This window comes from Amphiura filiformis, chromosome 18 (genome assembly GCF_039555335.1).
Source record: "Amphiura filiformis chromosome 18, Afil_fr2py, whole genome shotgun sequence".
In the NCBI taxonomy this organism is placed as follows: Eukaryota; Metazoa; Echinodermata; class Ophiuroidea; order Amphilepidida; family Amphiuridae; genus Amphiura; species Amphiura filiformis.
Window position 1 is genome coordinate 28,597,544 of NC_092645.1, and position 56,245 is coordinate 28,653,788.

Genomic DNA, 56,245 nt, shown 5'->3' on the forward strand with positions numbered 1-56,245 from the left:
AATTTATACATCATCATCATCATTGCGATAGATGTTTTTCCCATGACCAAACACAGATTTGTGCACCATTGGCTTTGTTCCAAAAATGCCGGGCAAAAATGCGCCACTTGTTGTTCAGGTCAGACCATGGAAGGTTAGGCAGGGTCACTTCAAGTTAACAATATATTATTAGCAGCATTATGTGCGCCGCGATCGCCACTACATCTACGAGCAGCCTCCAACAGTAAACAACCCTATATGTCAAGTGAGATATGACCTTCATCCGTACATGCACACACGCATAAATTACCGTACTGTGTTACGCATACAATAGGACACAACCAATGAACGAAGGAGCAGCTGCCATACTCTCATTGGTTGAAGCGAACTACTTAATATTTATAATGACATCATTCCTGTGATGGTATTTCATTATTGGTCTCGGTACAAGGGCGCGAGTGTTATTCAGTTTTGCAACGTCTTATTGTGTTTTGAAATAGGCCTGTCTGCTGTAAACTTTTGGAGTCGATGTGGGATAATAATACAGTATTGATTTGGAACCTACTGTAAAAGTGGAAATTTTCGCGAGGTTTTTATTTTCACGAATTTCGCGAGTGGACATAAAATCGCGAAAATAAAAACTCGCGAAAATAACCTTTTGCATTAGGTTTCTATTGTATCAATATCAAAACCGCGAAATTTAATTCTCGCGCAATTGATAAAATCTTCAAAATCGCGAAAATATCTTCTCGCCAAAATATTGACTTTTACAGTATTTTAGAATTTACCTACATACGGAATTCAAGACTGCATGCGTTGACTCGGGTAGGTACAGTCAATTCCTGACACTTCTTTAAAATATAATCCATGAATCGCTAGATTGCTTTCGGGGATTGTTTTGGTGGTATACGGTGCAGTGGGGTGTACGTGTGTAGAGTGTATAACAATGTTGGAGTTCATGATTCTTGTATTGTGAAAGAAGATGACTGAGGTACGTAGTTGTCACGCATTATACGGTGGTTGGACTCATAATTATTACACGGTGTGTTGACATGTTGACGCGCTTTACGTTTTATATTCCACAGAAGACATCTGAGTGAAGAGAACTTTCAGGAGAACTTCTCTGTCAATCAATGTATGTCGGTCTATAGTTGAACTTGATATGACGATCGCATGAACGAATAGTATAATTATTTAGTTATCGCAACGTATCATCAATTTTAATTTGAAAAATAGATTGGGAAATTCTAATGGGTACAAATTTAAGAAGTTTGTTTTTTTTTTTTTTTTAAGTGATATATTAAAGTACATGTAGGTCGGTTTTTCATAACCATTATGACTCTCCGCATGTTTTTAAAATATAACATAATTATGTAGACTACTTTTTATTTTATTTTATTTTTTTATCTTTCTTTATTCTGGATAGCTCTTTCAATACATGTACTGGTCTCCCAAGAGGTCCAGATAACTGTTACATACAAAATGTTAACAAAATTACAAATAATAGGCTACATATAACATATTGAAAAACAATCATGCGATTATTATGAATCTTACTGAAACAATATCACTTTTAAACATGTTCAGACTCAAAGAGTCATATTAATCTAAACGCACACCAACTGGATTCCACAACTTAGTTCCTCTATAGTGAAAGGAACTACAGATTTGTGATTTTTTTTTAAAGATTTTAAATAGGGACTATCATTTTCTTCGGAAGAGGGGTGTTCCAAATTTACAAAAAGCCGGCGTCAATAAAATTGCAACCCCTCCCCCTCCTATTTCGGCAACAAAAATTTTATGACAAAATACAATTAGTATACTAGTAGCCAGCTATGTTCCGGATCTAGGTCCCACCTCAGATTTTTAACTCGAAAACAATTTGCTTGAAGAAAGAGATTAGCATAGATTTGGGCCTTCATAATACATGATTAAAGCAAATCAAATCCTTTCATATCCCAGAGACTGGCATACTCATTAACAAACATTATTTTCCTAATCCTTTTGCCCCGTCCGCCCCTTTGCCTCGCCTACCCCTCTGGCTGTTGATCTCTGAAACAGCTGAAACTTTAATTTAGGTCAGTTGGGTGACAGGTGCAAGGCCACTTTCATTCCCTACTGATCTAATAATTAAGGCAAGAACAGCAGAATAAGTGTATTCGTCTTAAGGGACGCACCATTAGATATTATCGGGGGGGGCTAGGGAGTTTTTTGAAAAAAAAAGCCTCCTGATGAGTAAAAAAAATTTTTATTTGCCTCACTGATGAGTAAACCCAGCTCTGTATAAAGGTATACATTAAAATTGAAAAAAGACAACTGGGTCAAAAAAAAAATTGCTTCCCAAGTCTGCGAAAAAAAAAAAGAAGAATTTTTTTTCTGCCTGACCCAAACTCCCTAGACCCCGATAATATCTTGGATTTTTTTAACACATTTAAAACTCAATACATGTACTATGAATACGTTATGCAGTTGCAAAAGATAGAGTGACCAGTTCTTGCCCCCCCCCATATCCCTTGTTTTGTTATTACCCAATTTTGAACAGTTTTTACTGAACATACTGAAAGGCGGCGTTTATCAAAATTGTTTACTGTTAATATAAGATTATACCTCGGTTTCACCCATAAATTCTTGTTGGAATAAAGACCCGCACACAAAAGGGTTTTATGGATTCAACTTTTTTGTGCAGTGTGACATTTCTAGCATCGACTGCATGCTCCAGAAATAGGATCCTCCCAAAAGACCCCTATTTTTGGCATCTGCCCTGGAAAGACTCCTTTTCTTCCCCCCATAGATGTGATTTCGTGTTCTTTATTTGACCCCCAAAGACACCTATGAAGGTTGCGCATTGGAATGTCCCTAGACTTGCCATAAAAATGCCTAGCCACTGATTGGCAAGGTTGGAGTCTAATCTACATGTAGTATTAACTTATTAAGGTTGCATACTGTTGCAGTTATGTAAGCTTGGAGAAAAAAGTACTGTTTTATTTTACTATAGACCTACTTTTTACGGTCTGTAGTAAAATAAAACAGTACGGTCTGTGCGTTTACACAACACAAGGTGCTAAAAAAACTCTGAAATAAAGTATAGCTGTTTAAAGCGCACAGGGTATTTTTAAGCCATTATTTTCCACTCAACTCGTGTACCAATATCGATCTCTTCAAATAGCACCTCTTTGTATTGTAACAAAGCAGCTCAAAGAGCATTGTATAAACAAACAATACAAATAGCACGACGGTTTCGTAAAGTCAATACCTGCTTTGTTTGATAACGTTTGCTTATCCTTTCTTCATGGAACTATTGCGTAACCCATGTCCTTGAGGGGCGTTAATGTTTATTCATTCTAGTTTCCTGGGATTTGTCGCCCTCTCTCGTAGAAACAGGAACAATATCAAAGTACAATTTATCGGTTTTTTATATTAGTTTGCCGCGTATTTTATTTTATTATTTAGGTCACACACACATACAATGGCCTTCACTTGTGTGTTTTTTTTAAATTATTAGATTATATTTCACTATTACAACTATTGCTGGGACTGCTACTTCTGCACACACACACAAAAGATTTCTTTGAGACATATCAATAATAGGTATAATTGTAGTAACTATAATAATAATATAAAAATATGACAGACTTTCGTTATTTTGATACAAATGTTCAACTTGAGGAACAAGGCGTAAGCAATTTTTTTTTCTCCTCTATCACTTCTGGGATTAGTGAGATTTTTTTCCAAACATTTAAAACCTTTAGGAAAAATTGTATACAGATAAAGAAGTTTACTAGGCCAAATGAAAAAAAAAAATCATTAAAAAATAAACATGTTTCACGTCCCCTCACGCTTCTTTTTTTTTTTTTTTTTTTTTTTTTGAGGTTTCTTCAATTTTATTTTTATTTTTTGAAATTCAGTTATAGCGAAGAAATTATTATGCTTTTTTATTATACAATGTAGTCTTGCTAATATGCAAGATACCATTTTTGAATTTTTTGTGATCATTAGAGAGGGCCCGTCTCTCAGAACAACAAAATAAAAAAGGCCTCCTTTTTTCCAAGAATAATTGTATATTATGCGAAAACAGTCCTAATATGGGTATTATTAACACCAATTTTACAATAAAAATTTAAAGCCCCACTTCCTCCTTTTTTCAAAAACTCCGACGTGAAACATGTTTTTTTTTATTATTATTATAATTTTACTTGGCCTTAAGGCCGTGTAAAATTAATATTTTAGTTCTCGTCCCTCCCTCCTCAATTTCTGGGATTTGTCAGATTTTTTTTTTTTTAGATTTTTCAATTTTTTAGACTTTGGAATGATTTATGAAATCTTCATACATATGAATAAGTTTATTAGAAAACAAGTACCACATTCCAAGTCTTTTATAAGCAATATAGAGGGATTATCCCTAAAAATCTAAAAAAAAAAAAAAAAAAAAAAGGGCCTCATCGTTTCCTCGAGCACTGTTGGAGAAGACCGAAAACTACTGACAATGCTAATTTTACATTGAAAAAAAAAAAAAAAAAAAAAACAACACCTCCCTCCCTCATCAATTCATGAAAATCCTCTGGACGAGAACCAAAACATTAATTTTATACGGCCTAAGAGAGGAAGGATCCCTTTTCTCACATTTGACTTGAGCACTGTCAGAAAATAGCAAACACTACCGGTACTAATAATGCTAGTTTTACATTGAAGAAAAGAAAGAAAGAAAAAAAAAAAAGGGGGGGGGGGAGGTACGCATTTTTTATTCATTTTGGCCTATAAGGAGGTGGGGGTTGGAGGTGTCAAAACAGTGTAGGCCTAGGCCCGGGCCTTAGGCAGAATTTGAAGGTTTGGGTGTGTAAATTAAAATAAGTGGGTACGTGTGTAAATTTAAGATTCAATTTGTGTACAAAGTAAGCCTACAATGTATAAGGCCTAGGCCATGCATGTGGGCAAAAACTGGGAAACTGTGTGTTATTTACAAATAGGCTGCTGTCTGTAGGCCTACCCACCTGTGAAAAGCCCCCCACCCTCTCGCTTGGGATAGGCTAGGCCTACTGGTCATCCTGATATTTAAGTTGTTATACCTTTATTAATATTCATATTAATTGTAGGCCTACTGTTTAGCAAATTTTTACCATCATCATCATCATCATCATCATCATCATCATCAGTCGGCTGCGGAGCAGGCGACTACAAGCTTTCTCCAACTAATGCGATCTTGGGCAAGCGAAACAATTTTGTTTGGCTGCAGCATCCCTTCAGTATCTCCCAGGAGGTGCTGGACATACTGTAAGTACAGTGTGCGCGGTCGTCCCGGTTTCCTCTTCCCATGTGGTGGATAAAGCGCATATTCTTTCACAGGCTCGCCATCTTCAAGACGCAGTATATGGCCGAGAAATTTGAGTTGATGAATCTTGACTCTGGCAACCAGTGGAGTGGTGTTGGTCAGGTTGTAGATGGTTTCGTTTGGAATCCGATCCACACGCTTGATGTTTAACATGACTCTGTAGCATTAATTTTTACCATTAATCGTCAAATGTTGACACCCCTCTAGTGACCCAAATATTAATTTTATACAGTAAATAAAATTAATGTTTGAGTCACTCCCCTCCTTCCTCAATTTCTCGGATTTGGCAGATTTTTTTTTTTTTCGATTTTTCCAAAACATTTTAGACTTTGAAAAAGGCCTACTTTAGGAAAACTTATATAAGCCTAAGTTTATTGTTCCCTCAGAATCTCACATTAAATAAAGAGGGGGGCTCCTCCTTTCCTGTAGGACTTTTGGAAAATACCGTAAAACTACAAATAGGCCTAATGCTAATTTTACATTGAAAAAACCTCTCTCCCTCATCAATTCATGAAAATCCCCGGGGAAAATCCTCTGGACAAAACTAAAACATTTTATACGGCCTATTCCTCCCCGGCCCCCGCCTCTGAAAACATTCTGGTGGCGCTGTTGAAGACAATCTTCAAGCGATCGAATGTGAATCCAACGGCTATTTTATTGAAGGCGATGATGTTGTTTACAGTTCAAAGAACATAAATCTAATTAATATTCAAATTAACCATTATGACGTAATGAATTGAATTACAATGCAACGCACGATTTGGTTGCTGACTTCACACGCTATCGAGAAACACAACGTTTGTACAGTGCATTTCATTGCACAACTTTGACTTCGATGTATAACAGGTACGTAACGTGATACATTGTACATGAACTGTATTTACTTTTCGTGCAGTAGTGAGTGCAATGATCTAAAACGCTGACAGATGTCAATCTCTCTGTGTCGATGATTTAATATTGTGCACGTAAGTGACGTTTTATACTACATGTAGGCTAGACATTCATCATGACCATGCGATATTCATATACCTGAATTTAAAATTCTAAGCCTAAGCTTTTTGGCTAGAACTGTGAACTGCACACATAATTTTTGAAGAGCTTCAAAATGCTTGGCCCATGTTATGATGTTCTTCAAACACATTGAATACTTCACATTCAATGAAAGCTTTGTTCGGCCTAGTTCATGCATGCTCTTCTTTTTTGCCCTTTAAAGTAAGCTTACAAGGAGGCATGAATTGTAAATATACTGGTAAACGACAATACGACATTGTCTGGATCACAAATGTCTTTGAGAATTTGACGGACTGTCTGCAATCAAGATCTGATGCCTGGCCTACTTGAACTTAAGATTAAAGTTTTCAAAACTGTACACATGGGATAGGCCTACTTGAGGCCTCTGGCTTTACAGTCTTTATATGTAGGCCTAGGTTCCCTTTTATGTACATGTTGCAATCAAAGGCGTAATGAATGGTGGGATGAGACTCCTTTGTATTTACTGTGGTGACTTGCCACTGTTTAGTAATATAAGCTGGGAGACCTCCCCATTTACCATTATACCTGTGCAAAGAAAGGATTTAGATTTAAGCGAATTGTAAGACGATGGCACCATCAGTGCTTGATCTTACAACCTCATTCACTCATTCTTTTTGGCATAGTAATAGCGTCTAAAAATTAACTATGTAACATGCATGTAGGGCCTATGATGAAAGTCTAGGCATATGCTAGGCATTATTTCAAAATACATTTTTGAGTACCGTACCGAAGTCATGTTAATTGTCCCTCGGCGGGGCAGCTACTACATGTAGGTGGAACGTGACAACATTTTAGCACAAATGTTTTTCGACATAGTCATAGTGGCCAAAAATAGTTCAAACTATACAGGTGAGGTGTAGGCCTAGGCCAAGTATAATATTGTTGCGAGAAAATTTTGAGAACGGTAGGTCTAAGCCTTGTAAATTGACGCTGGTGCTCAGTTACTGGACACAACAAGTTATCTTCGGTGTTGTAATTGTGGCCCAAAACGGTTAGTGGATGAGCCCGTAGTTTTTGTGGTACCACTTGGGAGGGGGCAAAACTACACTGCTAAAGTTTGTTCGGCTTATTGGCAACAGTTACTCGGTTTTCGTCACTGCGAGCATCAAGTCCGAACTCTCACGCGTAAATTCACACACACTTTTGCGCCAGGCACACATGACATGATGCAGCTAGTATTAAGTGCTGCGCCCAACTGTCTAAGGGGCAGCCATTTTCCGAAGAAAATGATTGCCCCTTAGCTTGGGTGCAAAGTGTCCATGAGGGTCAGTATGGGTCATTTATGATGTATGAAACTGCATACAGAAAATGTGTAGGCCTAGTCTACATACATTTGTGTGCACATATTTTATATATGGCCACGCGTTTTGAACTCGCCACCCAAAAATGGTGGTGTTGTTACGCTTTTCCAAATCGAGACTCGTTCAAATTGTTATATCTCTGCTTAAACAAAAGGTATTGAAATGTGTTTGGTGTCATTTTGTAGCTATATAAGTGCCCTAACAGACCTCCAAAGGAGAATTGTTTATCAGCTAAGATAGTGGAGTTAGAGTTGTTTGAGTTCAGAATGACTGAGGTGGTGGATGAGGCGGTGGCGGATGAGGCGGTGGCGGTATGTGCAAAGTCTATGGGAAATAAAGATTTTGTGTGTGTGCGTTGAATCAACTGATCATATCTTTGCATCCATATGGGCTACAGACATGGTTAAGAGCTCTTTTGAAAGATTATTAATTCTGCTAATTGTTTTTAATCATTTTTAACTCTTTATGATTGGTTTAGTCTATAAAATGCAAACTTTTATGTACAAAACTACCCGTTTTCATATTAAACACTGTAGTAAGCAATGCGGATGTCTTCAAAATCTAAAAGTTGCTGTAAATTTTTAATTACTTATCCTATCATATTCAAAGTTTACATTTTCTGAGAGGAAATTTGATGAGGAATCTAAATATGGACTTACTTTATTTGTATTGGTTAGGGGTAAATTGTTTCAGTTCAAAATATGTTGAATTGTAAAAAAATTTGAACATATTTTGGGACACCCTGTATTCCGAGATTACCAAACAGCTGTGATTTTTTTTCTTAGAGTCAGTCTCCCCCTAACCTCTAACCAAATCAATGTTGTTTACTTTCAGTTTATAACTGCAAGTTAGTAATAAGCAATGCATTAAATGACCCATTTTTTATTTGGATTTTTTTATTCCACCCTGTATAACTTCAAGGTCACCCTGTACAGTGGAGTTGAAATGTGTATATTTAAATTGCTTTTGCCTTCAGCTTTCCAAAAATGTATACTTTTGCTAGTTTAGGGTTGATAGTTGTGGAGATATTCTAATTTGAAACTTGATTGGTGTAAAAATTCATAATATTTGTGATGTAACGCTAAGGGTGGCGAGTTCAAAACACGTGGCCATATAGCACGACCCAAGTTGGTGCCCAGTAGCAGCCATTGTATATAACCAAAATGCCTTGGGAATTAACAGTGACCGTAGCTAGATTATAACTGAATGATGTACATTTAGAAGTAAATAGTGCACTCTGTCAACGCCTTCAATTAGCAAGGATGAAGTGGATATGTTATTGTACTGTGGTCAGTAGTCATGGTAGTTGCTTACAATATTATTTGTGATGGTGCACAGATATGCGACAATGTGTAAATAGAATTAAATGAACTATAGCTTAGTTACCATGACAACATTTACTTTCAACTCAGATATTGATCATGCCTGGCCATGATACTTTGGTAAAGTTGTTCCGCTTTAACACAGGTCATATGTCTTTCCATGATGCATTGTTGAAATTGTGCCGCTTTTAAAATTTTAAAAATGCCACTTCTACTCAGAAGATCCACTGACCCAAACTTAATATAGCTGTTACTCACCGTGGGGTCAAAGGTCACACAAAGATAAATAGGGGTCATTTAGTCAAAGACACTATATCCAAATTGGTCTGAAGTGTTACTATCGTATGGGCATGAAACTTATTGGGTATAGTCAACATTAAGGCCAAATTTTTGGAAGGTCATTTTACGGTCACCCAGGGTCAAATTAGTAAAAATCGTATGGGCATTAAACTAGTGGGTATAGTCAACATTAAGAGTCAAACTTTTTGGAAGGTAATTTTTGAGTCATCCGAGGTCACCCAGGGGCATCTGAGGTCAAATTACTATAAAAAAAAAGTCGTATGGACATGAAACTTGGAGGGTACATGTACAGTCAACATTTAGAGCCAAGTTATTGGAAGGTCATTTTGGGGTCACCTAGAAGTCATCTAAGATCAATTAAAAACTATGGGCATGAAACTTGATCGGTAGGCCTACTGTCAACATTTAGACCAAAATTTTGGAAGGTCATAATTTCGAGGTCACAAGCGGTCACCCATCGGTCATCTGCGTTCAAATTACTAAAAACTGTCGTATGGGCATGAAACCTGGTGGGTACAGTCAACATTTAGAGCCAAATTTTTGGAATGTCATTTTGGGGTCGTCCGGGATCACCCAGGGGTCATCTGATGATCTGAGGTCAAATTACTAATAGCTGTATAGTGAATGGGCATGAAACTTGGCGGGTACAGTCAACATTTACATGTAGAGCCCGAAATAGTTCGCGTTGTAATAAATTTGAAACTCAATTTTCTCAAAATTGGTATTTTGTAATTATTTTGAGTCTTCCATTACAGTCGTAATTTAGCCATTGCCTTACAGTGCAGGTAAACCTTTTTTTTTTCCAAGAAGTTGGTTCCCATGAGAAACAATTTGGAATCCATTAAAATATAACAAATATCGTCGCCACAATACGTACATGTATACGCAACAACGGTTAAAAAACGTTTGGCAGCCGAACTACTCTTGAATATTTGTTAATGAACAATAGCTAAACAAAGAGTCGTACTTGAAAAGACCCTATATGTGTGTTTGTGCAGTCATGCATCCCACTGAATGCACAAATTAAATAGACTTTCGTATTATTAATCAAATGAATAAACCTTGTTGAAAGCAATGGAAGCAATGGCTAATGGCGGTGCGCGGTGGTGCTACAGTTATATCTCAGTGTCTGACTGAGATGGCACCTGCCGAAGTTCATTGAGGGCACTTGATTTAACCCCGCGACCATATTAAATTACCGATCTCGGCAGACGCAGGTTGAAAACATCTTATCAACGGCTTGGGGTACATGTACACTAATTTTAGTGTTATTTCAATTTGGTCACTTACAATCAGCGTTTTTCTATTGAACGTACGGTATAATAAAGAATCATTCCGGTTAGAGATTAAACCGGACATTCCTGCTCACCGTGATTTTCTACTGTGCTAAGTATCGGGTAATTACCACATGGTCCAAGTACATTCAGAAGAATAGGTAATCTAAACATGCTAAAAGTGAAGTAAATCTCGTACCCTCAGGCAGGTCGGCTAGCCATATCTTTCTTGTTCTCATTCTTTCAAATCAACTCCATTTAGCTAGGGTTAATAAGTGATTGTACCTGCAAGGTAGGGTTAGTGGCGCCGGATCCCATCTGCTTACTACAAATTAGTGTGGTCATCTTTGGTGTACATAAACAGATCCCTCATTTGACGACGATGGCGTATCCCCATATGGGTAAAGCCAAAGCGCCTTCCTTTGTCAAGTTGGCTGGCATGTGCCCGATACATTTCCTGAAAACTTGAGCAGATTGTTTAAATAGCAGCAGATGCTAGAACATAATTGAATACCTGAGTGGAAGAAGGGCCCAACTCCATCAAAACTGTTTTTGAGATATTAAGAAAAAACTTTTAAGTTTTTTGAAAAAACTCAAATATTAAAATATTTGGAAAAGTTTTCAGGGGACCTTTAATACATGAACATACAATAGTACATACATTCGAAATTATATTTGATGTTTCCATGTCAGCGGTACAGGTCTTAATACGAGTTGGAGTTGGGCCTTTCTTCCACTAATATACTGCAAGTGCCAGTTCTGTGTTATAAATAGCTACAGAAACTACGTAATCACCATTAATTGCACAAGTACAACTCATGTAATATGTTAGCAAGAAAATTTATTGTAGTGAAAAGCAGATTTCATGGATGAACACAATTCCTCTTTAACCCTATATTTGTGGAAGAAGGGCCCAACTCCATTGAGTTGGGCCTTTCTTCCATGAAAACCATGATTAAGTGTACGTGAAAGACTATTTAGAGAGTGGATTTTGGCTCATCTTTCACACACAAGGAAGATCAGTCTGCTGGCAATAAAATAATGGGTCTAACTCATTTTTGTACAAAATTGGAGTTGGGCCCTTCTTTCACTCAGGTATTCAATTATAGAAGCAGGGTTTTTAGTTTCATTTGCAGGTGTTGTTGTTTTTCACTACCGGCTCCCACCTCGAAGGAATCGTAATTTATAAGATGTTCGAAACTCCCCAAGACAGATGGCAATCACTGATGATCTTGCTGGTGAAAGCACAAGGTGGTCGTCATCTCTAGTCTTTGTGTAAATTTAACTTGTTACAAATCAGTTCACGCGTATGTTCTATATATCGTTGTTGTGCGGTACAAGTAGAAAGCATTGTAATCGTGTTCATGTTCTACAGTAACTTGCTCTGTATTTGGATTGAACAGTAAAATAAGTCTAAATCGAAATGTACTAGAAACGTTAGAATCAACCGTGGTCACGGTGGTCGTGTATCATCTCTTCCCACTTCCTGTGACCCAAGGTCCAGACATTCCCTCATTTCAAATATTGAGTTTTGGTCACGTGGTTTTCTATTATCCTGCCTAAACTCTTGACTGGCATGATTATCGATATCTTTGTTTTTACCCTTTGTTACCAACTTAAAATTGTAGCAAGGTTTTCATTTCAGTTTGTTATATAATCGTGTGAAGAAGATAATCACTTGATTTGAAGTTACCTGATCTAAGTATACTAAAGAAATGTTTTAAAATTTCACCGAGCAATATTCACGAGCAGAGAAATCGAGCGTGTCAATCTACATTTAGCATGTTTAGAAACGTGGTTTAGAAAATCCAATCAGCCTTGGCTATTTCCGATGTGAACAAAATAATTTATAGATCATCGAAATATTGTCATTCAACACTACAAAAGGGGCGACTCAAGTGATATAAACAACATCGATTCATGTCGTTATCGCATGATGGAGGATCAAAAGAAGGCTATATATGACTTCCAAAATAAGCTAGTGACCTTTATTTAAGTATTTTTTACTCGAAACAAAAATGAGAACTGCGGGGGTTGTAGGCCTAAGTGTGTGTGTGTGGGGGGGGGGGATAATGGGGAGAGCATTGGAGGTGGAAAGAGAGAGGAGAGTTCGAGAGTGGAGTAGAATATTAAATAGTGTGTAGGAGGAAGGAGATATCGGATGTAGCATGTGTAGGATGGACTTCACTGGGGAGAGGCCTAGGTAAGAGGTATGGGTTGTGCTTACCAGAGACAATAAACTAATTCATAATCAAATCATCTCCATCATCATGCATCATTTTATGTTTCATACAAACAAACAAATAAAAGTTTTTATGACGCTTATATTTCCAGCACCCCTGCTACGCCAGTCCTGTCAATACCGTCCTCGGATCGTGTGATTGATATCCAATTCATATTTTCATTCAATATAAACACAACCTGATATATATCCGATATTTGCTTAGCACAATCAATAACATGAATAAGGTATTATTCTCTAGACACTAAAGTTTAATTTATTACTCTATCACTGAGCGAAAAGCGGTTGGTGTTTGACAAATAAGGTAGTAGCGCTTTTTCCAACGCAACAAAAAGCGCTCTACCTCTTTGGGTAAAAGCCAATCGCTATCGCTCAGCTATGTAGTATAAATTTAGCTTTAGATGTTATGAGTACAGACAAGTTATGCCCTCTTTTTAATCAGCTTTTTGGTTTTTGAACAAAAGAAAACCAGAACTTATAACTTGAAACGAGGGATTGCTCTTAAGAACTCTCACCGTCCTGCTAAAGGGAGCATTACACCAAATCACTGCGAGAAAGGTACAATGGTGATGAGTTCCGGTTAAAAGTATATGGCTACTGGAGGCAATGTGGTGTCCTTAGGAACCATGTTCTAAGTGAGGTTGGCATGTTCTGATTTTAATGAAAGATGCTAACCTATTAATGACTAAAATAGATATGAAATTATACAAATCGATTTCACAAGAAAAGTAGGTCCTGTCCGAATTACTGCTAACGGAACAAGTTTTAATGCTAGTTTTGGCGTTGAAATAGCGGCGTCGCTTTTCAACATTTTTTAATAAAACGCCTGGTAGAAAAAGCCGCTTAAAAAGTTGATTTTTACGTGCTTTTCAATGGAGAAGTTATTTGGTGGTTTACGCCCCTAAACCTGATAAATGGCGTGTTTGTTTCTGACCTTGAAATGGGCCTGTAACGTCTGGTTCTTTGATATGTAAATAAAGATAAGGTGATGGAATGGCGCCAACATAATAGCACAAGAAATGTGGTGACCTCCAGAATGTCAGTCCCTTTCATATGTAAATAAGGTGACGTGAAGGACAACAAAATAATCTCGACTCCTAACAATAAATGTTGCATTTAAAGAGGTAGAGACTATTATCTTCGGCTTTCATTATCTGAATTAATATATTATTGTAAAATAACTCTTTGGTGTTTTGCAAAAGTTCATTCTACAAATCATATACTTTGAAAATTTGTTTAATTTATTGTTGTTAAGGGCTGGGGTATGAACGTTTGGACAATATTTATTTTGGGACATTAGAGCACATCAGACATATCGAATTGCATTCTGAATATGAAGAAAGTCATTCTGATATCAAATAATTTTGATTTTTTGAAATTCGCAAATTAATACACATTTTATGGCAAATCATTAAAATTGATATTTTTGATATTTAACAGTACTTGAAGTAAACTTTATAAATCTGATGATTTATACTTAAAGTGTATGTAGGTGGGATGAAAAGCCGACGATCAATTGAAAATTTTGACCTTTCGTATTGAAGATATGGATTTTTTTCCCAAAACACCAAAAAAAATTAGGTCTTTTTGGGAAAAAAATCCATATCTTCAATATGAAAGGTCAAAATTTTCAATTGACCGTCGGCTTTTCCTCCTGCTACATACACGTTAAGAATATATCATTAGATTTATATAATTTACTTCGAGGACTGTTATATATCAAAAATTTGACAAATATCAAATTTTTATAATTTGTCATAAAATTTGTATTATATTGTGATTTTTTTAAAATGAAAATTATTTGATATCAGAAAGACATGCTTCGTATTCAGAATGCAATTCGATAGGTCTGAGGTGCTCTCATGTCCCACAAAAAATACTGTCGAAACGCAATAAACGCTCATTTTGGATCCCTTAATGAGTTATGCACGTTTTACAAAGTGTTGTTGTTTCGGTCCTCTTTACAACATAACTCAAGAACCACAGGACCTACAAAAGTATATCTGTGATATTTTAATTCTTCTACACGCTCGCTATGAATTGAGCAATGCAATTTTTGCTAAAGCTCACTACCATTCGCAAGATGCCGTGTACTACTACTTTCTGCTGCTTCGACCAGCAATACATCGTATACCCTTAAACCGAAGCATCATTTGCACCTGTTACACTGTAGACTATAATTCTATTGATTATAATCTCGATTTGATATCATTGCAGACACGTTGATTGTTCACAATGTATGCGACTACGACTACAGCCGCGGCAACGGCTGCACTACAAATGCAACATGTCACGTCTGCGGGATTAGCTTCACCGAGTTCGCAGATGCCAGTGCTTTTCGCCGTTCCAGCACCAAGGTATGTTGAACAGAATTGATATGAACTGCATGAGTATGTCCAGTTTTTGACATTTTTTATATTTTAATATATAACAAAATGTCAAAAACATACTCATGCTTAAAAGCATGTAAAGATTTCAGTCATTTCAGTATATTGTAGCAAAAATGGAGCAAGGTATGAAAATAAAATTTGGTATGCACATTGGGAATGTCCTAACCCTAACACTGACCCATGCTTTTTGGTATCGGAAGTCAGAGAAGATCCGAATTTTTCAAGAAGAAGAAGAAATTTTGACTTGGCACCCCCGGATTCGAACCTTTGACCCCTCGCATGCCAAGCGAACGATCGCGGACCGGTAGCTGCTCGGGTTATTGCTGCCCGGCCAGCAATTCCGTGAGCATATCACACTTCGGGTGATTGCGTCATCGCAGACCCTGGGATGCATGCATGTTATGAATTTTTCATCGTGGTATTTTGTGGTTTTTACTGGTGTTAGGGTTAATTAAGCATAGGAATTCGTCACTCTGCTACGAGATTTTGAGAATATGCACAATTGGAATTCCAATTTTCTTTTCTCTCGAAGTAAGGGCTAAGAGTAAAATTGTACAATTGTGTTTGGGAGTGGCCTTTCCCCTTTCCCTGGCTATATCTGGACCAGCATGCATCTTATTAGCCTACATTGGCTATCCAGTCTTGTGGATTTTTATTATATGAGTTTGGAACGGTCCATGGATTTCCCACGGATTAGCATGTGTCCCTCACCTGCTCATGGACCAACCTGGGTAAACAAACAAACAAAATATGGTTCAAGCGTGCATAAGTTCCGTCATCCTAGTCATTTCTGATTATTCCTAGATTTGTCTCATCGTCAGTTGTTCTTGAATCCCTCATTTCAAATCTTTAGTTGTTGGTTTCTCTTTTGTTCAGAAACCAAAAATCAAGGGTCCGGATTAAAAAGTAAAGCAGATCTGGTCTGCAATCAAAACACTATTATGCTGGGAGGACACAGTATATGGTATATAACCAGAAGTATACAATAGCCTATTGTGCTAACATAATTATTATCATGATTGATATCGGAAATCTATCCCGCGGACGACAGTTGATGCTCTCTGTCGAAGGTGGCATAATTACACTCACGAGTTCTAGGCCTAGAAATCATATACATGCGCGTATATTGAAGGGTGAGGTGGGGTGGGGACTTTGTTTGTTTGTATGAAACATAAACGATGCATGGAGATGATTTGATTATGAATTAGTTTATTATCCCCAGGAAGCACAACCCTTACCTCTTTAAGAGGGGGGCTCCCCTCCCTATATAACCACCTCTTCCCTAAGTGACTCCTTCGCCCGCCCCCCTCCTCCCCTGCATTCGATATCTTCATCTCGAGCTCTCATCCCCCTTCTCGTTCACTGCCAATACTCTCTCCCATTTGTTTCTCTTTCTCCCGGCCCATACCCCCCTTGCCCACCACCACCCCCCTCCCCACACACACCCCCACACACCCACCCCACACACACAATCTCTTCTCCTCTCCCCTCCATCTTCTACTTTTTGCAGTAAAATTTGCTTCAGTAAAAGTCATTAGGTTATTAGAGGTTATATAATGGCCTTCCATCGATTCTGTTACATGGGATTAAGGACATGAATCGATTTTGTTTATAGCACCTATACAATTACAATAGTGGCCCCTTTTGTAATGTCGACTGCAAATATTTCGATGGCCTATAGGCTTATTCGATTTTGTAAACCACGTCTTTCAATGTAGATTACCATGCTCGATTTCTCTCCTCGTGAATATTGCACTGCGAAATTGACACAAGTGTTCAGTTTTTAACAAAAGGTAGAAACAATGAGTTCGATATCTTATGATTCAAGTGGTTAGGCAGGTCAATAGGAAACCACGTGACCAAAACTAAAACTAAACATTTGAAATGAGGCAGAAACTGCAATTATCGTAGCAGGGTGACAATATCATACATTCATACCAATTATGTCCAGACGTAGCTGGAAAGACCAACATTCCGTATTGCAGAAGGGACATTCTCTGTTTAAGTGTTCAAAAGTGTTGCTCGTAGTCTCGCGTGGTATTCAGACTTGTTTCGTCCATTAGAAATGACTTTTGTTAAAATAACCTATACTTGGGAGTTAAAACAATCTATTTTTTCCCATATCGCCAGCATACAAGTTATATCGCTTAAAATACGATGTGAAATAATACTAAGTACTCTAGGTTTGTAAACATGAGTAAGGTTTGATCTTCTTTTCAGAGGGCTGCTCGGAAAAGAACTTCTCCAGGTAAAGATCAAACCTTACTCAAAATCAAATATTGGTGTTGTTTTGGGGTTTTTTTGGTTTTTTGTTTTGTTTTGTTTTGTTTTTTTGTTGTTTTTTTTTAAATCACCCTGGATGCATTGTTCCTAGTCCGAGGTTCCTCGGGCTGATATTCTCCAATATATCATGATTGGGACGTCGATACGGAGTGGAGAAGGCCAGGGAAAACTCAGCTGAATGAACCGATTCTGAATGATTGTCATGAGTTCGTGGTTGATTCGTGAGTTCGTGGTTGATTCGGGAGAATGCACCGACATTCAATTGTCGTGATCCACAAAAATTTGCGCATGTGTCCTTGGCTATATATGCTTCAGTGGCCATGAAAAGACTCAAAAGATTGAAAAGACTCAAACATCAAAAGACTGAAAAAACTGCTACACGGAGGGTGATGGTCATCAAATAGCCCACAGATAAACAAAATAAATAACGGACTAACATTGAAGACGGAGTTCCCCAGTCTATCTCTACAAAAAACTCATGCAACCACACTGTGGTTTGGTATTAATAGCAAAACGGTTTCAGGATAACGCTAGACTTTTTTTTACGTGGGCAGAAATTCTAAAGTCGGGTCTCGTCAATTCCAAGAGATAGCTAATCATTACTGCGTAATAGTGTGAAAGCTGAAAATTCCACTTTTGTTAATGGCTTAATATTTAAATTGTCAACAATATGACATAAATCCGCGACTTTGCTTTCATGCAGTGGCGTAGCGACGGGATGGGGGGGGGGGAGGAGACACATGCCCTTGGCGCCATCTTAGGGGGGCGGGTCGCCGAATTGACCGATTCAGCATCGATTCTGCGCCCCGTCCAAGTAATGAAAGTCAAAATTTCGCGCGCATTTCAGCACAAATACTCATTTTAAAGACCAATTTACGACCGAAATCCACTGAACGTCATAAGTACGTAATGGTATTTGTCCAAATTTTCGCACGCTCCGCGCGTAATTGTTTCAAAAATGGGGGAGCGCCAATATATATACATCCTTGGCCCCGGGCGCTAAAACCCCTAGCTACGCCACTACCTTCACGCGACCCTGCTTTCACAGGTACATGTAGGCTATAGTAATTATTAGCTAAGCTCTAACCTGTTTTAATATGCAAGTAGGGCATACTCTACGCAATTTAACAAATTGTATTAATATATTTTGAAAGAAAACATTTGAATAACATCATTAGTTGCAAACGTTTTGTGTCATTTATAAAAAATCTTTTTAACATGTACGAGGGGGTATCAAAAAGTTTTAGAAATTGCCCAGAAGTGAAAGAGCTATATCAATGAAATTTTGTCAGTGCAATCACTGGTCCTTATGTACACTATGGTGCAAAAATGGTCTCATAGGTATGTTTACTTTTTTTACAGGAGCTAGATGTCACTACCTGCCTATGTAACCGCATAACCAGCAAAATGGAGAAAATTGAGGCATGCAGCATGATTAAGTTCCATTATAAGGGTTACAGTGCCCAGAAAATCTGTGATGAAATAAAAATTCCTTTTCCAAAAAGCGACAGTGACATCACAATCACCACCGAAGATAACTTTCATTTCATCATCAATTTTCTAGGCACTGCAACCCTTCAAAAGCAGGATCTTAATAATGCTGCTTGCCTCAATTTTCTCAATCTTGCAGTTTATGCGCAGTAACTGGGGCAGCGGGTTATTGGCATCTAGTGCCACCTGTAAAAAAGTAAACATACTTATGAGACCATTTTTGGACCATAATGTACATAAGGACCAGTGATTGTACTGACAAAATTTCATTGATATAGCTCTTTCACTTCTGGGCGATTTCTAAAACTTTTTGATACCCCCTCGTATATAACCCAATATTCAAACGTTTTCTGACAACCTTTTTGTGCCCGTGAAAATATTACGAAGCTTTTTGTGTTTGCTGGATACGTGACATTTATTCAGGAATCGTCACAAAAGGTACCTGTCACGCAATCAGAGATTAAAGGTTACGAGTACTAAGTGGTACAAAACTCGAAATTTGAATAATAGCCAAACTGTAAAGCAAACTATTAGTTAACCTCCTTTTGCCCTTCATTGAAGCAGACTTTACGTATTTAAAGCAGTCGAGCTAGGTCGAGACATTCCAAGTTTCAATAACGATTAATCCGGCGACTTTTGATCAGCCTTGTTTCAGATTTTCAAGCTATGAATTATTAAGACGGATTATAAAGGCGTTTCCTGAATAGATAAACGTATGAAGATAATACAGTAAACATGTTCTATACGGAAAATAAGAAACTAGGGCAAAGTGCGATGAACTTTGATGTTTGAAAAAATTGTTTGATCAATAATCATTATTTTATGCATGATTCCGTTAAAGTTGGTATTGATTTGAGTTGTCGTTTTCTTAAAATGGCCATAAGGATGTGAGGGCGCTTCGCATGAAACTCGCAAACGATCTTTTAAACAGAAATATCAGTGGTGTGCGTATGAAGATAATCATAGGTAGTACCTGCTCAAGAAATTTGAGCGATTTACATAGTAGGGTTTGATTTTGGCAGCCATTTGAATATTTCATAGAACGCTGCCATTCAACTGTACAGGGGTCAGTGCACTTTAAAATGTGTACGTTTCAATGGAAGGCTTTTCTGAGAATACGAAAAATGGTGCCACTGTCAAACGAAAAGAAATATAATGCCCAGATTTCTTGAGGACATCCTCAAGAAATCTGGGCATTATACACGTGATTATCTTCATACTGACATCATTAAAATTTCAAGTGAAAAGAACGTGTGCATGTTTTATGCAAAGCGCCCTCACATCCTTATTTGGACGTAAAACAGCCATTTTAAGAAAACGACAACTCCAATTTTTATGCAACTTTCAAAAATGGAATTCTAGACATCAATTACCTGCAAACCAACACCAAATTAAACAGAATTAGTCATAAAATAATGATTGTTATATATGATATGATTTTATTGGCACAAAATCGCGGCCCGGAGGCCGAATTACATTGTGCACAAAGTATAAGCAAAAAACAACAATGAGAAATAACAACATAATAAATAAATATAAACAACAAATGAGGTCAGAACTCAAGGCAGCCAAAAAGAAACAGGATCCACAGCAAAGCAATGCAAGGGATGAACCAGGATTAGGATGGGTTGCTGCTTAGCAGCCTAACAAAGTAAGGAACTGGACTCCTAGCAAACCTGTCAGTACGGGCACGGAGTTGGAAGAGATTGGCATTGTTTCTTAATTGTCTACCATGAGCCTGACCTCTGCTGGAAAGAAGCAACTTGGTGGTCCAATCACACTTGGACAATGTACGAGCAAAGTTATGGCAATGTTGCTCCCTCCTATCAGACAGCTTATCAAGATTACACACTGCAAGAGCATTGTCATAAGACACATAATTGGACCCAAGGATAATTCTCAGAGCTCTTTTCTGGGTGTTCTCTAGCTTGATGGCCTGCTTGGAAGTGAGCGTGGAGTACCAAATGACATCGCAATAATATTCAACCAGGGGTCTAATATATCCTCTGTAAACGGTCGCGGTCACTAACTCGGATGTATTGAACCCAAACTTCTTCAGAGAACGAAGCATGAATAGCCTTCCATTGGAATTCTTCCACATGTGGTCAACTTGACCATCCCATTTGAGGACAGTCTGGTGCCAAATACCCAACACTTTGGCAGAAGACACAAAAGAGAGAGGAGTGGGACCAATTTTTAAGTCTGGCTGAGGAGGAGGAGGATCTGTCTGCAAATTACTAGTCACGCTAGAGGAACGGTTTTCAGCGAAGGTGAGGTCGTCAACATATTTTCAATAGTGTGACAGTCCCTGCAATCGCTAGCGGCGTCATTGATGACTGCCTGAAAGGTTATGAGCCCAAGTTTTGTTCCTTGTGGAACACCAGCGCTAAAAGGAAGGTAAGCGGACAAAGTTTGATTGTAACGAACGCATTGGCGACGGTTGTCCAAAAAACTACAAATCCGAGGAACAATAGTCCCCCGGACCCCCAAGGCAATTAGCTTTTGAAAGGCAACAATATGACTAAGTCAAATGCCTTGGAAAAGTCGGTGAGGACTACTGTTCCAACATTGTTTGCCTTATCTGAACCATGGAATAAAAAATGAGTGAGGTTAAAAAGATAATGAGCCGTTGAGACCCCATGAATATTACCAAATTGATTGATATCAATACTGTCTTGAATGTCATTAACAAACCAATTGGCAATAAAGCCTTCCGCTATTTCGGCAAATATATCAGAGCGATATTGGACGCATTTTGTCAACGGAAGCGGGAACTGCTTGGGAATAGGGCCTACAATAGCAGACCTCCACTGGCACGGAACCACCCCTTCACGGACAGATAGGCAGGAAGATACATCAGGGGCTCAATATGAGATGAAATACTGACAAACTTGGAATTGATAGCATTTGCCATATCTTTGTGATTGGTTCTATCAACATTGTTGTTGAAAATATTGATTTTCAGACCCCCCCCCCCCTGTCCAAATACATGTTTTTGACCGATTTGGATGAAAAAAGGTGTCAAATTGCTCAGGAGATCATACCGCATCAAATAAGCTGGTTCCCTAAGGAATTTGAAAACATCACCCTTTTTAAAGGAGTATTTCGTGATCCTAGCATCCTCTTTTTATGACATTTTTCAGTACATATCCACGAAAAAAGCCTATTCCCAAAATTTCAGTTGATTCCGATTTTGCGTTTGCGAGTTATGCATGATTATGTGTATTACACTGCTCCATAGACAATACGTTGTAATTTCGTTCTGGTGCACCAGAACGAAATTCAAATTTCGCGATATCTTTGCTAAACAAATTAATCTGCAAGATATATTTTGTACATAAACATTATGTAGCCAGAGTATTCCAGTGATATAAAAATCTTTTTTTTTTTGTTGAGAAAGGTGGGGGATGAGGCTGTGGATCACGAAATGCCCTTTTAAAATGCTGTTTAACCTACCCTTACTAATAACAACAACTGGATGCCAGAACAGGTCTGTTTAGAGAATGAGGCCGGCTCAAGAAAATTTGATCCGTCTAATCCAGGCTTTTGCCGAAGAAACTGAGATCGGGGTGGTTTCCCTCAGTATCCCTGCGGATATTTGAGGTGTTTTACACTGTGTTGCTTCAAACAGGACATTCCATGTTACAGCCTATGCCTCATAGATCTTGATTGAGTGAAGCGGCAGCTGAGTTTCCTTCTTCCCTGTAGGATTCGATGAATGACATGGTGGTGGCGTCATCAGCACACAGGATGGATATGTTGATCTGGGTTGCTGAGATATCATCGATGAATATGATAAAAAGCAAAGGCCCTAATATGCAGCCCCGATGTACTCCAGCCTTCACTCCTGATGAAGTTGCGGAAGAAGTAGCATCACAGGAAATTACATTTGTTGCCATCGTATGACCGTTGACCTCGAGTTAGTCTCGTGACATATTTAAAGCTTGAAAAGTTGAATGAAGTATTTTTTTAAAAAGAGACAAAAAGATAGGAGGAAATCCAGACATCCTTGGATTGTCTGGTTAAACACACGCACATTCAGTGCCGCATATTGAAAGTAGAAGTTGCAAATAAAAAATACGTGAAGGCTATTTTTCTGGAATAATTGTTACCTTTCAACAGAAAAATGTATAGGACCCCACACACATTATACACTACACTCTGTTGCAGACTTTGTAACTGCAAGATTTGACAAATATCGCTGATGAATTTAATACGAACCGCGAATGACAAAGCATGTTGCTAAAGAGCCCATTCATCCATTTCATGTCATGCTAAGGTCACATAATATGAGGCCAGTTATATATGGCAGGTGATGACGTCACAACATTTGTATTGGAAGCTTGCCAGCCAAATGTCATGGCGCGGTCAATGATCATCTGATCATGTAAACATCTCAACCAAAAAAAGTAACTAACCCACCTTAAATAATGGCCATTATTCAAAAAACGGGCTATTGTATAACAAATCTGTAAAATGCGCTGGAAGCAGAATTTATTCAGAACTCCTCATTTGTAGCAATTGACTAATGGAAGGAAATCTGTGTAATGATATCTGAGTGTTTTTGTATTGTATGTAAGTGCAACTTTCAAATCTGGACCTCACTATACATTAACTTGACCGGTGGGTGTTTTATTGTTTTCTGGGCTATCGTATCAAAATGCGCAGAAATAAATATTGCTTGCAACGCTTTTTACAGATTTGTACAACAAAAGCCTTTTTTTTTTGGACAATGGCCATTATTTAAAAGGGGTTAGTTACTTTTTTTGAGATGTTTATTACTAACATAATGGAATATAAACATTGCCCTTGCGGGAGCACACCGCTAAATCCTTGTAACCTTGTAAATTAAACTGCCGCTTTTGCGATATATCAGCCCCCGATTGTACCAAATTTCACTTTTTTAAAGAACGATAGAGTAGGATACTACAAATGGCCAAGTAGCTGAAAACGTAAATTTTGAGATGAATGGTTATACCGTTTTTATGTACATTGTATCAATTGCTGGTAAGTATACATTGCTGGAAAGCATAAAAACAGATTACAATGACCCAACCCTGAAGCAATATACAGGGTGAACTAGACATACAGGGTATGACAATTTACCTTTTGGTGAACAGATGGTACACTTTAGAAGTACAAGTTACTTGCTTACTTATTAACCGGCTCTGAATTGTGTTAATGCACAAACTTACATTTTTTGAGTGAATGTAAATTAGTACAACCATCTATATAATAATACTGGTAGTCTGTGACTCTGTCTGTCCGTCCGCCTATTTTATCGGAGACTAGGGTTCGCACATTCCTCAAACTTGGTGGGTAGGGCCAACTTGGTCCGAGCCAGACCAAGTTTGCATTTGTTATTGGATCACTATTCACTACTTGGATCACTATTCTCTTACTCCCATTGGTTGCAATGGTCAGTCTCTCTTATTAACACTGCCTATTTTCTTGGAGACTAGTGGTCGCACGTTCCTCAAACTAAGTGGGTGTGTGCATCTTGACCCCAATGAAATAAACTGAAACTGAAATAAAACTGAAACTGAACAATCTCACACGAGGTCATCCAGGAGTCATCTGAGGTCAAATAAAAAAATAAAAACTCGTATGTGCATAAAACTTGGATGGGTACAGTCAACCTTTAATATCAATTTTTTGAAAGATCATTTTGGGGTCATCCAATGTCACTCAGGGTCATCTGATGTCAAATTACTAAAAACTGTTGTATAGGCATGAAGTTTGGTGGGTACAGTTAATATTTAGAGGGTACAGTTAATATTTAGAGGCACATTTTTGGAAGGTCATTAAGGGGTCAGATGAGGTCAAATTAGTGCAAACATGTCGTATGGGCATGAAACTTGGTGGATACAGTCAACGTTTAGAGCCAAATTTTGGAAGGACATTTCGGGGTCATTTGAGGTCAAAGTATATAGTAAAAACTGTCGGATGGGTATGGAACTTGGTGGACACGGTCACCATTTAGAGCCAAATTTGCGAGGGAAGGTCATTTAGAGGTCACCAGAGGTCAAATTAGTAAAAACTGAAACTTGGTGAATACAGTCACCATCAGCCAGGTAATCGCGCCCAGCCGAGAACCTTCTAATACGGGTAACCGCCTAGTCTATTATAATATTGCATCGATGGTCAGGATAAGGAAAAAACTTACCTATAGATGGTATCACAGATCAATATGCATGATTACCGTATTCAAACACCCCTTACCATGCCTACTGTAAATATGTGACCGTACAGCACGAATGAGCCGTAAATGTCCTCAATTGTATTGAAATACCCATGAATATGACCTTCATGCCCATTTTACACTGTAACTCAGAATACAATTGAGGACATTTACGGCTCATTCGTGCTGTACGGTCACGGTTGTTTGATGTATATAGAATTGGCTTCATTATTAACTAAATGCAAACTATAGATGGCGCTATTTATCCTAAATCATATTTCTTTATTTGCAAGGGTTAGGTGATTATTATCGCCATTAAAACAGCTGGAATAGGTGAAACAAGCAACAAGGAAATTTTTTAAACGTATTTTATCAAACAATAGAAGGAATTATTTGTATTAAAAGCTTGAAAGGGTAATTTCTAGTAACTAAATAGCGCCACCAATTTTGACAATAATACATACATTTTATATCCGAAAAAGCTTTAAAAAATACTATAAAAGTGAATAATTTTGTAAAAGAGTGGAAATTAAAGTTGAGAACGACTCAAAAGCATCTGTATACATTAGCACGATATCACTTTTAGCTGGTTAAGCCTAAAATTTGGTTATACGTGATGTTTTGTTTGAAAAACTAATAAATGATCCCATCAAACAACCGTGCGGTCACATATTAGCCCATCAAAAGTTTTAAGTCGGTATGAATATACGACTGGGCCCAGCTATTTCGCTCTAAATGGGTCAGAATTAAATAAAAATAGACATGGACAGATATGTTTTCATCCGTTTACTGTTAGGTCTGAGAGTGTTAAGCAATTGAATACATGAATTCAAAACTCACCCAAGTCCATGGGAAGTGATTTTGAGAAAAAACATGTGTATCATTTTAATTCCCCCAGTTAGATTTACCTGGTCAATATGGTAAGTTTAACATGCAAATGAGTGGGTTAAACTGTATTAGGTATGACGATTAGCATTTCAGGGACTTCGTGGGGTTCATTTTAAATGCTGGACTTGGGTGGTTTTTTTAATCATATACAAAGACAACAATGTTGGAATGAGATTACCACTAGTAAGATAATACAAAATAAAACACAAGTATGTATAATGTTGATAAGCATACTGCCATGTAATATACACCACATACTTTCCTTGATTAAGCCCATTGTTTTTTCAAAAGTCACTCTCCAGCAATGAATGTGTTACTTTTTATGAAGTGGACTTTTATACATACTGGATTTCAATCAATGTGTTACAAGACTCAAATCCTGGACTTGGGTGGTTCTTTCATGCTATTTTTCACATGCTCAATAGACACAGAGGAAGAATTTGAGTTGTTCTTTCATACATATAACAGGCCTATGTATAGCAACAATTTCCCATGTTTAACTCAATTTGGCCAAAGTATGGACTTGGGTGGGTTTTGTATTCATATATTCAATTTTTCCATGGCTTTTGTTTCCTTGAGCAGCGAGTTATAATGTAAGCTATTATTGAGGTCGAAGGTAATTTTTTTCAAAGTGCCCATCTTCTATCTAATGTCGATATTATGTCTAGTTTTCTTTACGTGATATCAAATTGTGAGCCCTCACGACGGAGTCAACGGTGTTCCAATCCCCCTTCACCAACCCACCCCTCCCCCTTGTTCGTGTTTGGTGACTTTGTCCTTAAGTGTGACCAATGAGTCTCAGAAAGTGTTCTTATGTTTCAAGAGATCTGGCCCTCCCCTTTGACTAAAGTCATTGTGACGCATCATTGAATTGTGACAGAAACTTCGGTGGCAGCACCATTTGTTAGAATCTTGCTTTGTAACCCCTCGTGCAAAATTGCAGTAATTGTATCTTGCTTGAATTGGTAACAATAAAGAGACGATTGACGCCACGGTGATTTTCGTGAAAGCATAACTCTTGAACCTTTTATTCCTCTTTTTTAAGGTCTGTTGGCAAGGATTTGATGTGCCTCTGTCGAAAGATTTACTGGACGACTGGCACTCTTATGTATTAATGCGTACTCACCAGTTACTAAAGAAGAAGCAGCCATATTTCTAAAGTAAGTTGTATTTATAACCGAATTTATACCAACATTTTTTATTGTTACGTCCAGCTCTTTTTGGAGCCACCTGTATTTTAAACCATATAAATTGATGTATGTTAAGTAGTATGTCGATGGAATGTTTCCCCTACCTGCACCTAAAGTATTAAATGTAATTCAATAAGACTTCAGAAGACAGGATTTGGTCATTCAGTGACCCCACCATGACATTAATTGTGCAGAATATGAGGCTATCCTGTAGTGGGAGATCAGCTTTTACCGAACCTGACAAGTGACCATGATATGCCACTTGTATATTTGATGTAATAACTTATTCCACTTATTGTATGAATGCTATTTGTAACATGTGTTTACATAATGTTTTAAAATTAAAGGCCCATTCAGTGATTTGCTCATCCAGACGATCATAAAAATCATCAAAATTCAGATTTTTGTACCTTTGATGTGCTAATATAGCCAGCTAGCGGTTGAGCCGAAATCTTATTTTAGGCAAAATAAAGCATTGTACACGTATCTGTAATTTATATACTGACAGTATATAAATTAGCTACATGTATTTGAATGAGGCTTCCAACTTCGTCAATACTGACGTTTTCTTCGGGTTTTTTTGTTTGTTAGGTTGTTGTTTTTTTTGGTTGTTTTATTTGTTTTTTGTTTTTTGCCAAAGTTTTTATTTCAAAAATACCAAATGACATTTTAAGCAATTTATAAACAATTTTATTTCTTTACACTTTCGCTAGTATCGCTGAATGGGACTTTAATGACCGCATCGAACACTATACTTTTGTGTGAAGTGTATTGATCACATTTGTTTTGTTTTTTAATTACTCCCTGACAGGGACCCCAGTATAATCAGCATCCTATCCAATCCTGTGACTGGATCAAATCTGTTGACAGTATCTGCTAATGGGGCAATAATTGGTGTACAACAAACTGTGGGGTATTTAGCAAATCATCCGCCTCCCTCTGCAAGACAACTGAAATACACTGAAACCATACCTAAAAAGACACTCAATGTTGGCAAAAGTGGATGTCCCCAAGAAGCACAGAAAGCACCATTAAAGTCACCTGACTTGCCCAAACCAACTACTACTCCAACAGAAGCTCATAAACCAGTGGAAAATAACTCGGGCATGATGCCAAGGATTAATGCTGTATTCACTCTTGCAGATTCTGGTCTTAACCATGTCACTTTAAATGCACATGCCACTAATGTTGATACATCGATCAAGATGAATTGTACAACCGTCTTGAAGGACTCTGTCAAAGAATGTACTTTGACAACTCCAGCAAAAGACCCCGCAAGTGAAGCAATGAAAACTGAACAAAATACTCTGATGAAAGTACCTTATCAGACCCTAACCACTGACCCCGCCAAGGTATCAGATTACAAAATAAACGAAACACGTGTGTTAAAACAAGTTGCTAAAGTTCCAGTTCCGACACGCCAAGAGTCTTCGTCAAAAGGAGTAAAACATGACAATGTTGTAATCCCTGTCGTGCGTGAGCTACCCAATGAAGGCATGGTGAAAGAACTTGCTACCCAAGCAACCAAACAGTTGCCACAGGAAAACATTGCACATTCCAATCATGCCAATACAACCAAAGACAAAGGAACAGAACAATTACAGATCAATATGCCACCATTGATATCAACTGAGTTGGCAAGAAAAGCACAATCTGTTGGGATACCCAAACTCGCACCAATTCACAATCGCGAGGAACCGTTGACCGCCATTCAAAAGATGTCAACCGACTTTGATTCTTACTTTGCAAACATGGCTGCAAAGAATATCTTTGCAAATAAGACACCAACGAATGACTTGGCAAACACGACTCCAAAGAATGACTTAGCAAAGATAACTCAAAAGAATGATTTTGCAAACAAGAAACCAAAGAATGAATTAGCAGAGATGACTCCAAAGAATGACTTCGCAAACATGACTACAAGGAATGACTTCGCAAACATGACTACAAGGAATGACTTCGCAAACATGACTACAAAGAATGACTTCGCAAACATGACTACAAGGAATGACTTCGCAAACATGACTACAAGGAATGACTTCGCAAACACGTCTCCAAATAATGATTTTGCAAACAAGACTCCAAAGAATGACTTAGTAAATATTCCACCAAAGAATGACTTAGTAAACATTCCACCAAAGAATGACTTCAAACAATCGGAAAGAAATAAAGTACCTCCAATAGTATACACCAAAAACCCACAAGGACCTGGATTTGTAGGAACTCTCCTGGAAAGCACTGACAGTATGAGGCAGAAAGAACAAGTGACTTCAGCAAAACATGCCGATCAAACCAAAGACGCAGTTTCCCAGTCAACCAAGAATATTGCAGCACCATCACTTGTAAACAATCAGTCAAACGTCCTTTCTGACGTTCAGAATAAGGTATGCTGTAACCAGGAAAATACAGATTCTCCAAGTCGAGGTATCAAAAGAAAAGCAAGCTCAGTGAAATCAGGTGAAACTGTAGACAAAAAGACAAAAATCACCAAAACTACACCATCTGAAGGACCACCACTGAAAGTTAAATTTTCATGGACTAAGCGTTGGACTGTTGAAGGTGGTGAAACCTACTTCAGATACGAACGTTTGCCAACTCCGTCGCAAAGTACCAACGTCATTAGTAAAGCAGACAACGGAAAGAAAGTGACCTTTACAGACGACCCAGAGATTGAGTTTAATTTTAATTCATCTGAAGACATCGATGGTTATGAAAAGATTAATTCATCTAAAGGCATTGTTGGATTCGGTGGATATGAAAAGAATCTCCTGTCAATCTCCACCAAAACTATGCAAACGGATGCAGGGAGGATCCCTGTTCACCAAATTGTATATCCTACTACCGTAAAAGTAAAACTTCCAGAAGAGTGCATTGTCGTAAATAACCCTAAAGGTTACCAATTCACTTACGATTACACCAAAGACAAACTGATATCTATCAACCACAGAATTCCGCAGCTGAAGCCAATTCAAAAACTCGGCAGAGATGAAGCGATACGACTCGGATGCAGCTCATCATGCCCGTTGCTCCCAGCGAAGGAGAAACCGTCTAAGAAGCAGCAAAAGAAACATAAGAAGCAAAAGAAACCTAAGTTTACACCATCGTATACACCAAATTTACACAATATAACAAAGAATCCGGATTTTCAACATGTCCCAACAGGGGATAAGGTAGCTTACTTGAAAGAACTGTTGAGAATGCAGCGAGCGGCATTAGGTTTGTCTCTTTAAGAACATGTTCAAGACGTACTCAGATGAATGTGAATAGATATCGATAAAGGTGCTATATAATTTTATACTTCTGCCCTGATATTAACCAGTCTTGTGAATAGATTATATAAAGTCGATAATATAAAATCGACTTTCATCACATGGGCGCAGCCATTTGCAGTTGAGCCCATGATGTCTGGCATGTGGCTTGAAGCTTCCTGTAGTTTTCAATGGCAAGATAGTTACTGTGGCCGTTTTTCTGCTTATAAAATTGTATTTTTTTGCTAATTTAAATCAATTTTACAGACAATCCTCTCGATAACTTTTTAAATCTCTCGACAAAGTTTTTACAAATATTGTTTTATGCATAGCATTGCAATATTTTTTGCAGTAAGCAGTTTATCAAAATGTCATGATTCATTTTCAAAATTCTCCTATTCATTTGTGCGTGTAGCTGAAACTCATCCAGACATCTGACGATGGGTGGTCTGCGAATGGCTCCTCCATGAGCTGTACTCGATATATTATCGACTTTAAAATCATTGTACAGGAAAGGATGCAGTGTGATACCAGCAAATATCTACTTGAAAACTACATGGTTGACTGTTGCTCAAATCGATGTAAAACTACACAAAATAAAGATTCTTGTTCTACGTTGACACAGGTTTATAGTTGAAGGGTTACAGGGAAAATTTGGCTGAAGCAAGATTCAACTGGCAGCATCTGGATTACGAGTCCAGTGCTCTACCGCCAGAGCTATCCATCCCTGAGAAGGGGATCTCAATTACCAATATCTTTTGTTCGGGCGCTAGTCAGAGCCAGGTGGTGGTCGCATTGCATTCTCTAAATTCAGTAAATTTTCATCGTCAACCGTGTAATTGAATGGGATTATTTAGAAATTTTAAAACGCTTGAAATATCACAAACAAATACCCTATGTTAATAAATAATATAAATACATGCTAAAACCGTTGGGGTTCGATAATAAACCCCACAAAACGAACCGAGTATATGGAAAATGCCATACGGCCGGGCGGTTTCACAAGTTGCCGGCTCTATCATGCCATTCGCCGCATGGTCAGAGCCATTGATATACAAGATATTTGTAATTAGGATCACCGTCCATCATAGGGCTGGATATATCAGATGTAGAACATTGGATTCGCAAGGTCGTGTGTTCGAAATCCCGCTTCAGTCAAATTGTCTTTGCTCTCCTTCATTTATAATGGTTTATAGTTGATTACAATATTACAAGTGATACGAATACATGACATAATTGTAACTAATTGAAATCTAAAACATTTTGAATCCCTTGTTACTTGAGAAATTACGCATTTACAATGATCATATCCCTCACTCTATTTGAGAGTAATTATAGCAACATTAAACGTGTTCTGTCCGGTCCGGAGAAATTAATGATTTCGGGGTGCCCCGCAGGGCTAAAGAAGCTGCGGCTGTTTATTATAATCGAAGATTGGTGTATTTGAAGAAAGTTTTGATCTTGTGAAAGGAAATACTAAGTTGGATAAGCCTTGCTATTAAAAAACACGAATATTGAGTTGTGTTACAAAATAATGTTGAATGACAATTTGAATACAAAATTCAAAATTACGCATAATTCATTACATGTATATCTGCCATCTGAACAGATGGTTTTGCCTGAAAAGGTTACGCCTATCATGCATATTGTGCCTCATGAAAATTCAATTAACCTAACACATCTTTCTCAAGCAGTTGTTATCAAACACCGTTGTCTAACACTATTAACCGTAACGGAAGTGTTTTAGCGTCTTAACAAAATGATACTGAAACTTGGAAAAGGCCCTATAAGCACAATAGCGCTGTTTGTGAATACAGTCTCCAGCAAAACAAAAATATAATGAGCAAGAATTGAAGGCGGAATTCAGAATAGACCTTTTTCACTTCTTCCCATCATACACTATTCATGGAAGGGGTTATGACGTAGTACTTGTACCCCATATATCGTGTAACTGGTGGTCTATGCAGATGTAGAACATCTGTGAAAGAGATAAATGTGTACTTATTTACATTTCTGAAACGGACGCCGGCATATCACTGCGTGCCCTGTCATTAGTTTGGCACTTTCAGGTATAAGAAGTTACGTTTAAGTAACGGGAAACTTTTTTCCCTGACCACTAGGTAAATTCCTTTACTAGTCTACCTATCGTGTTCATTGTTGTAAAACCAATATATGTGCGGGTGTATGTTTTTATGTTAATTTTTGTTGAAGTAAATCTACGACATTTCCAAATAATTATTCCCAAACGTCTGTGGACCAAAAACTTTTTAATGACAATCAATTATAGCCATGTTAACAAATGCCCGATATCCTAAACACAGGTGAACGTCACTCATTTGGTTCAAATATGGTGACAGTTCACTTTTTTTTAATATGTACTGCTCCTCCATTAAAGAGTGAAATTTCTTCGAAAACATAGTCGGTGCATCCAACAAAAGGACTTCTTGCTATCAGCAATTCCCACGTCTTAAAACTTGCCTTTCATATCATGAAGTAGAACCTCGACTTTTTAAAAACTATTTTCAGCACTGAGCTTCGGTGATTAAAAATAATCGCACGTGCCCCATTCGCTACTTGCACGGTTCCGCCATTATGCACTATGTGCGGGGAGAGCCTCGAACTGGCAGCATACATGAAAGGAAGAATTATGTAACCTTACACAGAACGTTATGACTAGTTCAATTCCCATTCATGTATGCTGCCAGTTCGAGGCTCTCCCCGCACATCGTGCATAATGGCGGAACCGTGCAAGTAGCGAATAGGTGTCGCAATAACCAGTCTATCACACATAATTTATCACTACGAATAAATCAATTCAAGGTTAACACTGCTGAAGGTCACCATATTGCGCCAATCAGTTTATAGAAGGAAAAACAGCCTTGTAGATTATATGCATGAGTGATCACCACACATTTGAATGGAAGAACGGTTAGCTTGTCCAATTCCAGTGCCATTTTGTTACAAGTTGTGTTGATCGCAAGAGTTTCCGTCGAGAGATTGTCGCCGTCGGCAAATATGTTCCTAATTTCGCTTTGCAACAATGCAAGAATCTCATTCACCCGCACTATAATCATTTCACACACCAATTTGAAGTGATTTTTATGAATTTTGTTCTTAAAATTCATATTCTTTTGTATATTGTGTACAGTGGATCACTCATCAGTGGTCTAGTTTTGTGACTGCCCATATGGTCATTAGACGAATTAATCAATTCGTATTGTTAAATTCCGTTGATAACAAGACCACACGAAGTAACGTGTTACTCAGGTGATGGGTCACTATACATGACTGGATAGGAAGCCGTCAGGTAACTATCAGAGTGACTGTTGATTTTTATAGCTAAATTATTACGTTTTGGCAGATTCTTTTTGTATGTTATCAAGAATTAACTTTTTGAAATTATTTACCAAAACAAACTATCGATGAAAAATTACAATAACATTACAATTATGAATAAAGAACCCACATGTTTGCCGCCTTTCCATTGAAATGCACAGGAAGACCGCCCACTGAACTTTTCGCGCTCAGTTCGATACTGCGAACAGCGAAATAAGCATCAATGTGTACCCATGTGTTTTAATCGAGGGTTTTTTTTAATCACCTAAGCTGACTTCGCCATGCCATAGCTATGGGTTTACACTTTTTGAATGTATTGCCCTGCACTAGACGTTGCACTGTTCCTCCGCATTAATTGCACCATAGGTTATCAAAGAATTCTATTATAATTCTATGGGAATGCTGAGTCCATGCATGTTTCACTCACACCTGTACGATTAGTGTATTTACTTTTAATAGAGCGGTGTCGTATTCAATCCGTGATTACGCGAATACACAGGTATTGTTTGCAACCTGCTTCAAGTGCAGGGCAATACATTAAAAAAATGGACCCATCACTGTGGTTAATGTGTTGCTTTGGGTGAACGTGCTCTTCACAATTATTTGCCAGATAATCAAGCTTTGCATTTGCGATGTATCAATGATAAAGGTCGTATACGTGTATATTCTTTAACATGTTCCTTATCAACATGAGATAAAAGAAATGTGCTCCGGTTCCCACAGAATCCAGAACATGCCGGCAAATCTAACTTTGAGGTATCAAGACTTATTTGGTCAAATAGTTGAAGCTTTGGTTTTGTATCATATATCTTCAAAAATATGCAAAATGGTGTGTCGTTTTAAAACACTTACTATATAGCAAAGCGCAATTAAACATGTTCCTGACTTAGCGGATCACACATGATTTTTAAAAATCCAAGACTGGAAAAAATAAAACACATTTTAAATTAACACTGATGTATCATTGATATTTGAAAATAATAACTTTGTTAGTTTAGTGACAAAAGCATTCCATATTTACTCAAAATGTATTCATGTAAACGTAGCATTAGATTCAATTCGTAGGTAACGCATTTTTGTTCATTTTATGTTTTAATGATATATTTATTTTCATTACTATTGTCATGATTGTGTTCAGCGTATTAATCGTCACAAATATGTAACCTGTAAATTGTTCAGTACAAAAGTAATGCTTTAGGTCTGCATCAGTGTTCAGTCAAATATTGACATTAATGCATACTCGCATGTGTTTGCTATGTAACAGTCATCTCCTTTCAGTAGAATCGGAAAACGACGTTGCATTAGCGTCATTGTTCATGGTCGGTTTATATGTTTGCTAAACGTCTTATTCGAATGCAAAGAGGAAACTTACTTTGGTATCGGTATCAATACAATCAAAAACTCGTCACTTTTTTGGGTAAGAAACGAAACTCTGACGCTTCTAATATTTCAGCATATTGTAGAATCCAGAATGAAACTTAAATGTGATGCGATCAAGCAAAATCAGTCGGAACTCGGAAATATTGATTTTGAGATATAGCCATATAAAGGAAATATTTCCTTTTCTTTCCTCTTGTTTTGGAAACTCTATAATTGCTCATATCTTTGCAACTGGTTGTTCAGTTTCAATTGGGTTTTCTGCAAAATCCAGATTTGTAAATGCCTTTTACTATCCTATAAGAAACTGAAAATTTAATATATCCGAGTTCCGACTGATTTTGCTGTACAAAAGTACGGATCATAACTCTAGGCCAGAAGCACAGGGGACAAGCTGTTGTACGCAATTGAACGTATCCCGTAGTGCAGGGTTATCTTTGTGACCTTTAGCCCGGTCACCATGGTATATTTGTATTTACCTAGTGAAATGGTTTTAACTTGTTGCACAGCTTGTCCTTATCTACATTTTGTAACGTAAGTTTGTTTTAGAAACTATTCGGCAAATACATAGTCAACAAACACAAACAATATTAAAATGGTATAAACGTGTTATAAATCCGTTTTGGTTTCAAATGTTGGGTTATAATCAAAAAGGTCATAAAAACGTTTTTAAACGTTAGATTTGAAAAAATATTCAAATTTTCAAAAATGTTTTCTAAATGTTATTAGAAGGTTATAAGCCTATATCCTTCATATAAACAGACATATAAACGTTTTGTGTATAAAGTTTTGTGTTTGCTGGGTAACGACCTAATCCATTGAATCCTTCTCCATTATATCTGTCTTTTCCTTTTTCTGTTCAGTTAGGATAAACACTTAAATTAATTCAAAATGTCCATCTGACAATACAAACATCTCTTTGAGAATCAAAACTAGTACTGGATTTCCAAAGGTGTATTGTATATTACTGAAAAGACAAGGCCTTCTCGGGAATTGCCAATACGGCTCACGAATCACGGCTTGGCCCTTTGACCCTTAATATTGTTTGGTAAATCACTCTGCCGTCACATGATTTCAAAGTATTATAGTAGCGCGGCTATCTCGTATTACACACCCGTGCCAGCAAAGATACTCAATATCTTTGGTGCCTATCGCATGGCGTGAGATGTAGTATTATTATATCAAATCATTGCTTCCCGTTCGTATGTTGATTAAAGACAGTGTATTGTAATCTGTATATTTTTTACAATCGTTCTTCGTTCGTAAGGCCAAATTAAAAAAAAAACATGTTTCACGTCCCCTCACGCTTAAGGCTTTTTGGAGGTGTCTTCAATTATACTTTGTTTTTTAAATTCAGTCTGTCTAAGAATTTGAGGTGCTTTCTATAGCCTCGATAATTATATATACAAGAAACACTTTTGAAATGTTTTGTGATCATTAGAGGTGGCCTACCTCTCAGAACAAAATAAAAAAGGCCTCCTTTTTCCAGGCATTATTCTATACGCTTTAAAAAGTATGGGTATTTACCCCGATTTTGCGATAGAAAATAAAAAAGCCCTCTTTTTCCTTTTTTTTTCGAAAACCCGGATGTGAAACATGTTTTATATTTTACTGAGCCTAATAATCGTTAACCAGTGCCTTTATAACCTTGTTTAAATAATCAAACAGTAATTTTTACATTTCTAATTTTCCATATTCGAAATCGATAACAATGATTGTTTACTTTTGATATATAATTTGAGTAATTTGTTATTCAAAATAAAACTACAAAACGAATCAAATGGACTCGAAGTTTGTATTTTTTTTGCTATTCTGTGTAATTGTTATTACCTAGCTGGGCTAGGTACTCTAATCTGATTCGTTCCTTCTGCTTCTTTCTGGCAATAAACTTCAAAATGCTTTTTCTGCCACAAGCAAAATCCTACACTTACGTAACTTGCACATGTACCGGCTGTATCCAGTTCCCATAGGATGTAAACAGAATTGGGGTCAAAGGTCATTAAGGGGAAATTCTCGGTATTTAACCAAATACCTTCAAAAATGCTTCTGCCACATATTATATAGTACAATGATGTTATTTGCACATATGCATTGACTATATATACCACACGCCTATAACTTGTACACAGAATTTGGATCAAAGGTCATTAAGGGGGTAAAATCTTACAAATGCATTATCCGGACATCTGTACATGTATGGGTTATGGGCTCAAAGTCAGTGACAACAAATCTCCAGGGAATATTTAGCAGGGGTCAGGTCAAAGGTCATTCAGAGGTCAAATTTTGGAAATGCATTTTCTGGACATTGGAAGGGGTTCAAACTCGGTGACATTAAACTTAATGAACAGGGGAACATTTTGCAGGGGTCAGGTCAAATGTTATTTAGGGTCAAATCTTATAATTTCATTTTCTGGACATCTGTAAAGGGTATGGGGCTTAGTGACGACTTAGTGAACAACACGTCTCATAACCGGGGAACACTATGGAACACTTTGCAGGGGTTATCTGGGATCAAATCTTAGAATTTCATTATCGGGACATCTTTAAGAAATGCGGGGCTCAAACTCGGTGGCAACAAACCTCATGACGTTATGAAACATCATGCAGGGGTCAGGTCAAAGGTTATCTGGGTCAAATTGCATTTTCTGGACATAAAGGAGTATGGGACTCAAAACTCGTAACCAGGGGAACATTTTTGGAACATTTTGCAGGGGTCAGATACGTCCACAACACGCCCAGTTAGGTTTATGGTCTATGACCACTATTTGCCACTAGTTATTATTGGTTTTTTGTGCTGAACACGAAGTCGGCTTCAATATACACTTAAAGGGCGATCTATTGCAAAAACAAGTTTTATCTCCATTTGAAGAGAATAATTATTACATTACAAGTTGACACTCGTTGCTATTTTGTATGCGTATTTCTCCTGAAAAAAAAGAAATTGTGTGGGTAAAGTTCGGGCTCGTGCGTGTTCTACCCCCGTTTGAAGCCAAATTAATTTTCAAGGCAGCGGGCTGATGACGTAAGTAAATGAAGCGGACACTATCATGCTCTCATTTACTTGTGTGATACAATCACAATTACTTTGACAAGTTTGACATTAGCAACAATGAGTTGTACTATTATTTACCATAACAATGTGGCATAGCAATATGCAGACTATTGTTCTCATTTGGGAAACAAAGCCCCAACAGTATTGTTACTATGCGCCAACTGAAACTACAGGGTGTCCCAGAAAAAATTACCGGGTGAATGAATTCGGACGTAAGTCGAGAAAATACACATCAAAATCCAAAAATTTAAACATCAGCGTGTAACCCACCTTATTTTGCATCTTATACGCCTATTTTACTGAAATCGGTTGACTAATTGCGAAGAAATGAGCGATTACATAACGCATGCGTCAATAAACTTTATTCCAAGTTTGAATACAATGCGCACTAGTGGTTAACTGTCAATAAGCTTCATATTTATTCTGTGAACTCCTTTTCGTTCTTTTTAAACAATCTGTTTCTTGCAAAACATTTATTACGTTTTGTTCAAATTTGAAAACCTACACGATATGAAAATGAAAGCTTGCATGTAGGATGATGCTCGGTACTTGTAAATATCTTTTTGAGTTAATGTTGATATCAATAATGCATACAGAACTATTGCATAAAGAATTCTAGCTGGCTTTAAAAATTCTCACATGTTTTTGGAATACTTCCAAGAAATTGTAATGCAAAGTTTAAATCTTTTAAAACTTCAACATTAATGTAACATGCTATCAAAAAACGTAAAGCTGTAAGCACATGATCATTGTCATTCATGGCTCAAATGTTCTTCGGAAAGTTAAAATATAACATATTTGCACAACCTAAAGAATTAAAGATGTAAAGCTTTCAATTGCAGAAATCAAAGTTTTCTCGGACAAATTGATATTCATCTTCAGTGAAAGCACGAATAACATAACATCATCGGATTATAAAATAGATAATGTGGACTAAATTTAATGAGATACACAAACTTTAGGAAGCGGTGAGCGAGTATTAACAAATCGCTTTTGATCAAACTTGGAATGAAATGCTCGCATTATGTAATCGTTAATTTCTTCGCAACCAGTCAACCGAATCAAATTAAATTTTCATATGCGATGCACAATAAAATAGGCTATGCGTACCATTTGAAATGTTTGGATTCTGATGTCTATTTCTCGACTTACGTTCAATTTTATTCACTCGGTATATTTTTTTTTCTGGGACACCCTGTATAATACCTATAATATTGCAATATCGCACAGGGATATCAGATACATGAGCTTGTGGACTTAAAACGGTTTATATACTAGTCTGAGATTGATCACGCTGAAATTCTAAGCTCAAAACATTTGTTTATTTTTTAGTCCAAATATTTCTCATGGTATTGCGTTATTGACCGTCACAGGTCAATAACACGGCCAATTCACATCACTAGGCCTGATGAAGCGTCAGAGTTATGACGTGATACTGTAGTCAACAAAAACAGTAAGTCCAGTCGAAAAGGTGTATAACCTAATCTAACTTTATTCAACTACCTGGATAGAATATTCATAGATATACTTCAATTGCTGCTATATCGCTAATCTTTGTACAGGTATTTTTGGCAATCGACTGGCTCAACAACTTGACAACTAAGCAGTTGTACTATTGTGCCGTAAAGAAGACAACAATTACTGTTGGACATTTTTGAAATTCCGTACTCCTTAAAACAATCGTGCGTACGTTTATGGTAGATCTTGATCGAGCAGTTCAACTCACGAGTAATGTTATTACATTTCAATGCAATTACTGGTTAGCCTTCCTCTGACAATGGATATTCCTTCGCTAATGCGCCGCTGTTTCTTCAGGCTATGAACAATATACTCAGACCAACATGGCATAAAAGTTCAGATTACTAAATAGTATGGAACCATTAAGTTTTGGCATGACCTCTGCCGCATTATTATTATTATTAGATCTAGCTGTCTACATGCATGGAGACCGTGCGAAACTCCCGGGCGAAACTAAAATGTTTGGATAGCGGGATATTAACATGACAAATCAAGGGATTGCTGTAGTATACAATGTAGTTACAGATCCGTCAAATCCCAAACTACATATAATTTCAGGATATTTAAATCTAATAATAGTAAATTAAAAAATCACTCGCCACTATTAACAGAATCCATTTCACACGCGTCCCGGAAAATTCATTTATTGTGTAATTTGCATAAATCCAAAATATCCGCTTTATGCAGGGGTGAAATTTCAAATTTGGTTAAATCTTGTTAAAAATCATACCAATGTACTCTTCCTCTCGTCATAAGGATTCATACAAAAAGTATAGTTTAGGGGAAAAGTTGAAAAATTCTCTAATTTTGATTTAAAATGGTTTCATATTGCTCCGTTTGCAAAACCATTTATCAAAAAGAATAGTTTGTCATATCTCAGGTGGTTTGTTACCTTGGTACCAGGCAAGGAAGATAACCCCATTGAGCCTTGGTCTATTTTGTGATGTTACCTATTTAACAAAGCGTCCAAAACAATGCAACATTTCTCATTTTGATTCATTTTTTTTTAGATCGGTTGGATTACAATTTCAGCATATTTCTATTGTAAACGTCTGTGAACCCTAAAATTGGACATTTGACCTTTGATGATTTATTTAATATGCTTTTCTGAAATAAATGGTGACTAAAGGTGGTGGTCAGATTTTTTGGTGTTGTGTTTTGTACCATAATAATCTGATTCCAAGTTTTGAAGCAAGTTGTACTAGCCGTTTTGGTATTAGAAGTAAAAACGTGTTTCACAATGGCCGATAGAACTTTATGTGTGGTTTACCGTAATTGGGGATGAGGCTATCAACTTTTCGTTCACAACCATGACAACATCTAGGCCTAGAATGTCACCGGCATGTGGGGGAGAGGCTGTCGATCAGGGCACCCATCTTTAAATGGATTCTGTTGCAATTAGTTGTAGGTTAACCCCTTTTTTTTCTTAATTTGACATGTGTTTACGCCCAAGAAACGTAAGCTAATCAAAGATCCATTCTTTGACTCGAACACAATAATTATTTATTGATTACCTAATCAAGCAGAAGGAACACGTTTTTTAAACTCCGAGGTTAATGATTTGTGACCCGGCAGCACAAATGAGCCGTAAATTCCCTAAATTGTATTCTGAGTAACGGTGTAAAATGTGTACGAAGGTCATATTCATCGGTAACTTAAGCTGGCCCGACATCCGTCTCATTTCGATAGTCAAAAACTAATCAATAATCCTATTGTTGAAGTGGATAATAAGCTTCTACCTTAGATGGCTATAGAACTTTTAATAGCTCTGGTCTTTGTTTGCTTATATTGCTAAATCCTGTTCAAGTGGTGGGTTACCAGGCATTGTATTTTGTACAGGTATGCATAACCAACAATTAACAATGAAAGAACTTACTTAAACCTCGTTGACTTGGAGATGATTTGAAATGACCGCCAATTAAGACTGTTTGATATTTATTGCCAACAATGTGGAAAAAGAGACACATGTAAAAAGGTAAAAAGCTATAATTTTGTTGAAGGAGCAAAGTTTAACAAACCATAACCCCGCTTCTGGATATCGTTTGAAGTCAAATGAAATACCATTTTTAAGTTTATGATGTTTATTTTTTAAACACGAAATAAAACCAAATTGACCGGGGGAGGAATTTACGGCTCCCGCCGTGGACGGTCACATTTGAGTAGATTAAATTAATAATGTTGTACCCATTCACCCATGAGAGTGAGAGCAAAGAACCGACGACGTGCACAACCTACACAAAAAGTAATCCACAAAACACTGCACTGTGTCCCTTTAAGACATTACTTTCCTTTAATGATGTTTGATTCGTCAGGGACCATCTGAAAACATCCGTTTTAGCGCCGCAAACGTTGTCAGCTGATATGCCCACACATGTGATCCATTGTACATGTTGAATTATCGGTTGACATCATAATGATCTATTGTTGTGGTTAGAGAATTAGCAGCTGCACAAGAACAGGTGTTTAAAGTAAATGTTACATGTAGATTATTCTGTAAAAATGATTATCGATGCACGGTAATATTATACGTCAGATTTACCGTTATTAGTCCTTTCTGCAAGACTTACGTGTATAAAGACATGAGATACACGCAAAGTAGTGTAAGAATGAAAATGAATGTTTTAAAATAATACCTAATAATAATAATAATAATAATAATAATGATAATGATAATGATAATATATTGTAATCAAATAATGCCAAATTATAATGATACATGGCAAAATGCGGGTTATTCTTTATACTTTGAAAACGAATATTGTTGGAATTAGCCAAGAGCTACGGCTTTCATAAAATACCACAAAAATCATTGGATGCAGTCATTCTTGTCTGGTTCTGACGTACCAGTTAATCAGTAGTGCATGACCAATATCTATTCAAACTTCTGATTTGCATATTTTTGACATTCCAGCAAAACTAAAATTGCATGCCAACTTTTCCTTCCTAAATATCATTATATCCATATCATATAGCCTACATCATACGCAATGGAATAATAATAACTTTAATATAAAATACCTTGATAATCATTTATTTATATACTGTGGGAATTGTAAATATCGGTTTACACATAATTCATTGGCATTAGTGTGTAAGTTTACTTACACCTCAACTGACATTCAATACATGCAGTAATGCTTTGAATCCAACATAGAAATACACATCATCACTATTATACAGGGTGTCTCAAACTAGCGCACCTCAACTAATGGGGGGCTAACTTAAAGGAAGTTTCCGGCAATCACAACACTATGCCTATGCTTCAGGTGCAGACTGATAGCCTGCACCTGAAGCACCAGTCATTGCGTCTTGTCTGTTGCCATTGATCGATATTATTTAAAGGCGGAGGCACCCTATTATATCTGTTCTTGTGTATGTGAGTACTTTATGCAGTTCTGATCATTTTGAGAAGGCTACATTTAAAAAAATCTTCTGAAACTTGTGATTTTCTTGCATTTTCTGCTCGTCTACTGGCCTTTTGCTATACTACCGTTGCCAGTATAGAACTCCGTTGATTATCGATCATTGATTAATCGTTTCGGATGTATTGATTGTTGTACTTTGTCACCACAGAAATTCGTATCTGTAACAACTCTTTACCTACACACTTAAGAAAAAAAGTGTGATAAACACTTTTCACTGTGCTTCCTGAAGCGATATTGAAAATGGCCCCACTGTATTATCAATGTTATGACTGTAAACAAAGAAAAGGGAAAGAAGTATCTATTCGTCAATGTGAGGAATTTTTATGTAATGCATGTGATGATATCCGACACGGGATCCAACCCAAGCAAATGCCCTCTCCAATAAAAACTATAGAGGAGACTGAACTTGGCAAATATGTTGCTTCTCTGTCTGCTGCTACCAATCAAGCACATATTGAAGATGAGGCGACTCCCCCCAACACTAGCTGCTTCAGTCCCAAATGCAGTGCTGACCCAGAGGATTCCCGAATAAGTTGTGCCATCTGTGCAAATGATTACCACATCTCATGTACCACCCTAAAAAAACGGCCCTCCAAATCTACAAAATGGACGTGCCAAAAATGCAAAGACTTTCATGAAACAATGAAAAACTTACAAAAGACAGTAGCTTTTCTAACGAGTCAACAAAAAGAAATGAACACTCAACAACAGACAATTCTGAAAACCCAAGACATCCTCAAAAAGGAAAATGAATCGCTCAGAAAAGACCAACAGGCACTGTTGAAAACTCAAGAAACTCTACTAAAAGAAAACGAGACGCTAAAGAATGAGATAAAAGAGATCATAAACTCAAATTTGGCGACAAATTCAGCTGACAAAAAACAAGCTGAACTCCCTTTAAAGAGTGACAAAGCACATCCTGAGACTGAACCGTCTGATACTTTCATCATTGGAGACTCAATGCTGAGAGATATTCACAGTGATATGTTTGAGAATGCTGATGTCCAGCCCATCAGTGGTGCCACAGTGTTAGACATTTTCAGGGAACTGAATTGCAAAACAGACCTAAAAAGTTATAAAAACATTGTCATTCATGCTGGCATAAATGACATCTCAAACAAAACCCCCGCTAAAGAGGTTACCGAATCCATGGAAGCCTTAATCACGCTCCTACTGGTTGAAACTCCGATGTCAAGTATCTATGTATCTGCTGTCTGTCCACGAAGTGACAAGCGCTACAGAGATGAAATACAGCAACTAAATCAAGAACTTCATGATCTTGCCCGTCGTGTAGACTGCAATTTCATCGATGCAGGAGATAACATGACCTATAAGAACGGGTCAATTGACTCGTCACAGTTTGTAGACGGACTACACCTTAGTGCGCGAGGTAATGAAACCCTAATATCCGCGTTCACAAACGCTGTTGATGATCTAAAGCACTCCGGCAATTGGACCCAAGTCAAGTCACAGTCCAACAGAAGACGTCGCCGATCTGCTCCAAAAAGTCAACATGAACGTCGTGACCAGGGACATTTACGCGAACGCGCCTATGAAGCTCGAGGCTCCAGAAATCATGGATACCACATTGCGAACACTCAAACCCGCGATAATACCGCCCAGTATTCGGCATCACAATATCGCAAACGCGCCTACGGATCTCAAGTTTCCAGACATCATGGATCCCAAGTTGAGAACACCCGGGCCCGCGATAATACCGCAGGGTATTCGGGTTGCTTTAATTGCGGACTCAGAAATCATAATCAAAAAACTTGTAGATTTGACCGTCGTGTACGCTGTCGTGCATGCAATAAGTTGGGCCATAAGGAGCGTTATTGCATAAACTTGGCAAATAGGAAATAGGTTTCTGGCCACGTAAAAATGTGTGCCGAAATAGAGCAGTGTGGTATTGTAAAATATAATGAAGTTCAAGTACAAAACAATGGTGAAAATGATATTTCATTTAACAATGATACAGATGAGACTGTTTTTTAAATTCAATGCACACAATAATGATGCAAATAATGATGTACATGTACTGGATAACGATGCAGAGTGTGTTTATGTTAATGAAGTTCAGGTAAAAACAAGAGTAAACATGATTATAGTGTTATTTCATCTAATAATGATATTAATGTAACTGGTTTATTTATTTCATCTAGTCATGATATAAGTGAAACGAGAACACAATCTATAAGTGTGTGTAGTAATGACATTGAAGTTGAAGCAAAAATAGTTTTCAACATGGTCATGAGTTTATTCCATCTAGTAATGATACAGATGAGACTGGTTTAGCTGTTTCTTATAACAATGACACAAGTGAAACTGAAACAGAATGTGATATTACATGTGTATATGAATTTGATGTTGAAAACAGTAAAAGTAATCATGTTATTTCATCCAATAATTATGCAAATGAAACTTGTTATAATTGTATTGTATCCAATAATGATGTAATTGATAACGATGAGACTGGTTTAGCTGTTTCTTATAACAATGACACAAGTGAAACTGAAACAGAATGTGATATTACATGTGTATATGAATTTGATGTTGAAAACAGTAAAAGTAATCATGTTATTTCATCCAATAATTATGCAAATGAAACGTGTTATAATTGTATTGTATCCAATAATGATGTAATTGATAACGATGCAGAGTGTGTTATTGTTTATGGTAATGAAGTGCAGGTAAAAATAATAGTCATCATGATTATAGTGTTATTCCATCCAATATTGATATTAATGTCACTGATTTATTTATTTCATCTAGTAATAATACAAGTGACACTGGAACAGAGTGTATAACTGTGTGTGATAATGACTTTGAAGTTCAAGCAAAAAATACTTGTCAACATGGTCATGAGGTTATTCCATCAAGTAATCACATTAATGATACAGAAAAAGAGTGTGCTATTACACATGTAAATGAAGTTCATGTTAAAAACCGTAATATTAGTCATGTTATTTCATCCAATAATAATGATACAGGTGATACTGAGAATACAAATGAGTATTTACAACTGCAAGATGGTAAAATCCCTGCTCTAAAAAGCAAGGGTATAAAATTTGCCCATCTAAATATTTGTAGTCTTGTCAGTAAAATTGACGAATTTAGATACATGTGTGGTCATACATTCGATGTTATTGGTGTAAATGAAACTTTGTGTGACTCGACAATCAGTGATGAAGAAGTGAAATTAGATGGTTATAATATATTGAGATGTGATCGTAAAAGAGATGGAGGAGGTGTCGCTGTTTTTATTAACAATAATTTCACTTTTAAAAGAAGAGATGATTTATGTGACAATACTGTTGAATGTATTTGGGTTGAGGTTACTCCACCTCACATGAGTTCAATCTTAATTTGTGCAGTGTATAACCCAGACGGCAAAAACAACCTGTTTTCAAACAAACTGTCTACCATGCTTTCAAATGCGTCTGTTGAGAATAAAGAAATCGCATTGCTTGGTGACTTCAATTGTGATGTTTCAATTGGTGTAAATTGTAAACAAACTAATGACTTAAAATTTGTTTGTAACATGTTTCAATTGCAGCAATTAATTACGGTTCCAACTCGTGTTACACCTACGAGTAGGACAATCATCGATTTATTTTTTACCTCAAAAGGTGAACTGTATAATGAGAGTGGTGTTATACAAACCTCCATCAGTGATCATTATATGATTTATGCAGTGCGTAAAGCAAGGCCTATAAAAAATGGCCACAAGTCAATTAATTACCGTTGTTTCAAAGATTTCAATGAACAAATTTTTGTGAATGATCTTTACAAACAGCCATGGTTTGATATTACTAAACATGATAATATTGATGATGCGTTGAAATTGTGGGATAAAATGTTTTTTGATGTCGTAAATAATCATTTACCTAAAAAGGTTAAACGTGTTAAGACCTCTCCATCTAAATGGCTAAGTGCCGAGATTAAGAAAGAAATGTGGAAGAGAGATTCTCTCCACCGACAGGCAGTTAAGTCAAATAACAGTTCTGATTGGAAGGCATACAAAACTGCCCGCAATAAGGTAACTAGTCTTATAAGATCTGCTAAGACTGAGTATTATAAAGAATTGATCAGTCAAAATTGTAATGACTCGAGCAAACTTTGGCAGTCTCTTAAAGAGTCCTCCCATCAAAGAGAACTTGTAAGCCATCTTCCATCGTGTTTGAAGGTAATGTTTTAACATCTGATGATGATATATCAAATGGTCTTAACACGCATTTTGCAAATGTTGCAACTAAATTGATTAATGGTCTCGATAGTACAAATACGAGTAATGATAATGATCAAAAAAGAATGATAATTTTATGTTCAGGTCCATCCTTGACTTACCTCTCATATCACCTGATTTTGTTGATAAGGAAATTCGTAAAATGAGTGCAACCAAGGCAACTGGTCTTGATGACTTAAGCTGCAGAATTCTAAAGTTAGCTCGTCCTGCAATAATTGAGAGTTTAACATACATTCTAAACCTTTCTTTATCAACAGGCGTGTTCCCATCTGCATGGAAAGAGGCTAAAGTTATTCCGTTGCACAAAGGTGGTGATCTTGATGACACAAACAACTACAGGCCTATATCTATCTTGCCTGTTGTCAGTAAAATTATTGAGAGGGCCGTTCACAATCATGTGTATTCTTATGTATCGCAACATGAAATTCTTAATGAGCACCAGTCTGGTTTTCGTCCTGGGCATTCAACAGAATCAGCCCTTGTTGATATGGTGGACGACTGGCTCTCTAATATCAATTCTGGTAAAATGACGGGCATGGCCCTTATTGATTTAAGGAAGGCGTTCGATACCGTGAATCATGATATCCTGATTAATAAACTTCACGATATTGGAGCATCAAACAACACCCTCAATTGGTTTAAATCCTATCTGAGTGGCAGAATGCAAAGAGTGTCGTTTAACGGAGTTGTTTCAGATACATTACCCATTAATACAGGTGTTCCACAAGGCAGTATCCTTGGCCCACTTTTGTTTATAATTTTTATCAATGATATGCCTAAAGTAATAAAACATGGTAAGATTTCTATGTATGCTGATGACACTACATTGTATGTCAATGAAAATGATGTTAACATTATGTCAAATAAGCTTACGGAGGATCTTGAGGCGATAACTAAATGGCTGCATAAAAACAAGCTTTTCCTCAATACAAATAAGACTAAAGTAATGTTATTAGGCAGTAGTGCAAGATTACGTAAAGTGGATGAAGATTCTTTTTCAGTAATTGTTAATGGTTGTAAACTAGAGAGAGTTAACAAGGCTAAATGTTTAGGTGTTTTAATTGATGATGAATTACTGTGGCATAAGCAAGTAAATTGTGTTATTCAGAAATTGTTCTGTAAAATATCTCTTTTAAGACGTCTGAGCACATTTCTTGATAGTAACACCCTTAATATCTTGTACAAGTCATTGATTCAACCCTGTTTTGACTATTGCTGTGTTGTATGGTTTGGTCGATATGAAAATGATGTACACAAACTCAATGTCTTACAAAAACGATGTGCTAGAATTATTTTGAGCGTTAATTCCCAAACCTCGTCTAATGTTATGTTTCCAGTATTAGGATGGAATTCACTGTATGATCGTTGTAAATATTTTAAAGCACTGCTGATGTTTAAATCTTTAAATGGCCTGGCGCCATCATATCTTTCTTCCAAATGTAAATATGTATCTGATAATCATGGCATTCATACAAGACAAGCTGCAGCTGGTCTGCTAGCGTTGCCACCTTGCTCTAATGGTAATGATACCGAATATTTTAAATTTTCTTTCTCGTACAGTGGTGTTGAGGTATGGAACAAAATTGATTATGATGTTAGGAACGCCTCAAATGTACAATGTTTTAAGAATATGTATAAGTTTAAGCAATGAAGTACTTCCATGGTTTAAGCCGGGGTTTAAGCTATAATATGATGTTATTAGTGGTTTCATATGTATTTAACAGTGTATTTATATAATAGAGATGTTCAATTGTTTGGGTTTTTTTTTTTTTGGTCAAATAATTGTTCCTCTAGTTGGTGCTATATTATTTTGTCATGCTGGTTTGATTTGATATGTGTTAATAATTTTTGTTCTATTATATGTAATTTTAAATTTCTGTTGTGCAATTGTTATATGATGCAGGGCCCCGTGTAAGAACAGCATTTTTGCTGATCGGGTTACCCTGGGTAAATATGATGTAATAAATAAATAAATAAATAATAAATAAATTATGTTAGGAAATTTATTATCAAGAATGAATCACATGGTTTTATTTTACACAAATTCGTATTGACCATAAAAGCGGATATGTAAACACAGCTGTGTCTCAACACGCAATATTCAAAACTACCGGCGCCGAAATTGTCTAGTGCACAATTTCCATGACGTCATTGCCCCAGACATTTTTTCTGCCGGAATTTTGAATATCGCGTGTTGAGAGACGACTTTTTATTCGTTTGTTATCGTTCTCAATGATGCCTGTATGATGTATATCATATCTGTAAGGTATCAAATTGGAGTTCGTGCATGATCAATTTTGCAGTTTTCTATTGAATTCAAGTCGTACTGTATCGGTTGATTGCACACGCGGACAATGAATCACTCAATAGAGAGTTTTTGAGTTCGATACTAAATTACGCTCGGTCGCTCAACCTTTTTTTTTCAAATTTTTTTCTCAATAAATCAAACCATTTTATTAAGTGGTAATTAGGAGATATTTTCCGTGTAAAATCTCTGAATGGTTGAAAATTCTTTGTTAAATTACAGATTCTGTTCTCTATCTTTTAACTGCATATCTACCATCAAAACAATATGTTTCTAAATTTTGAGTTGTATTCCGTCAGCGGTTTTAAAGCAAAAAGAACGCCCCATACGATGTATATTTCCCATGTACACTTCCGATATGGTTTACCACAATTCACCGCGTTTTTGTTCACACCACTGGTGTCACTGGTGTAATGAGAACAATATGAGTTTTCTTCTGATACCAAGTTCTCAGTTCTCAGCTGAAATAATTCATTACCCAGAGGCTGACAGTAAAACTGTTCACATGATTGTTGGGAGTGACCATTTTTCCTTGATCTTTATTTTCAAATATTTCTTTCTCTCTTTTCTTTGCACCTAGACCAGCACGCTTGTATCTTTTTAACCTGACTTGGACATTTTTATTTACCTAGCTGGGGGGTTTACACCCCCCAGCTAGGTACTGTAATGCTATCCGATTCTTCTTTCTTCTTCTGTCAACAAATTTCAAAATGCTTCTCCTCCTACATGTTACACCCTACAATTACGTAACTTGCACATATGTACCGGCTATATCCAGTGCCCATAGGGTGCAAACAGAATTGGGGTCAAAAGTCATTAAGGGGGCATTTCCGGTATTTAACCAAATACTTCCAAAATGCTTCTTCTGCCACATATTACATAGCACAATGACGTCACTTACACATGTGCATCGGCTTTACCCAGTGCCCATACCTTGCATACAGAATTGGGGTCAAAGGTCATTAAGGGGGCAAAATCTTACAATTGCATTATCTGGACATCTGTAAGGAGTATGGGGCTCAAACTCGATACAATAAATCTCATGACCAGGGGCACATTTTGCGGGGGTCAGGTCAAAGGTCATGCAGAGGTCAAATTTTAGAAACGCATTTCCTGGACATCTGTAAGGGGTACGGGGCTCAAACTTGGTGACAACAAACTTAATGATCAGGGGAACATGTTGGAACACTTTGCAGGGGTCAGGTCAAAGGTTATCTGGGGTCAAATCTTTATAACTTCATTTTCTGGATATCTGCAAGGGGTATGGGGCTCAAACTCAGTGACAATATCATGACCAGGGGAACATTTTGCAGGGGTCAGGTCATGTAGAGGTCAAAATTTCTAAATGCATTTTCTGGACATCTGTTAGGGGTACGGGGCTCAAACTCCACAACAACAAACTTACTGACCTGGGGAACATTTTGGAACACTGTGCAAGGGTCATGTCAAAGGTAATCTGTAAGAGGTACGGGCTCAAACATGGTGACAACAAACCTCAAGACCAGGGGAACATTATGGAACATCATGCATAGGTCAGGTCAAAGGTCATCTGGGGTCAAATCTTAGAATTGAATTTTTTGGACATCTGTTAGGAGTACGGGACTCAAACTCGGTGAAAACAAACCCCATGACCAGGGGAGCATTTTTGGAACATTTTGTAGGGGTCAGATACCTCCACAACACCAACATGCCCCAGCTAGGTTTGTGGTCTATGACCACCATTTGCCACTAGTTAAGCCTGTTTCCAATGAGGACCCAAATATGTCTTGGGAACTATTTAAACAAACAATCAAACAGACAATGGGGTTTCCAAGCTATACGTGTCTAACGTACGTGGAATCTAGATCTATTCAAAATCACTCTCCTGTGACAGGATTTTGATTGGATTCCACGTTTGTTCGATGATATGTTTAATCATATTCCTTGGGCCCCGTTTTTTCTAGGACACCCTGCATATGATATGGTCAGTACTTCCGTGGTAAACTACAGCGTGGAATCTCAAAAACAATTACAATCCTAAGAAGAAAAACAGTAATAGTATTTTAAGGAATCTCTCTCTCTCTCTTTTCCAACTGATAGGTTTAGAAAGAGTAATAATTACTCACCACCACCACTTAAAGCCATATTATAACATTTTCATACAAAATAGATTAGTATTTCATTGCCAAAATGTTCATACTGTTAGATATATTCCTTTTAATTTTGAGCGATAATGTAAAAAAAAGAAAATCGGAATTACCATCAGCTCCTACGTATAACTCCTTTGTTGTTTAGATTATCGTCCCGCACGCAATGTACGTACTGTGTTATGAACATCGCGTATGCGTTCAACTGTTTCCATCGTAATAATAAAACGACGGTTCCTGCGTTTTATTCAAAATCTCGGATTTTGACAAAACTACAGCACCTAGAGTCTTGATTTTTGCAGGTTGTGTTGGTTTAATAAAGTACACTGATTTGGACAATAATGAGGACGTCCTTCTCAGGAAATGTTATAATATGGCTTTAAGGGCTGGGGTATGAACGTTTGGACAGTATTTATTTTGGGACATTAGAGCACATCAGACATATCGAATTGCATTCTGAATACGAAGAATGTCATTCTGATATCAAATAATTTTGATTTTTGAAATTCACAATTTAATACACATTTTATGGCAAATCATTAAAAATTGATATTTTTGATATTTAACAGTACTTGAAGTAAACTTTATAAAACTTAAAGTGTATGTAGGTGGGATGAAAAGCCGACGATCAATTGAAAATGTTGACCTTTCGTATTGAAGATATGGATTTTTTTCCCAAAACACCTAAATAAATTAGGTCTTTTTGGGAAAAAAATCCATATCTTCAATATGAAAGGTCAAAATTTTCAATTGACCGTCGGCTTTTCCCCCCTGCTACATACACTTTAAGAATATATCATTCATGTCATTAGATTTATATAATTTACTTCGAGGACTGTTATATATCAAAAATTTGAAAAATATCAAATTTTTATAATTTGTCATAAAATTTGTATTATATTGTAAAAATGAAAATTATTTGATATCAGAAAGACATGCTTCGTATTCAGAATGCAATTCGATAGGTCTGAGGTGCTCTCATGTCCCACAAAAAATACTGTCGAAACGCAATAAACGCTCATTTTGGATCCCTTAAGTATCAATATCCAAAGATATGAATTTATTTACAAAAATCCTAATTGGTCCCTTTTTACCTAAAATGTGGTGGTGTCATACCTCTTGAACATGTTAAATTGCATATGGCTCAGTGTATTGTACCAGGTGAATTATGACATGTCTCGATGAATATGATAACTTGCATAATGTCACTTAAGGGATCGGCTAACATCACTTCTGCAGAGTATTATTTTGTGGGACCTTGAGCAATTATACCCACCAAATTACCGGGCAAATTGCATTCTGAATACGAGGAATGACCTAATATCAAATATAGTTTTGATGTTTTGATATAATACAAATTTTATGGCAAATTATTAATTTATATTTTTGATATTTAACAGTCCTCGAAGTAAACTTTGCACGTACACACCATCAACGAAATACATTTTGAGATTCAATTTAGATCAAAATATTTAGATTGTAAAACACCAAAACAATTTTTTTGAGATAGACCCTGTATACATGAATCAAAATTTAGTTGGCAAAACCTAACCTCCAGCCCACGGGGTCATCTATTTTTGTGTTGTTTTTCATACTAATATTACCATTTCTCCCTATGGCGCCATGAATGCAGTATCGTGATATTTAATTCTCTTCACGCGGGTGTCGACTGCAGACGACATGTTTCAAAAAAAATTAAAAATTAAAATATTTCACAAATTTAAATTTTCATGACCATATTTGGAATCATCATGAAAAATGTATTAAAATGAGTACAAACAAGCCTAGTATTGATTCAGTAGTTCTTAAGATAGCTCTTGATATTTTGAGAACATATTTCAAAACTTCAACTTTTTCCGTTGAAGCGCATGGCTAGCACGCAGAGCATTAAAGTTCAAACTGTAAAATTACAACTGTGTGCATGTCCGGAACAAAAAAGGTGGTTGTTTACATAATGCTTGCTCGGCATTGTCGTAAATTGTACGTACGTACGTCATAATTAATGGGTATTCTATGCACATGAATGAATGACAAAGGCATACATCACACAGCGATGATATCGCATTTTCCTGTTCGAAAAAAATTGTTTGAGAGTTTTGGGGAAAATATCCAAGACGAACCATACCTTAAAACTTCCATATCATGGGTAAGAGCCTCAGGGGTCCATGGACAAAGAACAGTGCGGGGGCCCTTTGACCAGTAACGTGGGCCACGATCTTGGTGTAAGGGAGCAAAACCAAATTTTCGTCCCCATTTGTCTATTTTTCCTCATTTTGAGCCTGCTCCAAACGTATTTTTGACACACTAGAACAATACTGGTCCTGGCACGTCTATAGTCCAAATTTTGAATTTACCAATGACTGCGTTGAACATACTTGATGGTGCCCTGCAAGAATTTGTTCAGACCAGTGCACCATTTTTGCATTACGGTATCATTGCAGATCCACGGAATTGTGAATTTCAAAATCCAAACTTCCTCTTGCCTTGTAGGGCCACGACAGAAGAGTCCAATTCCATGTGTCATTTATTTACGTTAAAGTATTCGGCGATCAACCTGATAAGAATATAAACATCTACCAAAAATTAATTACCCCTTTTAAATAATGGGCATTATTCCTAAACCGTTGCAAATGTGGAATTTGCAGTCGAAGCAGAATTTATTTCTGCGCATTATGCATATGACACCTAATTTGTTCCAATGGTCTCACAATAAATGGCGCATGCAGCTAGCGTACTGCATACAACTTACAAGGCAATAAATATTTCTGCAACTTTCAAATCTTGGGTTACTTTCATTAAAATGTACGGTCGCTGCGACATCAATATTGGGACCATTACAACAAATGATGTGTCATAATGCGCAGAAATAAATTCGGCTTCGACTGCATATATGCCAAATTTGGCATATATACAATAAACCTTTTGGGAATAATGGCCATTATTTAAAAGGGGTAATTAATTTTTTGGTAGATGTTTATAATATTAGGGATGCCAACTCTCAATACAGTTTCCACTAGAACGATTTTTCATTTACTGTGTGCGTGCACTCACACACGTATTGTCTATGGAGAAACTGATCGATACAAGAAATCCCAGGCCTGTTAGATGGCGTACATACTTGTTTTGATCCAAATGTAGGCCTATATCAGGGTGTTTCAAGAAATTCCTGATTCCACCAGAAAACATTAACCAAACTTTTTCCTGTTTGGTCAGTAAATAGAGAGGACCTTCCTGCATGAAGAGATCAACTTTTTTAATGAAAAATTTAATGAGATGAGAACTACAACAGGTTGAAGTGACACCATTCCGTGCATCATGTGTTCAAACGCAATTATCTCCGAATTTGGAGTGAATCAGACAAGCAAACTTACATACTCATAAAATTTAACTATTTATGAAGACAAAATGTGTAGGATGTTAAGAAATTTAAGAATGTTTAAGCCTACCGCGGCCCATCTCAAATCATGCACTTCCCCGTGCACTTCTCACTACCATGTCCATTTCATAGGGAGTATAAAAACCGGGGACCATCATGGCTTCCATGCACACACAGTGTATTGCTCAATGTAGTAAAGATAACCTTTGAGTTGGAGCAAATTTCTCAAAATTGGTAGTGATTAATGTTACCAAACTTATGCCATGATGAAATATAATAATTTTTGAAGATAAAATGTGCTGACCTTAAAAGATTGAACAATGTTTAAGACTACCGCTTTTCATTTGAAATAATGCACTTATTGTTCATCTCCTCTATGGAGATATTTTCCATGGCGGCCATCTATGATCATGCTTGAGGTTTCACCAAACAAACCATGGGTTTTGAGGTCTTGTATTTTTTGTTGTATGTCAACAAAATCGATTAAATTTTCAGGATGATCTTATTTTCATGTTGTTATAAGCAAATATAATGTTCCAGATAAGATAGTTAATAAATACATTAAGAAAAAGTACCTTAAAGTTGCACTTTCTGTTAGTATTCCTTTTTGGACTTTAACTTTTTAACATGTTCTAGCAGCCCTATATAAAACCGTGACACTCGAACGGCCATATCTCTGGAATGAAACGTCCGATTAAGATTATTTAAACGCCAAAATGTTTCTTTCATCAATTCCCATCCAATAAGTTAGGTCTGAATCAATTTAAAAATACTTTTTAGTGGTCATGCCTAATAATATACACTAAGCCAAAAAAGAAACTTATAATATTTCACAAGGTCATATCTTAAAATCCTGTCCATCAAAATTAACCAAAATTACACACAGGATTGCCTCAATACTCTACTCTAAACACATGTTAGTAACCAATCAGTTGGCCAACTGACACAACCGCAAAATGCACTGATATGGAACAACTTCCTAGACCACATTCGCAGCCCTATTGGCATCCAGCAAAAGAAATCTGTGAGAGTGGCAT

General features: G+C 37.0%; 1 protein-coding gene across 2 annotated transcripts; it reads left to right on the forward strand.

Moving 5' to 3' along the window:
- The first annotated feature begins 752 nt into the window (after positions 1 to 752).
- Positions 753 to 33,913, forward strand: LOC140140096 (uncharacterized). 2 transcript variants are annotated; one of them, XM_072161922.1, is made up of 4 exons: positions 753 to 804; positions 14,994 to 15,133; positions 27,055 to 27,169; positions 28,011 to 33,913. In XM_072161922.1, exon 4 carries the CDS (start codon positions 28,306 to 28,308, stop codon positions 30,427 to 30,429), a length of 2,124 nt encoding a protein of 707 aa, XP_072018023.1. In that variant the 5' UTR covers positions 753 to 804; positions 14,994 to 15,133; positions 27,055 to 27,169; positions 28,011 to 28,305; the 3' UTR covers positions 30,430 to 33,913. The 2 variants fall into 2 exon arrangements, with proteins under 2 accessions (XP_072018023.1, XP_072018024.1); XM_072161923.1 differs by lacking the exon at positions 753 to 804 and adding an exon at positions 6,177 to 6,270.
- The last annotated feature ends 22,332 nt before the right edge of the window (positions 33,914 to 56,245 follow it).

What these genes read in the sequence shown, in the direction of transcription:
- LOC140140096 (XM_072161922.1), top strand. Translation starts at nt 28,306, where the DNA reads ATGATGCCAAGGATTAATGCTGTATTCACTCTTGCAGATTCTGGTCTT.